General features: G+C 46.6%; 3 long non-coding RNA genes across 3 annotated transcripts; all 3 read right to left on the bottom strand.

Annotated features, from left to right (window-relative positions):
- Nucleotides 1–424: 424 nt before the first annotated feature.
- LOC141021254 (uncharacterized) lies at nt 425–1,692 on the bottom strand. The gene is made up of 3 exons (XR_012181669.1): nt 1,589–1,692; nt 756–893; nt 425–613 (listed from the first exon to the last, which is right to left on the bottom strand). It is a non-coding gene; the product is annotated as an uncharacterized lncRNA (long non-coding RNA).
- Nucleotides 1,693–2,497: 805 nt separating this feature from the next.
- Nucleotides 2,498–4,094, bottom strand: LOC141021255 (uncharacterized). The gene is made up of 3 exons (XR_012181670.1): nt 4,006–4,094; nt 3,451–3,570; nt 2,498–2,781 (listed from the first exon to the last, which is right to left on the bottom strand). It is a non-coding gene; the product is annotated as an uncharacterized lncRNA (long non-coding RNA).
- A 7,453-nt stretch (nt 4,095–11,547) lies between these two features.
- On the bottom strand, nt 11,548–13,959 carry LOC141021253 (uncharacterized). The gene is made up of 3 exons (XR_012181668.1): nt 12,772–13,959; nt 11,939–12,076; nt 11,548–11,796 (listed from the first exon to the last, which is right to left on the bottom strand). It is a non-coding gene; the product is annotated as an uncharacterized lncRNA (long non-coding RNA).
- Between the last annotated feature and the right edge of the window lie 46,989 nt (nt 13,960–60,948).

The following is a 60,948-nucleotide window of genomic DNA, read 5'->3' as shown; positions in this document are numbered from 1 at the left end:
AATTTCGTGGCCCTTGGAGGAGGGGTCCGAAACCAACACTAACTCTTGTATCCCCACACATACGGACTCTAAAAACTGCATATAATCAAGTATTTCGAAATTACATGGCCAGGCCCAAAAATAAGGTGACGCAGCACCTAGAATAGCCTCTGGACAAAATTTATGAAGAGGCATCTTGTATAATTCTTTCAAGGCTTCATGCACTCATTATGGTGGCTTCAAAGTCCTGAAATCATCACTTGTAACTCCGTTCTTGTCCCCCTTGCGCATGCCATCATCTCCATGCTTGAACTTGCTCCAAGGTTCATCTTTCTTGTCCAAGCTAGGCCCTTCATTTGTAAGCAAAACAAATGTATCCAATTTAGGCAGCATCATATTCTCATAAACATTGGCGTGCGCGAGCTCTAGTAATTGGTCCAGTATGTATAGCAGCCCCGGCTGTGGGTGTAATAATGGTATTGATGTCCTCATCGCACATGAGCCCTACAAGTTCTGCTACATCATATAACACACATACAAATAGGATCAGCCTAAAGGGCTCCAATGAGCTAGAACTCTGCTTCCTCCGACTTCTTTGTCCTGATGCTCGCGAAGAAACATGAAAGTCCAGCATCTACACGTTATAGAATAAAATGTTTAGGCACAAAATAAAAGTAAATCTAACAGTAAATAAAAAAATAATGAAGGCCAATCCGTGTGCATAAATACCAACAGAACATGCAAAAAGAGGTGTTGCTAGGAACTGAGAAATGTACCAATGGTATGGTAGTGTTGCTGTATTAGGGTCGTCCCAGCTTGTCCCTGCCCAAACGACATGATGCTCCGCTGATCCATGTACTGCTCTAGCGTCACTTCCGCTACCACTACTGGAAGAAGCTCAGCTCATCGATCATCTGCACACCAACAAACCAAGAAGATAGCCTATTTAGCCTACTGAAATAAACCCATCCATCAAAATCTTCTTACTAAACATCAACATCAAATCAACAACACTGAATTGACATGCATAAAAGGATAGAGCTAATACAGGGCAGGTATATGGGTATCAAAACAAACAAGAAAGGAACGACAATGTATTTTAAGTACTTCAGGTTTGAGCCATTTTCGATACTAAAATCAATACATAGCAGCCAACATTATGTGTGTACAACCAGTCAATAACTACTACAGCCAGTCAACATTATGTGTGTACAACCAGCCAACATTATGTGTGAACAACCAGTCAGTGCTACACATGCGCCCATGTGAATGTGATGTGATCTGCCGAAACAACTACAACCAGTCAATGCTGGCAGCAGAGAACAAGATCCATGGACAACAACGAGGTATGTGTGTACTGTGGTAATAATTATGTAACACTGGAGCAAGACAGTGTACTATATGTCATCATCAAGCTCAAGGAATCATTCTAGCTAGTATCAAATCGACAGCAACAACATGAGAGGAGAAGAAGCTCCCTAGTATGGAACAGAACAAGATCAAGAGCATATCACAAAATTATGAGCTGAAATCAAACACAAGCGACTCCGAATTACTCATTTAGATTGTACATGATAATGAGACGCTGACACGAGACGACAGACAGTACTAGTAGAATGCAACAGGACGTTGCTTGCACATCGCCATTGTGCCAGAGGTCTTCCAGGCATATGTTTTTCACCTGATCACCACCTCCCTGCATGCCACACACACACATTGCAAGTTAGATTACATAAACAAATTGTGTTTCTAATGCATGCATACCACTAACAGAGACCGTGGTGTTCTAGGATGATGCAGAGTCCATCTAACTAATCAATATCATATAAGTTAACTTGGCACCTGTAAGATTTTTAAACACGTACTGTGGCTTCACACTTACTTGGGAGTAACCCATGAGGTCTGAAAGATTCAGAGTTAACAATCAACTCTGATTCAAATTCAGAATTTAGATTAGAAAATTTACATCATGATTTCTGTTTACATGCATGCATGATTCGTTCAATTTTTTGAAGTATAAGCGAAGATCCAGCATGTCTTAAGCAAGAGGAAGCGCGGAGCTCCATGTACAAATTGATTGAAGCACAAGATGTAGCTACTTTATTTGACTTGTTATTTTGTTTAGTTTGCCTCACTCAGCTGAGATGATGAATCTGGCAGGCATGCGACAGCAACTCGTCAGCCACCATGTTACAATCTCTATTATAATACTAGAAGGTTTACTTAACTTGCAAAATTCAAAAAAGATACAAGTAGGAGCTTCCCTGAATAAAACTTATGCCAGCGTCAGGCCGTACATGTCACTGAATCTTCAGGGCATCATAAACTAACAGGGCCATCATAATCATGTATAGTACAGCAAAGCCATTGCCACCATGTTTTGTGTTTTTAATGCATGCATACCACTAACAGAGACTGTGGTGTTCTAGGATGATGCAGAGTTCATCTAACTAATCAATATCATATATGATGCAGAGTCCTCCGGATGATGGAATACCTTTCACATGGAGGAGGTTAACCGTGGTGTTCCATCTCTCACCTGGAAGGGTGGTCCTCCTTGCTCCCGGCAGCGGGGCTAGCTGTCGTGGATCGTGGGACTTGGCGCTCGCTGGAGGTCAACGATGGGCGGCGCATGTCCCGTCGCCCGAAGCAGAGGACGAGCGGGCGTCGTGGCTTAGATGGCGGGGCGGCAGAGGCGCAGGAGTGGTCGGCGGCACCGGATCATGGTGGAGATGAAGCGGGGCAGCGACGCGGACCAACTGCAGCGGCGGCAAGCCCCGCCCCGCCGCGTCAGCACTCGCGCTGAAAAAGAGAGGATCAATGAAACTAGAAACTTGTCCGAGTAGAACTAGATAGAACAACATTGATTGTCTATCTAGGATAAATATATATCAAAATGATTTGAGCTGCATTTTAAGAATTGAGAAAGCTAAGAGCTAAGAAAGCACAACCATGTAAACTACAGTTCGAGAGCTAAAGAAAAAACATGTGGTTGTACTGAAGAAAAAGAAAGGTGCTCAACTACAACACCAACTATTGTACTACGTGAGCTACAATTTTCAAATCAAAGAACAAAAGTCTGTAGAGTGATCCGACTACTCATCACAGAAATCTCATATTATACTGAAAAATGGCAACTCTTGTTTGGATAGGAAAGTTCTAAGCAATTCAGTTCATACAACCACCCCTAAAAAATCATGTGTTTTTTGAAAATTCTAGTGCAAAGAAACATGACCGAGTGCGCCACACCAACATAAGCAACTTACTACAGTACCAACTAATCTGCCACTTTGCCCCTAAAAAAGAAACAATCTACCACTTTGGCCCCTATTTTTGTAGCATTTCAGTTATAGAAACTGCAACTTTAATTGCTAAAACATGTCGCTAGTACATTGAAAACTGGTTTATAGACAGGCAGTAACCGTGGTGAATGTACACTTGGAGCTAGACCAGGATGTAAAAGGTTCTTACCAGTAACCGCAGTCAGTAACCAAGCCATGCCTCTCCTGTCTATTCGCAGCTAGTTGGGTAGCCTCGGCAGTTCAGAATCTTCTTGGGAGCACAATGTAGTCGTCTCGTTCATCCACCACCCTAAACATTCAAGTAAACGGAAGTGAGAGCTGGGAGCTAACTTAAGACAGACTGCAAAGAATCAAATTAACAACTAGTTTTTAATGCCTAGGGGTACACACAACACATATATACAGTTAGAAAAATTGAGCGGCCGGGGGGGGGGATTAAGTGGATATGCTACGTCCTCTTCATAGGAGGCAATTCATAGGTAGCACTCAAGGTTTTTTTTTGGTGGCAATTATTCTCGATCTAATTGTGCAAATGAATCCAAAACATCAAATGGATTGCAAATGAATTGATTCTAGGATGCAAATGAAAACATCTAAAGACGGACACACAAAGCATCTCTAAAGACAGACACACAGAGCATGGCAAGGACCAGATGCTACGCAGAGCTACCACCTAGGCAGATGGGATCGAGCGGGGGGCAAAAAGAGGTGGATGACCGGCGACCTGAAGGCGCGCCAGGCAGCGGAGCCGGGGCCGGGAGGTCTCTGCAACGACGACCACGGCGCTCTGCGTGAGGAGGGAGGGAAGCCACATCATGTCACGTAAGGGAATGGAAGAGAAAGGAAGAGCAAATCGGGAGAATATCTTACCTCGACGAGCAGCAAAAGGACGCGGACGACCGAAAGGAAGCAGACGACGCCATGGAGATGGAGCACCAGGTCCAACCCATGGGGGCGCGGATCTGCAAGCCGACCCCGTGGAGGAGACGGAACTCTAGGTCCAGGCCCATGGCGGACCCGTCAGCCGCAGCCGCCGCCGCTGCCATGGGGATGGAGCTCCAGGTCCAAGCCCTTGTGGATCTGGGAGCCGCCGCCGCCTGACCTGCTCGGGCGCATGATCTCCCTCTTCTCTTCCGATGAGGTGAGGGGAGGTGAGGGAGGGGGAGCGCCGACGGCGAGGTCGGAGGGAGACGCGGCAGCCAGGATCTGGCGCCGGAGGTGGCGGCGGCAAGGGAAGGGTGCAGCGCTAGGGTTAGCGTGAGAGAGAGGAGGGCTTGCTGCCGTGGGTGGGGTTCGCGCGAGAGAGTAGGGTTGGGTGGGGTTCGCGCGAGAGAGGGGGGTTTGCTACCGTCGGATGGGATGGATCGATGGACGGATGGATGGACTGATGTTTGCCAGGTCATCGATCCAAGCCACTAGTGATTCCACCAATCAGAATTAAGCTTAGGTAGTTTTGTTTTTTTCTTTTGTTTCTCTTATAATTTTCACCCTCTAATTTAGGGTAAACATTCAACATATGAACCACTTATAGTTTGCTAAAATGAAACAATAGTGTGCACATGTGTGTATCTTGGGATGACAAACAATGTTGATGTGGGGGGTTTTCACTTTCATTGCACAAAAGAGCCATTTTCCATTTTTTGAGTGCCCCAAAAAAGTTTTTTTGTGAAGAATCTACCATATATTTGTTGCAAAATTGGACCAAATCATTTTTCTAAAATATTAGGCCATATTTAATGCACAATTGACCAAATGGTTGGGTGTCAGAAGCTTTGATGCACCTCTGGTGAAAAAGACAAATTTCCGCCGATTCCGTTGGAAGCGGGTCAAATTTGAACTGTAGCTGCCTCATAGTTTGCTCTTTATTTTTTACAAAAATCATTTCTAGGTACATAAGTATCTATTTAATCATAGAAACATCAAAAGTTTTCCAAGATTCAACCCCTAGCTAGGAACGGTCAAGCCTGCCGTTTTGACCGCATTTTGAAACGGGCATAAGAAATGAAAAAAATCGAAAAATTGGAAAACCTTCGCATTGTGTCATTATATGTGACCAAGTTTCAAGAAAAAATAATAACCTTGTAATACGGTAATTATTTTAAAAAAGTGTTCTTAGAAATGAGCTATCATGTGTGAAGATTCATGGCTTTCAAGCCAAATGATCAATCTTATGGCCACATTCATGGCATAGTTTGTTCAAATGATCTAATATTGTGCACACGGGTGCATCTTGGAATTCCAAACAATGTTGCCTAAGGGAGTTTTCATTTTCTTTGCACGGAAATTTCATTTTCCATTTTTTGAGTGCCCGAAATGAGTTTTTTTGTGAAGGACCTACCATATATTTGTTGAAAAATTGGACCAAATCATTTTTCTAAAATATTAGGCCATATTTAATGCACAATTGACCAAATGGTTAGGTGTCAGAAGCTTTGACCCACCTCTGGTGAAAAAGACAAATTTCTGCCAATTTAGTAGGAAGCGGGTCAAATTTGAACTGCAGCTGCCTCATAGTTTGCTCTTTATTTTTTCCAAAAATCATTTATAGGTACATAACTATCTATTTAATCAGATAAACATCAAAAGTTTTTCAAGATTCCACCCCTAGCTAGGAACGGTCAAGCTCGCCGTTTTGACCGCATTTTGAAACGGGCATAAGAAATGAAAAAATCGAAAAATTGGAAAACCTTCGCATTGTGTCATTATATGTGACCAAGTTTCAAGAAAAAATAATAACCTTGTAATACGGTAATTATTTTAAAAAAGTGTTCTTAGAAATGAGATATCATGTGTGAAGATTCATGGCTTTCAAGCCAAATGATCAATCTTATGGCCACATTCATGGCATAGTTTGTTCAAATGATCTCATATTGTGCACAAGGGTGCATCTTGGAATTACAAACAATGTTGCCTCAGGGAGTTTTCATTTTCTTTGCACGGAAATTTAATTTTCCATTTTTGAGTGCCCGAAATGAGTTTTTTTTGTGAAGGACCTACCATATATTTGTTGCAAAATTGGACCAAATCATTTTTCTAAAATATTAGGCCATATTTAATGCACAATTGACCAAATGGTTGGGTGTCAGAAGCTTTGACCCACCTCTGGTGAAAAAGACAAATTTCGTCCATTCCGTTGGAAGCGGGTCAAATTTGAATTGCAGCTGCCTCATAGTTTGCTCTTTATTTTTTCCAAAAATCATTTCTAGGTACATAAGTATCTATTGAATCAAAGAAACGTCAAAATTTTCCAAGATTCAACCCCTAGCTAAGAACGGTCAAGCCCGCTGTTTTGACCGCATTTTGAAACGGGCATAAAAAATTCAAAAAAAATCAAAAAATGGAAAACCTTCGCATTGTGTCATTATATGTGACCAAGTTGCCAGAAAAAATAATAAACTTGTAATACAGTAATTATTTTAAAAAAGTGTTATCAGAAATGAGCTATCATGCGTGAAGATTCATGGCTTTCAAGCCAAATGATGCTTATGGCCACATTCATGGCATAGTTTGTTCAAATGATCTCATATTGTGCACAAGGGTGCATCTTGGAATTCCAAACAATGTTGCCTAAGGGAGTTTTCATTTTCTTTGCACGAAAATTTCATTTTCCATTTTTTGAGTGCCCGAAATGAGTTTTTTTGTGAAGGACCTATCATATATTTGTTGCAAAATTGGACCAAATCAATTTTTTAAAATACTAGGCCATATTTAATGCAAAATTGACCAAATGGTTGGGTGTCAAAAACCTTGATCCACCTCTGGTGAAAAAGACAAATTTCTGCCGATTTAGTAGGAAGCGGGTCAAATTGCAACTGCAACTGCCTCATAGTTTGCTCTTTATTTTCCCAAAAATCATCTATAGGTACACAAGTATCTATTTAATCAGAGAAACATCAAAAGTTTTCCAAGATTCAACAACTAGCTAGGACGGTCAAGCCCGCCGTTTTGACCGCATTTTGAAACGGGCATAAAAAATTCATGGCATAGTTTGTTCAAATGATCTCATATAGTGCACAAGTGTGCATCTTGCAATGACGAACAATGTTTCGTAAGGGAGTTTTTATCTTCTTTGGACAAAAAATCAATTTTCCATTTTTTTAGTGCCCAAAATGAGTTTTTTTGTGAAGAACCTACCATATATTTGTTGCAAAATTAGACCAAATCAAATTTCTAAAATACTAGGCCATATTTAATGTAAAATTGACCAAATGGTTGGGTGTAAAAAGTTTTTGATCCACCTCTCGTGAAAAAGACAAATTTTCCGCATATTCATTTCCATTTTTCGAGTTCCAAAATGAGTTTTTTTGTGAAGAACCTAACAAATATTTTTTGTAAAAAAAACTTCTCCATTTTTCAAAAATATTAGACCACATTTTATGAACAAATTTGTGTACACTAGAAACATATTTTATAGATATTAAACGGTTTTTAGTTACATCATCAACATTTTTAATAAATATTTTGATGTCTAATATTTTGAACACATGTCTACATTTTTTAAGACACATTGTACATATTGTTTATATATGTTTAACTTTTTTCAAATACATGATTAACATATTTTCATATATATTCCCAACAAAAAACATCTTTTCATACATACGTTTTGATGTCTATATTTGTTTTTACACATTGTACATTTTTGTATACATATAAAACATTGTTGATATTGGTTAGAAAAATTTAAATACATGAAAAACTTGTTATTTTCCCATTTTCGTTGGGCCGAATATATGTTTTTTGTGAGTAATATGAGGGCATCCACATTTCTTCCTGGATGGGTCGGGGCCTACATGGCACACAGATTTTTTTTAAAGAGAAGGTGGCCTCATTCCACCGAGGCCCAAGCCCACCTTGAGCGACACCCTAAGTACCAATGCATCCACGTTCACAACCTCATGACCATTTATATTGGTCGTAATCAGGTAGAAATAAGGTCGTTGACCACTCTTGTCTGCTTTATGACCATTTGGTATAAGGCAATTTCAGGGTTTGAGCCCTTCCAAGCGAAATGGCCGTGGATTTACGACCAATTCAGCCGGGGTCACTGAGAGAAGGTCACAAGTTGACATATTTCTTGTAGTGGAATATCTAAAGTTTCTAATGATATATTTTTTGTAATGCATGCCTCTTATTAACTTGGTCAAATTAATGACCTAGGTGTCGTAGGAGCGAGTCTGACAGTAATAGTGTAGGGTACGTAGGAGGAGGCAAGGTCCTAGCTACAGCGAGGTTGTACACACAAGTTTATGAGTTCAGGCCCCTCTCGGAGGAGGTAACAACCCTACGTCTTGGTGCCTCGGAGGCTTTGTCGACTAGATATGTGTTGAAGTTATAGGGGATGCGAACCCTTCTGCCAGAGGAGGGGGTGGCTTATATAGAGCGCGCCAAGTCCCTCCAGCCCTCGGTTACACAGGGTTCAATGTGAGTTAAGACAGGGTGTTACTGGTAACGCCAGCTATTAATGATCTTTATGACTACGGAGTGAACGCCTGACTGTTGCCATCCTGGGGTGGCTTTAAATCTTTTGTACTCCGAGTGATTCTTCATATGGTCGAGTAACACTATCATGGTCGAGTAACACTATCATGGTCGAGTGGAATTGGGTATCCGAGTGGAATATTTTATTGAGTGGATTGCACTTCAGGGTGATTTTAGTCGGTGGCTTCTGTTGGACTTTGAATGCCTTTGACTCTAGGGCAGTGTCCTTGGGTAGGATGTCTAGGTCAGGCCTAAGACCCTACCCTAGGTACATGTCATCGTCATTAGCCCCCGAATGGATTGAGGTCCGAGTGAAGAAGTGTTGAAGTTGGTTCTGACTCGATTCAATGCTTCGGAGGCATTTCATCAAGGTCTTGAAAGCGCACTGGTACTTTAACCCTGCATCAGTCGCCTCAATCGATTCTGGCCTCTGAAATCGCCGAGTAAACTATACGGCAAATCTTCGAGTAAATTGGAGTATGGCATCTTTGATGCGATTGAATGCTTTGTGGTCTCCCGATCTCTGGGATTCGAAATTTTGGAGAAGCACGCGGGTCGGGGCGCGACACAGTAAACGGAAGGACTAGATAGGGACTCCTCGATCTTTGTGCCACCTTTTTCGCCATGTATCGAGCCAGCGCCTGTTACGGGATGTGATAAGATCGCTCAGGCCCACGGGTTAGCCACTCGGATGCGGCCCCATAAAAAGCACCGAGGCCGATGCGAGGCACTGTGCATTCCATTTGTTCCCCTTTCTCTCCACTTCTCCGCCTCGTCGCTTCTTGCTCTCCACGCCCTCGCCCGTCCCTCTCGAGCTCCGCCGCCATGGTGAAGGAGAAGACTGTTAAGGAAATATGCCCTAGAGGCAATAATAAAGTTGCTATTTATATTTACTTATATCATGATAAATGTTTATTATTCATGCTAGAATGGTATTAACCGGAAACTTAGTACATGTGTGAATACATAGACAAACAGAGTGTCACTAGTTGACTAGTTCGTTGAATCAAAGATGGTTAAGTTTCCTAGCCATAGGCATGAGTTGTCATTTGATTAACGGGATCACATCATTAGAGAATGATGTGATTAACTTGACCCATTCCGTTAGCTTAGCACTTGATCGTTTAGTATGTAGGCTAGACCGTGCTAGAGACGCGAGCCTAGAACACTAACAAAATCACGGCGCTGCACGTAAACAAGGGAAAAGCACACTCTGGAATTATTTTTTTGCTCTGTTTTTTTTGCGCTCCTCTTTTTTTTGCGAAAAAATCACTATAATGGCAAGTGTCTCAAAACTCTTCCCAGGTCAAACTGACAGGATGGGCATGATTTTTTTTTTTTACTTTTTCGGAAATCAGGGCAGCGACGACGAAAAAGTGCGACAAAAAAATCACTATGATGGCACGTGGCTTAAAAGACTCGGAAAAGCCTAAAAATAGGATAGGCAAAAATATTTTTGCCTGCGAAAATTTTGGCCTAAAAACTGCCCGGGGGTTTCCAGACTTTTTTTTCCGAAACCTACTCAGGCAAGGAAACACGAATCGAAAATTAGACGGATCTCGAAAACAAACCTAATATGAAAGTAACTCGGATTGGTGGTGGATATATGGTGGTAGGATATGGCAGCGGTGGTGGTATATGGAGACGGATTGGTGGTGGTATATGGATACGGATTGGTGATGGTATATGGAGATGGATCGGTGGCGGATAAGCGGTGGTGGTAGATGGCAGGGGCGATGATGATGGTGCGGCGGCGGCGTGTCAACTTATGACCAGAACTCGAAACTTTAAAAGACTAGACTCTAAGACCAGCAACTAGACACGACGATGCAACCACAAATTCAACAAAGCAAAATACTGAAAAGACTATGCAAAGGCTCAGACTGGTTCAGATATGATGAACTAACCCTAATTTTTTGTGGCTTTTTTGTGGACTGTAGGTATGAAGAACAGAGTCGATCTAAACTACGAAAAACTGTAAAATCTCATCGAGCAACCTGGAAATCTGATACCACTTGATAGAGGCGAAGGTGTCCCGATGTTTCGATGAGATAGCAATCGTTTTCTGTGCGAGTTGACTTTGACGATCCGACTACGAACGTGCGAAGACGTCGCGCCTTAGCAATCGCTAAACCAACTTCCGAGGGGTTATTGACCACGCCGGGGCACAATCAACCTGACCACGAGGGTCTATTTCCTGCGAGCAAACGAAGAACAAGCAAGAAACTGAGATTGCAATCTGGATGTTGTGAATAAAAGAGGAAAGCTTTATTAATGAAGGTGCGGTTCTGTGACGCCTTTGTCTGGTCGTTGAACATAAACGAAGTACGCGAAGTTGCAGCTATGGCGAACTTTTAATCTAAACAAAACCCAAAGTCTAAACGATGCCCTAAGGGCAATATATATGGAGGAGAGAGGGGGAATTTCGTGGCCCTTGGAGGAGGGGTCCGAAACCAACACTAACTCTTGTATCCCCACACATACGGACTCTAAAAACTGCATATAATCAAGTATTTCGAAATTACATGGCCAGGCCCAAAAATAAGGTGACGCAGCACCTAGAATAGCCTCTGGACAAAATTTATGAAGAGGCATCTTGTATAATTCTTTCAAGGCTTCATGCACTCATTATGGTGGCTTCAAAGTCCTGAAATCATCACTTGTAACTCCGTTCTTGTCCCCCTTGCGCATGCCATCATCTCCATGCTTGAACTTGCTCCAAGGTTCATCTTTCTTGTCCAAGCTAGGCCCTTCATTTGTAAGCAAAACAAATGTATCCAATTTAGGCAGCATCATATTCTCATAAACATTGGCGTGCGCGAGCTCTAGTAATTGGTCCAGTATGTATAGCAGCCCCGGCTGTGGGTGTAATAATGGTATTGATGTCCTCATCGCACATGAGCCCTACAAGTTCTGCTACATCATATAACACACATACAAATAGGATCAGCCTAAAGGGCTCCAATGAGCTAGAACTCTGCTTCCTCCGACTTCTTTGTCCTGATGCTCGCGAAGAAACATGAAAGTCCAGCATCTACACGTTATAGAATAAAATGTTTAGGCACAAAATAAAAGTAAATCTAACAGTAAATAAAAAAATAATGAAGGCCAATCCGTGTGCATAAATACCAACAGAACATGCAAAAAGAGGTGTTGCTAGGAACTGAGAAATGTACCAATGGTATGGTAGTGTTGCTGTATTAGGGTCGTCCCAGCTTGTCCCTGCCCAAACGACATGATGCTCCGCTGATCCATGTACTGCTCTAGCGTCACTTCCGCTACCACTACTGGAAGAAGCTCAGCTCATCGATCATCTGCACACCAACAAACCAAGAAGATAGCCTATTTAGCCTACTGAAATAAACCCATCCATCAAAATCTTCTTACTAAACATCAACATCAAATCAACAACACTGAATTGACATGCATAAAAGGATAGAGCTAATACAGGGCAGGTATATGGGTATCAAAACAAACAAGAAAGGAACGACAATGTATTTTAAGTACTTCAGGTTTGAGCCATTTTCGATACTAAAATCAATACATAGCAGCCAACATTATGTGTGTACAACCAGTCAATAACTACTACAGCCAGTCAACATTATGTGTGTACAACCAGCCAACATTATGTGTGAACAACCAGTCAGTGCTACACATGCGCCCATGTGAATGTGATGTGATCTGCCGAAACAACTACAACCAGTCAATGCTGGCAGCAGAGAACAAGATCCATGGACAACAACGAGGTATGTGTGTACTGTGGTAATAATTATGTAACACTAGAGCAAGACAGTGTACTATATGTCATCATCAAGCTCAAGGAATCATTCTAGCTAGTATCAAATCGACAGCAACAACATGAGAGGAGAAGAAGCTCCCTAGTATGGAACAGAACAAGATCAAGAGCATATCACAAAATTATGAGCTGAAATCAAACACAAGCGACTCCGAATTACTCATTTAGATTGTACATGATAATGAGACGCTGACACGAGACGACAGACAGTACTAGTAGAATGCAACAGGACGTTGCTTGCACATCGCCATTGTGCCAGAGGTCTTCCAGGCATATGTTTTTCACCTGATCACCACCTCCCTGCATGCCACACACACACATTGCAAGTTAGATTACATAAACAAATTGTGTTTCTAATGCATGCATACCACTAACAGAGACCGTGGTGTTCTAGGATGATGCAGAGTCCATCTAACTAATCAATATCATATAAGTTAACTTGGCACCTGTAAGATTTTTAAACACGTACTGTGGCTTCACACTTACTTGGGAGTAACCCATGAGGTCTGAAAGATTCAGAGTTAACAATCAACTCTGATTCAAATTCAGAATTTAGATTAGAAAATTTACATCATGATTTCTGTTTACATGCATGCATGATTCGTTCAATTTTTTGAAGTATAAGCGAAGATCCAGCATGTCTTAAGCAAGAGGAAGCGCGGAGCTCCATGTACAAATTGATTGAAGCACAAGATGTAGCTACTTTATTTGACTTGTTATTTTGTTCAGTTTGCCTCACTCAGCTGAGATGATGAATCTGGCAGGCATGCGACAGCAACTCGTCAGCCACCATGTTACAATCTCTATTATAATACTAGAAGGTTTACTTAACTTGCAAAATTCAAAAAAGATACAAGTAGGAGCTTCCCTGAATAAAACTTATGCCAGCGTCAGGCCGTACATGTCACTGAATCTTCAGGGCATCATAAACTAACAGGGCCATCATAATCATGTATAGTACAGCAAAGCCATTGCCACCATGTTTTGTGTTTTTAATGCATGCATACCACTAACAGAGACTGTGGTGTTCTAGGATGATGCAGAGTTCATCTAACTAATCAATATCATATATGATGCAGAGTCCTCCGGATGATGGAATACCTTTCACACGGAGGAGGTTAACCGTGGTGTTCCATCTCTCACCTGGAAGGGTGGTCCTCCTTGCTCCCGGCAGCGGGGCTAGCTGTCGTGGATCGTGGGACTTGGCGCTCGCTGGAGGTCAACGATGGGCGGCGCATGTCCCGTCGCCCGAAGCAGAGGACGAGCGGGCGTCGTGGCTTAGATGGCGGGGCGGCAGAGGCGCAGGAGTGGTCGGCGGCACCGGATCATGGTGGAGATGAAGCGGGGCAGCGACGCGGACCAACTGCAGCGGCGGCAAGCCCCGCCCCGCCGCGTCAGCACTCGCGCTGAAAAAGAGAGGATCAATGAAACTGAGAAACTTGTCCGAGTAGAACTAGATAGAACAACATTGATTGTCTATCTAGGATAAATATATATCAACATGATTTGAGCTGCATTTTAAGAATTGAGAAAGCTAAGAGCTAAGAAAGCACAACCATGTAAACTACAGTTCGAGAGCTAAAGAAAAAACATGTGGTTGTACTGAAGAAAAAGAAAGGTGCTCAACTACAACACCAACTATTGTACTACGTGAGCTACAATTTTCAAATCAAAGAACAAAAGTCTGTAGAGTGATCCGACTACTCATCACAGAAATCTCACATTATACTGAAAAATGGCAACTCTTGTTTGGATAGGAAAGTTCTAAGCAATTCAGTTCATACAACCACCCCTAAAAAAATCATGTGTTTTTTTGAAAATTCTAGTGCAAAGAAACATGACCGAGTGCGCCACACCAACATAAGCAACTTACTACAGTACCAACTAATCTGCCACTTTGCCCCTAAAAAAGAAACAATCTACCACTTTGGCCCCTATTTTTGTAGCATTTCAGTTATAGAAACTGCAACTTTAATTGCTAAAACATGTCGCTAGTACATTGAAAACTGGTTTATAGACAGGCAGTAACCGTGGTGAATGTACACTTGGAGCTAGACCAGGATGTAAAAGGTTCTTACCAGTAACCGCAGTCAGTAACCAAGCCATGCCTCTCCTGTCTATTCGCAGCTAGTTGGGTAGCCTCGGCAGTTCAGAATCTTCTTGGGAGCACAATGTAGTCGTCTCGTTCATCCACCACCCTAAACATTCAAGTAAACGGAAGTGAGAGCTGGGAGCTAACTTAAGACAGACTGCAAAGAATCAAATTAACAACTAGTTTTTAATGCCTAGGGGTACACACAACACATATATACAGTTAGAAAAATTGAGCGGCCGGGGGGGGGGGATTAAGTGGAGATGCTACGTCCTCTTCATAGGAGGCAATTCATAGGTAGCACTCAAGGTTTTTTTTTTGGTGGCAATTATTCTCGATCTAATTGTGCAAATGAATCCAAAACATCAAATGGATTGCAAATGAATTGATTCTAGGATGCAAATGAAAACATCTAAAGACGGACACACAAAGCATCTCTAAAGACAGACACACAGAGCATGGCAAGGACCAGATGCTACGCAGAGCTACCACCTAGGCAGATGGGATCGAGCGGGGGGCAAAAAGAGGTGGATGACCGGCGACCTGAAGGCGCGCCAGGCAGCGGAGCCGGGGCCGGGAGGTCTCTGCAACGACGACCACGGCGCTCTGCGTGAGGAGGGAGGGAAGCCACATCATGTCACGTAAGGGAATGGAAGAGAAAGGAAGAGCAAATCGGGAGAATATCTTACCTCGACGAGCAGCAAAAGGACGCGGACGACCGAAAGGAAGCAGACGACGCCATGGAGATGGAGCACCAGGTCCAACCCATGGGGGCGCGGATCTGCAAGCCGACCCCGTGGAGGAGACAGAACTCTAGGTCCAGGCCCATGGCGGACCCGTCAGCCGCAGCCGCCGCCGCTGCCATGGGGATGGAGCTCCAGGTCCAAGCCCTTGTGGATCTGGGAGCCGCCGCCGCCTGACCTGCTCGGGCGCATGATCTCCCTCTTCTCTTCCGATGAGGTGAGGGGAGGTGAGGGAGGGGGAGCGCCGACGGCGAGGTCGGAGGGAGACGCGGCAGCCAGGATCTGGCGCCGGAGGTGGCGGCGGCAAGGGAAGGGTGCAGCGCTAGGGTTAGCGTGAGAGAGAGGAGGGCTTGCTGCCGTGGGTGGGGTTCGCGCGAGAGAGTAGGGTTGGGTGGGGTTCGCGCGAGAGAGGGGGGTTTGCTACCGTCGGATGGGATGGATCGATGGACGGATGGATGGACTGATGTTTGCCAGGTCATCGATCGAAGCCACTAGTGATTCCACCAATCAGAATTAAGCTTAGGTAGTTTTGTTTTTTTCTTTTGTTTCTCTTATAATTTTCACCCTCTAATTTAGGGTAAACATTCAACATATGAACCACTTATAGTTTGCTAAAATGAAACAATAGTGTGCACATGTGTGTATCTTGGGATGACAAACAATGTTGATGTGGGGGGTTTTCACTTTCATTGCACAAAAGAGCCATTTTCCATTTTTTGAGTGCCCCCAAAAAGTTTTTTTGTGAAGAATCTACCATATATTTGTTGCAAAATTGGACCAAATCATTTTTCTAAAATATTAGGCCATATTTAATGCACAATTGACCAAATGGTTGGGTGTCAGAAGCTTTGATCCACCTCTGGTGAAAAAGACAAATTTCCGCCGATTCCGTTGGAAGCGGGTCAAATTTGAACTGTAGCTGCCTCATAGTTTGCTCTTTATTTTTTACAAAAATCATTTCTAGGTACATAAGTATCTATTTAATCATAGAAACATCAAAAGTTTTCCAAGATTCAACCCCTAGCTAGGAACGGTCAAGCCTGCCGTTTTGACCGCATTTTGAAACGGGCATAAGAAATGAAAAAATCGAAAAATTGGAAAACCTTCGCATTGTGTCATTATATGTGACCAAGTTTCAAGAAAAATAATAACCTTGTAATACGGTAATTATTTTAAAAAAGTGTTCTTAGAAATGAGCTATCATGTGTGAAGATTCATGGCTTTCAAGCCAAATGATCAATTTTATGGCCACATTCATGGCATAGTTTGTTCAAATGATCTAATATTGTGCACACGGGTGCATCTTGGAATTCCAAACAATGTTGCCTAAGGGAGTTTTCATTTTCTTTGCACGGAAATTTCATTTTCCATTTTTTGAGTGCCCGAAATGAGTTTTTTTGTGAAAGACCTACCATATATTTGTTGAAAAATTGGACCAAATCATTTTTCTAAAATATTAGGCCATATTTAATGCACAATTGACCAAATGGTTAGGTGTCAGAAGCTTTGACCCACCTCTGGTGAAAAAGACAAATTTCTGCCAATTTAGTAGGAAGCGGGTCAAATTTGAACTGCAGCTGCCTCATAGTTTGCTCTTTATTTTTTCCAAAAATCATTTATAGGTACATAACTATCTATTTAATCAGATAAACATCAAAAGTTTTTCAAGATTCAACCCCTAGCTAGGAACGGTCAAGCTCGCCGTTTTGACCGCATTTTGAAACGGGCATAAGAAATGAAAAAATCGAAAAATTGGAAAACCTTCGCATTGTGTCATTATATGTGACCAAGTTTCAAGAAAAAATAATAACCTTGTAATACGGTAATTATTTTAAAAAAGTGTTCTTAGAAATGAGATATCATGTGTGAAGATTCATGGCTTTCAAGCCAAATGATCAATCTTATGGCCACATTCATGGCATAGTTTGTTCAAATGATCTCATATTGTGCACAAGGGTGCATCTTGGAATTACAAACAATGTTGCCTCAGGGAGTTTTCATTTTCTTTGCACGGAAATTTAATTTTCCATTTTTGAGTGCCCGAAATGAGTTTTTTTTGTGAAGGACCTACCATATATTTGTTGCAAAATTGGACCAAATCATTTTTCTAAAATATTAGGCCATATTTAATGCACAATTGACCAAATGGTTGGGTGTCAGAAGCTTTGACCCACCTCTGGTGAAAAAGACAAATTTCGTCCATTCCGTTGGAAGCGGGTCAAATTTGAATTGCAGCTGCCTCATAGTTTGCTCTTTATTTTTTCCAAAAATCATTTCTAGGTACATAAGTATCTATTGAATCAGAGAAACGTCAAAATTTTCCAAGATTCAACCCCTAGCTAAGAACGGTCAAGCCCGCTGTTTTGACCGCATTTTGAAACGGGCATAAAAAATTCAAAAAAAATCAAAAAATGGAAAACCTTCGCATTGTGTCATTATATGTGACCAAGTTGCTAGAAAAAATAATAAACTTGTAATACAGTAATTATTTTAAAAAAGTGTTATCAGAAATGAGCTATCATGCGTGAAGATTCATGGCTTTCAAGCCAAATGATGCTTATGGCCACATTCATGGCATAGTTTGTTCAAATGATCTCATATTGTGCACAAGGGTGCATCTTGGAATTCCAAACAATGTTGCCTAAGGGAGTTTTCATTTTCTTTGCACGAAAATTTCATTTTCCATTTTTTGAGTGCCCGAAATGAGTTTTTTTGTGAAGGACCTATCATATATTTGTTGCAAAATTGGACCAAATCAATTTTTTAAAATACTAGGCCATATTTAATGCAAAATTGACCAAATGGTTGGGTGTCAAAAACCTTGATCCACCTCTGGTGAAAAAGACAAATTTCTGCCGATTTAGTAGGAAGCGGGTCAAATTGGAACTGCAACTGCCTCATAGTTTGCTCTTTATTTTCCCAAAAATCATCTATAGGTACACAAGTATCTATTTAATCAGAGAAACATCAAAAGTTTTCCAAGATTCAACAACTAGCTAGGACGGTCAAGCCCGCCGTTTTGACCGCATTTTGAAACGGGCATAAAAAATTCATGGCATAGTTTGTTCAAATGATCTCATATAGTGCACAAGTGTGCATCTTGCAATGACGAACAATGTTTCGTAAGGGAGTTTTTATCTTCTTTGGACAAAAAATCAATTTTCCATTTTTTTAGTGCCCAAAATGAGTTTTTTTGTGAAGAACCTACCATATATTTGTTGCAAAATTAGACCAAATCAAATTTCTAAAATACTAGGCCATATTTAATGTAAAATTGACCAAATGGTTGGGTGTAAAAAGTTTTTGATCCACCTCTCGTGAAAAAGACAAATTTTCCGCATATTCATTTCCATTTTTCGAGTTCCAAAATGAGTTTTTTTGTGAAGAACCTAACAAATATTTTTTGTAAAAAAAACTTCTCCATTTTTCAAAAATATTAGACCACATTTTATGAACAAATTTGTGTACACTAGAAACATATTTTATAGATATTAAACGGTTTTTAGTTACATCATCAACATTTTTAATAAATATTTTGATGTCTAATATTTTGAACACATGTCTACATTTTTTAAGACACATTGTACATATTGTTTATATATGTTTAACTTTTTTCAAATACATGATTAACATATTTTCATATATATTCCCAACAAAAAACATCTTTTCATACATACGTTTTGATGTCTATATTTGTTTTTACACATTGTACATTTTTGTATACATATAAAACATTGTTGATATTGGTTAGAAAAATTTAAATACATGAAAAACTTGTTATTTTCCCATTTTCGTTGGGCCGAATATATGTTTTTTGTGAGTAATATGAGGGCATCCACATTTCTTCCTGGATGGGTCGGGGCCTACATGGCACACAGATTTTTTTTAAAGAGAAGGTGGCCTCATTCCACCGAGGCCCAAGCCCACCTTGAGCGACACCCTAAGTACCAATGCATCCACGTTCACAACCTCATGACCATTTATATTGGTCGTAATCAGGTAGAAATAAGGTCGTTGACCACTCTTGTCTGCTTTATGACCATTTGGTATAAGGCAATTTCAGGGTTTGAGCCCTTCCAAGCGAAATGGCCGTGGATTTACGACCAATTCAGCCGGGGTCACTGAGAGAAGGTCACAAGTTGACATATTTCTTGTAGTGGAATATCTAAAGTTTCTAATGATATATTTTTTGTAATGCATGCCTCTTATTAACTTGGTCAAATTAATGACCTAGGTGTCGTAGGAGCGAGTCTGACAGTAATAGTGTAGGGTACGTAGGAGGAGGCAAGGTCCTAGCTACAGCGAGGTTGTACACACAAGTTTATGAGTTCAGGCCCCTCTCGGAGGAGGTAACAACCCTACGTCTTGGTGCCTCGGAGGCTTTGTCGACTAGATATGTGTTGAAGTTATAGGGGATGCGAACCCTTCTGCCAGAGGAGGGGGTGGCTTATATAGAGCGCGCCAAGTCCCTCCAGCCCTCGGTTACACAGGGTTCAATGTGAGTTAAGACAGGGTGTTACTGGTAACGCCAGCTATTAATGATCTTTATGACTACGGAGTGAACGCCTGACTGTTGCCATCCTGGGGTGGCTTTAAATCTTTTGTACTCCGAGTGATTCTTCATATGGTCGAGTAACACTATCATGGTCGAGTAACACTATCATGGTCGAGTGGAATTGGGTATCCGAGTGGAATATTTTATTGAGTGGATTGCACTTCAGGGTGATTTTAGTCGGTGGCTTCTGTTGGACTTTGAATGCCTTTGACTCTAGGGCAGTGTCCTTGGGTAGGATGTCTAGGTCAGGCCTAAGACCCTACCCTAGGTACATGTCATCGTCATTAGCCCCCGAATGGATTGAGGTCCGAGTGAAGAAGTGTTGAAGTTGGTTCTGACTCGATTCAATGCTTCGGAGGCATTTCATCAAGGTCTTGAAAGCGCACTGGTACTTTAACCCTGCATCAGTCGCCTCAATCGATTCTGGCCTCTGAAATCGCCGAGTAAACTATACGGCAAATCTTCGAGTAAATTGGAGTATGGCATCTTTGATGCGATTGAATGCTTTGTGGTCTCCCGATCTCTGGGATTCGAAATTTTGGAGAAGCACGCGGGTCGGGGCGCGACACAGTAAACGGAAGGACTAGATAGGGACTCCTCGATCTTTGTGCCACCTTTTTCGCCATGTATCGAGCCAGCGCCTGTTACGGGATGTGATAAGATCGCTCAGGCCCACGGGTTAGCCACTCGGATGCGGCCCCATAAAAAGCACCGAGGCCGATGCGAGGCACTGTGCATTCCATTTGTTCCCCTTTCTCTCCACTTCTCCGCCTCGTCGCTTCTTGCTCTCCACGCCCTCGCCCGTCCCTCTCGAGCTCCGCCGCCATGGTGAAGGAGAAGACTGTTAAGGAAATATGCCCTAGAGGCAATAATAAAGTTGCTATTTATATTTACTTATATCATGATAAATGTTTATTATTCATGCTAGAATGGTATTAACCGGAAACTTAGTACATGTGTGAATACATAGACAAATAGAGTGTCACTAGTTGACTAGTTCGTTGAATCAGAGATGGTTAAGTTTCCTAGCCATAGGCATGAGTTGTCATTTGATTAACGGGATCACATCATTAGAGAATGATGTGATTAACTTGACCCATTCCGTTAGCTTAGCACTTGATCGTTTAGTATGTTGCTATTGCTTTCTTCATGACTTATACATGTTCCTATGACTATGAGATTATGCAACCCCCGAATACCGGAGGAACACTTTGTGTGCTACCAATCGTCACAACGTAACTGGGTGATTATAAAGGTGCTCTACAGGTGTCTCCAATGGTGTTTGTTGAGTTGGCATAGATCGAGATTAGGATTTGTCATTCCGATTGTCGGAGAGGTATCTCTGGGCCCTCTCAGTAATGCACATCACTATAAGCCTTGCAAGCAATGTGACTAATGAGTTAGTTACAGGATGATGCATTACGGAACAAGTAAAGAGACTTGCCGGTAATGAGATTGAACTAGGTATTGAGATACCGACGATCGAATCTCGGGCAAGTAACATACCGATGACAAAAGGAACAACATATGTGTTATGCGATTTGACCGATAAAGATCTTCGTAGAATATGTGGGAGCCAATATGAACATCCAGGTTCCGCTATTGGTTATTGATCAGAGACGTGTCTCGGTCATGTCTACATAGTTCTCGAACCCGCAGGGTCCGCACGCTTAACGTTCGGTGACGATCGGTATTATGAGTTTATGTGTTTTGATGTACCGAAGGTAGTTCGGAGTCCCGGATATGATCACGGACATGGGGAGGAGTCTCGAAATGGTCGAGACATAAAGCTCGATATATTGGATGGCTATATTTGGACATCGGAATGGTTCCGGGTGAGTTTGGGCATTTACCGGAGTATCGGGAGGTTATCGGAACCCCCCGGGAAGTATATGGGCCTTATTGGGCCATAGTGGGAGAGAGGAGAAGGGAGCCTAGGAGGGGGCGCCCCCCAAGCCCAATCCGAATTGGGTGGGGGGCCGGCACCCCCTTTCCTTCCTCCTTCCTCCCCCTTCCTTCCTCTCCTAGTCCAACTAGGGAGGGGGGGGGGGAATCCTACTCCCGGTGGGAGTAACTCCTCCAGGGCGCACCATAGAGGGCCGGCCCTCCCCCTCCTCCACTCCTTTATATACGGGGGAGGGGGCACCCCATAGACAGACAAGTTGATCATTGTCTTAGCCGTGTGCGGTGCCCCCCTCCACCATAATCCACCTTGGTCATATCGCCGTAGTGCTTAGGCGAAGCCCTGCGCCGGTAGCTTCATCATCACCATCATCACACCGTCATGCTGACGAAGCTCTCCCTCGACACTCAGCTAGATCGAGAGTTCGTGGGACGTCACCGAGCTGAACGTGTGCAGATCGCGGAGGTGCCGTACTTTCGGTACTAGGATCGGTCGGATCGTGAAGACGTACGACTACATCAACCGCGTTGTCATAACGCTTCCGCTTTCGGTCTACGAGGGTACGTAGACAACACTCTCCCCTCTCGTTGCTATGCATCACCTAGATGTATCTTGCATGTGCGTAGGATTTTTTTTGAAATTACTGCGTTCCCCAACAGTGGCATCCGAGCCAGGTCTATGCGTAGATGTTATATGCAAGAGTAGAACACAAAGAGTTGTGTGCAATAATAGTCATACTGCTTACCAGCATGTCATACTTTGATTCGACGGTATTGTTGGATGAAGCGGCCCGGACCGACATTACGCATATGCTTACGCGAGACTGGTTCTACCGACGTGCTTCGCACACAGGTGGCTGTTAGGTGTCAGTTTCTCCAACTTTAGTTGAATTGAGTGTGGCTACGCCCGGTCCTTGTTGAAGGTTAAAACATCACACTTGACGAAAAATCATTGTGGTTTTGATGCGTAGGTAAGAACGGTTCTTGCTCAGCCCATAGCAGCCACGTAAAACTTGCAACAACAAAGTAGAGGACGTCCAACTTGTTTTTGCAGGGCATGTTGTGATGTGATATGGTCAAGACATGATGCTAAATTTTATTGTATGAGATGATCATGTTTTGTAACAGAGTTATCGGCAACTGGCAGGAGCCATATGGTTGTCGCTTTATTGTATGAAATGCAATCGCCATGTAATTGCTTTACTTTATCACTAAGCGGTAGCGATAGTCGTAGAGGCAATAGTTGGCGAGACGACAACGATGCTTCGATGGAGATCAAGGTGTCAAGCCGGTGATGATGGTGATCATGACGGTGCTTTGGAGATGGATATCAAATGCACAAGATGATGATGGCCATATCATATCACTTATATTGATTGCATGTGATGTTTATCCTTTATGCATCTTATTTTGCTTAGTTCGGCGGTAGCATTATAAGATGATCTCTCACTAAATTTCAAGGTACAAGTGTTCTCCCTGAGTATGCACTGTTGCGAAAGTTCGTCGTGCCGAGCCACCATGTGATGATCGGGTGTGATAAGCTCTATGTTCACATACAACGGGTGCAAGCCAGTTTTGCACACGCATAATACTCGGGTTAAACTTGACGAGCCTAGCATATGCAGATATGGCCTCGGAACACTGAGACCGAAAGGTCGAGCATGAATCATATAGTAGATATGATCAACATAGTGATGTTCACCATTGAAAACTACTCCATCTCACGTGATGATCGGACATGGTTTAGTTGATTTGGATCACGTGATCACTTAGATGATTAGAGGGATGTCTATCTAAGTGGGAGTTCTTAAGTATTTGATTAATTGAACTTTAATTTATCATGAACTTAGTACCTGATAGTACTTTGCATGTCTATGTTGTTGTAGATAGATGGCCCGTGCTGTTGTTCCATTGAATTTTAATGCATTCCTAGAGAAAGCTAAGTTGAAAGATGATGGTAGCAACTACACGGACTGGGTCCGTAACTTGAGGATTATCCTCATTGTTGCACAGAAGAATTACGTCTTGGAAGCACTACTAGGTGCCAAACCCGCCGTAGGAGCAACGCCAGATGTTATGAACGTCTGGCAGAGCAAAGCTGATGACTACTCGATAGTTCAGTGTGCCATGCTTTACGGCTTAGAACCGGGACTTCAACGACGTTTTGAACGTCATGGAGCATATGAGATGTTCCAGGAGTTGAAGTTAATATTTCAAGCAAATGCCCGGATTGAGAGATATGAAGTCTCCAATAAGTTCTACAGCTGCAAAATGGATGAGAATAGTTCTGTCAGTGAACATATACTCAAAATGTCTGGGTATAACAATCACTTGATTCAACTGGGAGTTAATCTTCCTGATGATAGTGTCATTGACAGAATTATTCAATCATTGCCACCAAGCTACAAGAGCTTCGGGATGAACTATAATATGCAAGGGATGGATAAGACAATTCCCGAGCTCTTCGCAATGCTAAAGGCTGCGGAGGTAGAAATCAAGAAAGAGCATCAAGTGTTGATGGTAAACAAGATCACTAGTTTCAAGAAAAAAGGTAAAGGGAAGAAGGGGAACTTCAAGAAGAACGACAAGCAAGTTGCTGATCAAGTAAAGAAGCCCAAGTCTGGACCTAAGCCTGAGACTGAGTGCTTCTACTACAAAGGGACTGGTCACTGGAAGTGGAACTGCCCCATGTATTTGGCGGATAAGAAGGATGGCAAGGTGAACAAAGGTATATGTGATATACATGTTATTGATGTGTACCTTACTAATGCTCGCAGTAGTGCCTGGGTATTTGATACTGGTTCTATTGCTAATATTTGCAACTTGAAGCAGGGACTACGTATTAAGCGAAGATTGGCTAAGGACAAGGTGACGATGCGCGTGGGAAATGGTTCCAAAGTCGATGTGATCGTCGTCAGCACGCTACCTCTACATCTACCTTCGGGATTAGTTTTAGACCTGAATAATTGTTATTTGGTGCCAGCGTTAAGCATGAACATTATATCTGGATCTTGTTTGATGTGAGACGGTTATTCATTTAAATCAGAGAATAATTGTTGTTCTATTTATATGAGTAATATATTTTATGGTCATGCACCCTTGGGGAGTGGTCTATTTTTGTTGGAATCTCGATAGTAGTGACACACATATTCATAATATTGAAGCCAAAAGATGCAGAGTTGATAATGATAGGGCAACCTATTTGTGGCACTGCCGTTTGGGTCATATTGGTGTAAAGCGCATGAAGAAACTCAATTCTGATGGACTTTTGGAATCACTTGATTATGAATCACTTGGTACTTGCGAACCATGCCACATGGGCAAGATGACTAAAAAGCCGTTCTCCGGAACAATGGAGCGAGCAACAGATTTGTTGGAAATCATACATACTGATGTATGTGGTCCGATGAATATTGAGGCTCGCGGAGGGTATCTTTATTTTCTCACCTTCACAGATGATTTGAGCAGATATGGGTATATCTACTTAATGAAACATAAGTCTGAAACATTTGAAAAGTTCAAAGAATTTTAGAGTGAAGTGGAAAATCATCGTAACAAGAAAATAAAGTTTCTACGATCTGATCGTGGAGGAGAATATTTGAGTTACGAGTTTGGTCTTCATTTGAAACAATGCGGAATAGTTTCGCAACTCACGCCACCCGGAACACCACAACGTAATGGTGTGTCCGAACGTCGTAATCGTACTTTACTAGATATGGTGCGATCTATGATGTCTCTTACTGATTTATCGCTATCGTTTTAGGGTTATGCTTTAGAGACGGCTGCATTCACGTTAAATAGGGAACCATCTAAATCCGTTGAGATGACGCCTTATGAACTATGGTTTGGCAAGAAACCCAAGTTGTCGTTTTTAAGGTTTGGGGCTGTGATGCTTATGTGAAAAAGCTTCAACGTGATAAGCTCGAACCCAAATCGGAGAAATGTGTCTCCATAGGATACCCAAAGGAGACTGTTGGGTACACCTTCTATCACAGATCCGAAGGCAAGACATTCGTTGCTAAGAATGGATCCTTTCTAGAGAAGGAGTTTCTCTCAAAAGAAGTGAGTGGGAGGAAAGTAGAACTTGATGAGGTAACTATACCTACTCCCTTATTGGAAAGTAGTTCATCACAGAAATCTGTTCCTGTGACTCCTACGCCAATTAGTGAGGAAGCTAATGATGATGATCATGTAACTTCAGATCAAGTTACTACCGAACCTCGTAGGTCAACCAGAGTAAGATCCACACCAGAGTGGTACGGTAATCCAGTTCTGGAGGTCATGTTACTTGACCATGATGAACCTACGAACTATGAGGAAGCGATGATGAGCCCAGATTCCGCGAAATGGCTTGAGGCCATGAAATCTGAGATGGGATCCATGTATGAGAACAAAGTGTGGACTTTGGTTGACTTGCCGATGATCGGCAAGCCATCGAGAATAAATGGATCTTCAAGAAGAAGACTGACGCTGATGGTAATGTTACTGTCTACAAAGCTCGACTTGTTGCGAAAGGTTTTCGATAAGTTCAAGGAGTTGACTATGATGAGACATTCTCACCCGTAGCGATGCTTAAGTCCGTCCGAATCATGTTAGCAATTACTGCATTTTATGATTATGAAATTTGGCAAATGGATGTAAAGACTGCATTCCTGAATGGATTTCTGGAAGAAGAGTTGTATATGATGCAACCTGAAGGTTTTATCGATCCAAAGGATGCTAACAAAGTGTGCAAGCTCCAGCGATCCATTTATGGACTGGTGCAAGCATCTCGGAGTTGGAATAAACGTTTTGATAGTGTGATCAAAGCATATGGTTTTATACAGACTTTTGGAGAAGCCTGTATTTACAAGAAAGTGAGTGGAGCTCTGTAGCATTTCTAATATTATATGTGGATGACATATTGTTGATTGGAAATGATATAGAATTTCTGGATAGCATAAAAGGATACTTGAATAAGAGTTTTTCAATGAAAGACCTCGGTGAAGCTGCTTATATATTGGGCATCAAGATCTATAGAGATAGATCAAGACGCTTAATTGGACTTTCACAAAGCACATACCTTGATAAAGTTTTGAAGAAGTTCAAAATGGATCAAGCTAAGAAAGGGTTCTTGCCTGTGTTACAAGGTGTGAAGTTGAGTCAGACTCAATGCCCGACCACTGCAGAAGATAGAGAGAAAATGAAAGTCATTCCCTATGCTTCAGCCATAGGTTCTATCGTGTATGCAATGCTGTGTACCAGACCTGATGTGTGCGTTGCTATTAGTTTAGCAGGGAAGTACCAAAGTAATCCAGGAGTGGATCACTGGACAACGGTCAAGAACATCCTGAAATACCTGAAAAGGACTAAGGATATGTTTCTCGTTTATGGAGGTGACAAAGAGCTCGTCGTAAATGGTTACGTCGATGCAAGCTTTGACACTGATCCGGATGACTCTAAGTCACAAACCGGATACGTATTTATATTGAACGGTGGAGCTGTTAGTTGGTGCAGTTCTAAGCAAAGCGTCGTGGGGGGATCTACGTGTGAAGCGGAGTACATAGCTGCTTCGGAAGCAGCAAATGAAGGTGTCTGGATGAAGGAGTTCATATCCGATCTAGGTGTCATACCTAGTGCATCGGGTCCAATGTAAATCTTTTGTGACAATACTGGTGCAATTGCCTTGGCAAAGGAATCCAGATTTCACAAGAGAACCAAGCACATCAAGAGACGCTTCAATTCCATCCGCGATCAAGTCAAGGAGGGAGACATAGAGATTTGCAAGATACATACGGATCTGAATATTGAAAACCCGTTGACTAAGCCTCTCTCACGAGCAAAACATGATCAACACCAAGACTCCATGGGTGTTAGAATCATTACTGTGTAATCTAGATTATTGACTCTAGTGCAAGTGGGAGACTGAAGGAAATATGCCCTAGAGGCAATAATAAAGTTGTTATTTATATTTACTTATATCATGATAAATGTTTATTATTCATGCTAGAATGGTATTAACCGGAAACTTAGTACATGTGTGAATACATAGACAAACAGAGTGTCACTAGTTGACTAGTTCGTTGAATCAAAGATGGTTAAGTTTCCTAGCCATAGAAATGAGTTTTCATTTGATTAACGGGATCACATCATTAGAGAATGATGTGATTGACTGGACCCATTCCGTTAGCTTAGCACTTGATCGTTTAGTATGTTGCTATTGCTTTCTTCATGACTTATACATGTTCCTATGACTATGAGATTATGCAACCCCCGAATACCAGAGGAACACTTTGTGTGCTACCAAACGTCACAACGTAACTGGGTGATTATTAAGGTGCTCTACAGGTGTCTCCGATGGTGTTTGTTGAGTTGGCATAGATCGAGATTAGGATTTGTCACTCCGATTGTCGGAGAGGTATCTCTGGGCCCTCTCAGTAATGCACATCACTATAAGCCTTGCAAGCAATGTGACTAATGAGTTAGTTACAGGATGATGCATTACGGAACAAGTAAAGAGACTTGCCGGTAACGAGATTGAACTAGGTATTGAGATACCGACGATCGAATCTCGGGCAAGTAACATACCGATGACAAAAGGAACAACGTATGTGTTATGCGGTTTGACCGATAAAGATCTTCATAGAATACGTGGGAGCCAATATGAACATCCAGGTTTCGCTATTGGTTATTGACCGGAGACGTGTCTCGGTCATGTCTACATAGTTCTCGAACCCGTAGGGTCCGCACGCTTAACATTCGGTGACGATCGGTATTATGAGTTTATGTGTTTTGATGTACCGAAGGTAGTTCAGAGTCCCGGATATGATCACGGACATGAGGAGGAGTCTCGAAATGGTCGAGACATCAAGATCGATATATTGGATGGCTATATTTGGACATCGGAATGGTTCCGGGTGAGTTTGGGCATTTACCGGAGTATCGGGAGGTTATCGGAACCCCCCGGGAAGTATATGGGCCTTATTGGGCCATAGTGGGAGAGAGTAGAAGGGAGCCTAGGAGGGGGCGCCCCCCAAGCCCAATCCGAATTGGGTGGGGGGCCGGCACCCCCTTTCCTTCCTCCTTCCTCCCCTTTCCTTCCTCTCCTAGTCCAACTAGGGAGGGGGGGGGAATCCTACTCCCGGTGGGAGTAGGACTCCTCCAGGGCGCGCCATAGAGGGCCGGCCCTCCCCCCTCCTCCACTCCTTTATATACGGGGGAGGGGCACCCCATAGACAGACAAGTTGATCATTGTCTTAGCCGTGTGCGGTGCCCCCTCCACCATAATCCACCTCGGTCATATCGTCGTAGTGCTTAGGCGAAGCCCTGCGCCGGTAGCTTCATCATCACCGTCATCTTGCCATCGTGCTGACGAAGCTCTCCCTCGACACTCAGCTGGATCGAGAATTCGTGGGACGTCACCGAGCTGAACGTGTGCAGATCGCGGAGGTGCCGTACTTTCGGTACTAGGATCGGTCGGTTCGTGAAGACGTACGACTACATCAACCACGTTGTCATAACGCTTCCGCTCTCGGTTTACGAGGGTACGTAGACAACACTCTCCCCTCTCGTTGCTATGCATCACCTAGATGGATCTTGCATGTGCGTAGGATTTTTGTTAAATTACTGTGTTCCCCAACAGACTGTGGCTCTGGAGCGCGCGAAGAAGGCGACAACGAAGGGCAAGAAGACGGCTTGCGGGTCGTCGTCGTGGTCCGGTCTGCCGCCTGGTTGGATCCAGGGGGACTGGATCCGCTCCACCATCATGAAGGAGGACTTGGAGAATCTCTCCCACGACGACTTGATTGCTCATGGATCTTGCAGGCTGCCGGGGGGGGGGATCCGAGCCCCAGCCGCGCGAGGGTGAGTGCGTCCTCCTCACCACCCACGTCGATCGAGGTTTCTCCCTACCCCCGCATCCATTCTTCCGGGGTTTTTTGAATTTCTTCGGTGCTCAGATCCATCACTTTCCTCCCAACACAATCTGGTACCTCGCTGCATTTGTTTCCATTTGCGAGAACTTCCTTGGGTGCCAGCCGCACTGGGGCTTGTTCAAACACGTTTTCACTTGTGATCCCAGTCGGTAAAGAAAGCCAACCCAGACGACGAAAAGACGCACATGATCCAGATGTGTGGGGGTTTAGGAATCCAGATGAGGGGTAGAAGTACTTTTCCTCCCATGACATTTCCCGAGTCAGTTAAGGGATGGCAGTCGACTTGGTTCTACTGCAAAGATATTCTGACTCCCGGTCAGTCGACTGGTCTTCCTCCTTTCTCTCTAGAGAGACTTCGCACCCCTCGTTCACTAACTGTAGCGAATGAGGAGAAGGGGGAGGTGCAAATGTTAGTCGACACAGTCGTTTCATTAGTCCAGGGCGGAATGACTGGCATGGATCTTCTAGAGGTGTTCCTCAGTCGACGCATCCAGCCTCTCCAAGCTCGTGACCACCCAATGTGGATGTACTCGGGCCCTGAAGACACCGCTCGAATCTACCCTGAGGAGGTTGACGAAGAGACGATGGCCCAGTGGCTCCGGAGCATTACTGGCAACAAAGACAACCCTCGGGGGGCTAGAAGAATTCTGTCGTTTGAAGCCAACAATGCTCCAGAAGAGGTCATGCTCCATTTACTGAGTGTTTTTTCGATCTACAATTATTCTTGAATCCGGCTGATACTTGTAACTTGTGTCTTGTAGATATTCACCAAGATGTACTCAATGCCGGACGGAGAGCAACATCAAGAAGGAGTTGAGAGCGATGACGAGGGCGCTGATTATCAGTATGTAGATGACAGTGAAGATGACAAAGAAGACTCTGGTAGCAGCGAGGAGGTCGATTTACCGCCCCGTTCCGAACGATGTTCCAAACAATCGCAAGACCCTGCAGGGGACGTGGCAAAGCTGCTGCGTCGAGTGCAAAGATTCCCAAACGCACTCGGACATCAACTCCCGAGCCGACAGAGAAGGCCGCAAAGCAGGCTAAAGTTGCTCCACCCAAGCCCCGGAAGGCCCTGCCCAGAATCAAGGTGGCTATGCCTGTTGCTTCAACGTAAGTGTCCCTTTCCTTTATTCTTTTGTGTTATCGTGGACTCCTTTGCTTATTTGACTGAGTGAAATTTGGAACTTTCAGTGCTGCTACCTCTATAACATCCATGGATATCGACGAGGAGCGTGGTGATGCGGAGACCGCGGATGCGGCCACCTCTCGGGCAGGTATGATACCATAGCCACGTTCATGTTTTGTCAATTGACTTTCTGGTCGACTGAAATCTTACCGTCGAGTGTTTGCAGTGCCAATGAATGTTATCCAGCTTCCAGATGATGACGATGAGGATGTACCACAAAGAAGTACAGGAAGAAGAGCCAAGGCTTTGAGCAAGAGGGTTCCTACCAGCAGAATGTATCGCTCAGCATCCGGGCCTGTAGTTCACCAACTTGAAGATCCAGTACGGGCTACAGTCTCTTTTGCTAAACCTGTGTCGACTGACCAACCTTCAACGTCGACTATTCAGGCTTCTGGTCCGATTGCACCACCTCAAGCTCCAACCCCACTGGCCACGTCATCTGTTCCATCATCTCTTCCATTTGTTATGCATCACGTCCCGGAGGACCAAGTAGGAGCTGTTAAGGAAGCCATGATGCAGGCAGGTCTGATGATGGACCGACTGAAAGTGGTGTATGACACCAGCAAGGCCGCCTATGACGCCAGCTCTGCCCTCCAAGACAATGTCCGAGTAAGTGGGATTGTAAGTTGATTTCCGATTGGTTTTTCCAGCTTGACCTTTGCTCTGTTAGGATATGCTTCCTGAGAACTGTTGCTTTATTATTCGTAAGATGTCCATGGATGAGCGTTTTGGAACCTTTAATGTGCATCTATCATGAGTCTGCACCTTGCATCCGCTCACCCACTGGGTGTTTTAACTTTTGCTTTGTAGTTCTTCCACTTGAGTCGACCGGATCGTGTCAAGTGGGATCTTGTTCCAGTGGGGGCATGCTGAGTGCACCCACTGGGTGTAGTCCCCGAGACCACCGTCGAATGTTTGATTCGGCGGGGGTCTTTGGCGATATGTCTGTTTGTAGGACTTCCACTCAGTGCAGACAGGTCGTGCCGAGTGGGAACTGATCTAGTGGGGGCATGCTAAGTGCACCCACTAGGTGTAGTCCCCGAGACCACCGTCGACTGCGAGCAGTCAGCGGTGGTCTGAGAATGAATGATGATATGTGTATTTTTTTGCCTCTTCCACTTGGGCTGGGTAGATCATGCCAAGTGGGAAATCGAACCAGTGGGGGCACGCTAATTGCACCCACTGGGTGTAGTCCCCGAGACTACTGTTGAATGTTTGATTCGGCAGCAGTCTTAGAACTCTTTTGTCATAGCAATTTGATCTTGCACTTTTTCACTCGGAAGTAATCAACTGTCGATTGATCTGTCTTGTTGTTGATTGTAGAAATCTTGTGAACTTGGGACTCAGTATGCTGCCTTGGAACGGGAGAGAAACCAACTCAAGCTTGACCTGGATCTGGCCAAGGAGAACCTGAAGAAAGCCCAAGATGAAGTAGCTGTCATGGGAGGTAACCACTCGCTGACTATTTGCCTCGTCATTTTTTCATTTCCATTCTTTGAACCGAGTGATTCCACGTAGTGAAAACTGTCAACTCCAAGCTCGTCTAAGGAATGTTATTTCTTTAGAAAAAATGAAGCAGGATTTGGAGCAGAAGGACCTTGATCTCGCGGGGGCGTAGAAGACAGCGTGAGAAGACTGAACTTGCTAACAGGAAGCCGGCTTCAGTTGGAAAGTTGGAAGAGAAGAACAGCAAGCTGAAAACTGCTGTTGACGAGGCGAAGAAAGAAGCTGTGCAACTGAAGGAGGAGAAGGTGGCTTTGGCTGACAAAGGGGATGTTCTCACTCGGAAGAGAGACGAACTGGAAACTTATTTGGGTGGTCTTGCCAAGAAGATGTTCCTCATGCTTGAAGGTACTTTCCCTTATCCGACTGATTGCAAAAAAACTTCTTCACCACGTTGCTGCCAATTCATTACCTTTCTGTGCGTGCAGAGTTCTGTCAAAATTTTGAGGAGGAAACTGGGCGGATCGAGAAAGGACTGGACCCCATCAACTCTCCCATCAAGGATGAAGCTGCCATGAGCGTGCTGCGACTGGAATCTCGCCTCGCCAGCGTCTTGGACGTTGCCCGACTGAAAGTTGCATTGTCACAGATAGACAAGGAGTTGTGGCCAGAGGATGTGCTTATGAATGATCTCGAGTAACTGATGACTTGACTCAACATCATCCCAGACCGAGTGCAGGCGTGGAAGAAGTTAGCTGCTCACTATGGTGCTGATGTAGCTTTATCACTCGTCCGTGCTCATTGCAAGGACGCCAAGGAAGAGAAGCTGAAGGCTCTTTAGGTGGCTACCACCAAGAAGCTTCAATTTCAATCTTTCATAGAGACCTTCATCGACGCAGCCACTCGCATCGTAAACGGCATCGACTTGGATACTTTGGTCAAGCCAGCTAGCCCTCCTCCTGTCGAGTGATAGACTTGATAGCTTGACTTTATTTTCCTCGGAATGCCGAGTGATTTTGTAATAGTTAAACTCTTTCGGGCCTGACGCCCAAGTACTTCTGCTGGTAGTTCTAAACCTTGCTGGATTTATCTGAACTTGGTTGTTTATTTGAATGCAGTTGCTTTATCTCCATTGTTCTCGGATTTTTTGACTTAGGCGAATCCGGGATCGCAGCTAAGTCTTCAAGTGAGGAGATTGTTCTTCACTCAGAATAGACTTTGTACTTGTGGCGCAGCTCAGAGTGCATCCAGACCTTGTACTTGTGCCGCAGCTCAGAGTGCATCCAGACATTGTACTTGTGGCGCAGCTCAGGGTGTACCTCGTTGAATTAGCGAATTGCTCCTCCCGAGTGAGAGGGTTTCTCTTCACTCGAAGTGTGTTTTGAAACTTAGGCGAGTACGGGATTGCAGCTAAGTCCCCGAGTGAGAGGGTTGCTCTTCACTCGGAGTATATTTGAAACTTAGGCGAGTACGGGGTCGCAGCTAAGCCCCCGAGTGAGAGGGTTGCTCTTCACTCGAAGTGTATTTGAAACTTAGGCGAGTACGGGGTCACAGCTAAGCCTCCGAGTGAGAGGGTTGCTCTTCACTCAGAGTGTATTTGAAACTTAGGCGAATATGGGGTTGCAGCTAAGCCCCCGAGTGAGAGGGTTGCTCTTCACTCAGAGTGTTTTGGAAACCTTGGCGAGTATGGGGTCGCAGCTAAGCTCCCGAGTGAGAGGGTTGGTCTTCACTCAGAGTATGTTTTGAAACTTAGGCGAGTACGGGGTCGCAGCTAAGCCCCCGAGTGAGAGGGTTGCTCTTCACTCGGAGTGTGTTTGAAACTTAGGCGAGTACAAGTCCGCAACTAAGCCCCTGAGTGAGAGGGTTGCTCTTCACTCGGAGTGTATTTGACACTTAGGCGAGTACACGGTCGCAGCTAAGCCCGCGAGTGAGAGGGTTGCTCTTCACTCGGAGTGTTTTTGAAACTTAGGCGAGTACAGGGTCGCAACTAAGCCCCAGAGTGAGAGGGTTGCTCTTCACTCGGAGTGTTTTTGAAACATAGGCGAATCTGGTTCACAGCTAATCCCCCGAGTGAGAGGGTTGCTCTTCACTCGGAGTGTATTTGAAACTTAGGCGAGTACAGGGTCGCAGCTAAGCCCCCGAGTGAGAGGGTTGCTCTTCACTCTGAGTGTTTTTGAAACTTAGGCGAATCTGGTTCAGCTAAGCCCCCGAGTGAGAGGGCTGCTCTTCACTTGGAGTGTGTTTGAAACTTAGGCGAATCTGGTTCGCAGCTAAGCCCCCAAGTGAGAGGGTTGCTCTTCACTCGGAGTGTATTTGAAACTGAGGCGAGTACAGGGTCACAACTAAGCGCCCGAGTGAGAGGGTTGCTCTTCACTCGGAGTTATTTTGAAAATTAGGCGAATCTGGTTCGCAGCTAAGCCCCCAAGTGAGAGGGTTGCTCTTCACTGGGGGTGTTTTTTAAACTTAGGCGAATCTGGTTCGCAGCTAAGCCCCCGAGTGAGAGGATTGCTCTTCACTCGGAGTGTTTTTGAAACTTAGGCGAATCGGGTTCGCGGCTAAGCCACCCACTGGGGGATTTGGACACACACTTATGCGAAAACAATCATTAGGAGACTACATAAATCATGTCTTTGATAAACAATCTGAAAAGTACTTCTTATTACATCTCGACAATCTGAGTGTTTAGGTATAAAAGCGGCGGAGCAGATCCGCGTTCCAAGAGCGTGATTCGTCTTGCTTCTTGGCTACATTGTAAAGATGATACGCCCCATTGTGGAGCACCTTGGTGATGATGAAGGGTCCTTCCCAGGCAGGGGCAAGCTTATGAGGCCTCTGCCGATGCACTCGGAGCAGAAGGTCTCCTTCCTGAAAATGCTTGACCTTTGACATTTCGGGCGTGGAATCAACGAAGGTCTTGCTGATAAATGGTCGACCGGATCAAAGCCATCTCCCGATCTTCCTCCATAAGATCGACGACATCTTGTCGTGCTTGCTCTGCCTCATCCTTTGAGAAAAGTTCCACTCGAGGGGCATTGTGCAGCAAATCATTCGGAAGCACAACTTCAGCCTCGTACACCATGAAGAAAGGGGTTCGACCAGTCGACCGGTTGGGAGTTGTCCTTAATGCCCACAGAACAGATGGCAACTCGGTCACCCAAGCGCCAGCTGCATGCTTGAGGTCGCGCATCAATCGGGGTTTCAACCCTTGGAGGATCAAACCATATGCTCTTTCAGCTTTCCCATTCGACTACGGGTGCGCAACCAATGCATAGTCGACCCGAGTGCCTTGGGAAGCACAGTATGCTCTGAACTCATCAGAATCAAAGTTTGAGCCGTTGTCCGTGATGATGCTGTGCGGAACTCTGACCGGAACACCAATCCTTTGATGAAGCTAATGGATGTGCTTGAGTCTAGGTTCTTGATAGGTTTTGCTTCGATCCACTTAGTGAACTTGTCGACTGCTATGAGCAAGTGAGTGAAACCACTTCTGCAGGTTCTTAAGGGCCCAACCATGTCTAGTCCCCACAAAACAAATGGCCAGATGAGTGGGATAGTCTTCAAAGCTGATGCAGGTTTGTGGGACATGTTCGAGTAAAACTGGCAGCCTTCACATGTGTCGATGATATCCTTCGCCATCTCATTTGCTCGTGGCCAGTAGAATCCTGCTCGGTATGCTTTAGCCACGATGGTCCGAGAGGACGCATGGTGACCATAGGTCCCCGAGTGAATCTCGTTCAAGATCAGTCATTTTTTTCCTTTCCATTCTTTGAACCGAGTGATTCCACTCGAGCAGATGTGCGTAGTGAAAACCGTCAACTCCAAGCTCGTCCGAGGAATGTTATTTCTTTAGTCAAAATGAAGAAGGCTTTGGAACAGATGGACCTTGATCTCGCGGGGGCGCAGAAGACGGCCCGTGAGAAGACTGAACTTGCTGACAGGAAGCTGGCTTCAGTCGGAAAGTTGGAAGAACTAACGCCAAGCTAAAAACTGCTATTGACGAGGCGAAGAAAGAAGCTATGCAACTGAAGGAGGAGAAGGTGGCTTTGGCTGACAAAGTGGATGTTCCCACTCAGAAGAGAGACGAACTGGAAACTTATCTAGGTGGTCTTGCCAAGAAGATGTTCTCATGCTTGAAGGTACTTTCCCTTATCCGACTGATTGCAAAAAAATTCTTCACCATGTTTGCTGCCAATTCATTACCTTTCTGTGCGTGCAGAGTTCTGTCAAAATTTTAAGGAGGAAACTTGCGGATCGAGAAAGGACTGGACCCCATCAACTCTCCCATCAAGGATGAAGCTGCCATGAACGTCCTGCGATTGGAATCTCGCCTCGCCAGCGTCTTGGACGTCGCCCGACTGAAAGTTGCATTGTCACGGATAGACAATGAGCTGGGGCCAGAGGATGTGCTTATGAATGATCTCGAGTCACTAATGACTTGACTCAACAGCATCCCAGACCGAGTGCAGGCGTGGAAGAAGTCAGCTGCTCGCTGCGGTGCTGATGTGGCTTTATCACTCATCCGTGTTCATTGCAAGGACGCCAAGGAAGAGAAGTTGAAGGCTCTTCAGGTGGCTAACACCAAGAAGCTTCAGTTTCAAACTTTCATGGAGACCTTCATCGACGCAGCCACTCGCATTGTAGACAGCATCGACTTGGATACTTTTGTCGAGCCAGCCAGCCCTCCTCCTGCCGAGTGAAAGACTTGATAGCTTGACTTTATTTGCTTCAGAATGTCGAGTGATTTTGTAATCGTTAAACTCTTTCGGGCCTAATGCTCGAGTACTTCTGCTGGTAGTTCGAACCTTGCTGGATTTATCCGAACTTGGTTGTTTTATTTGAATGTAGTTGCTTTATCTCCATTGTTCTCAGATTTTTTGACTTAGGCAAATCTGGGATCGCAGCTAAGTCTTCAAGTGAGGAGATTGTTCTTCACTCAAAATAGACTTTGTACTTGTGGCGCAGCTCAGAGTGCATCCAGACCTTGTACTTGTGCCGTAGCTCAGAGTGCATCCAGACATTGTACTTGTGGTGTAGCTCGGGATGCACCTCGTTGAATTAGCGAATTGCTCCTCCCGAGTGAGAGGGTTGCTCTTCACTCGAAGTGTGTTTGAAACTTAGGCGGGTACGGGATCGTAGCTAAGTCCCCGAGTGAGAGGGTTGCTCTTCACTCGGAGTATATTTGAAACTTAAGCGAGTACGGGGTCGCAGCTAAGCCCCTGAGTGAGAGGGTTGCTCTTCACTCGGAGTGTATTTGAAACTTAGGCGAATACGGGGTCGCAGCTAAGCCCCCGAGTGAGAGGGTTGCTCTTCACTCGGAGTGTATTTGAAACTTAGGCAAATACGGGGTCGCGGCTAAGCCCCCGAGTGAGAGGGTTGCTCTTCACTCGGAGTGTTTTGGAAACTTAGGCGAGTACAGGGTCGCAGCTAAGCTCCCGAGTGAGAGGGTTGCAAAACACTCGGAGTATGTTTTGAAACTTAGGCGAGTACGGGGTCGCAGGTAAGCCCCCGAGTGAGAGGGTTGCTCTTCACTCAGAGTGTTTTTGAAACTTAGGCGAGTACAGGGTCGCACCTAAGCCCCTGAGTGAGAGGGTTGCTCTTCACTTGGAGTGTATTTGAAACTTAGGCGAGTACAGGGTCGCAGCTAAGCCCCCGAGTGAGAGGGTTGCTCTTCACTCGGAGTGTTTTTGAAACTTAGGCAAGTACAGGGTCGCAACTAAGCCCCCGAGTGAGAGGGTTGCTCTTCACTCGGAGTGTTTTTGAAACTTAGGCAAATCTGGTTCGCAGCTAAGCCCCTGAGTGAGAGGGTTACTCTTCACTCGGAGTGTATTTGAAACTTAGGCGAGTACATGCTCGCAGCTAAGCCCCCGAGTGAGAGGGTTGCTCTTCACTCGGAGTGTTTTTGAAACTTAGGCGAATCTGGTTCGCAGCTAAGCCCCCGAGTGAGAGGGTTGCTCTTCACTCGGAGTGTTTTTGAAACTTAGGCGAATCTGGTTCGTAGCTATGCCCCCGAGTGAGAGGGTTGCTCTTCACTCGGAGTGTTTTTGAAACTTAGGCGAATCTGGTTCGCAGCTAAGCCCCCGAGTGAGAGGGTTCACTACTGCAGGATGCTGCTAACGCGACACTATGATCAGAGACCCTTCGACGAAACTGTGTGCGATGCAATAATCGCAAATGGTGGTGTAAAAAAACAGTCAAAAAAGGTGCAAAACGTTTGAGATAACGGATGCATCAAACACGGTTCAGATTTTAGTTGCGTGTGTGATTCAGGGCATATGGTTCAGTTCAATTAATCGTTTTCGATGAGGAGGAACAAAAGAAACGGGCAGCCAGATGAAGGTGTGTGCGATGTACAGCATACGGTTCACTCAAATGAACTGTTTGTGATTAGGCAACACAAAAGAAACGGTCAGCCAGATCAAGGTGTGTGCGATGTACGACATGCGGTTCATCCGAATGAACTGTTTGCATTGAGATAAGAGAACAGAAACGGTTCAATATAACAAATACCATAAATATTGCAAGGTTCAAATTCAAAGATTACAACGCCCAAATTCAAACATTGCAAGCTGCGTCATTTCTGAAAAGGGATCAACCGCTGACAAGTCATGTATGGGTTTGACACAATAACTTCCAATTGCTTTGCCATATGCTCTTCCAATACGAAGTTTGGCATTTTTGGAGGCACTTCCATTCCGCAGTACCAGCCGCCTCTGATAATCATACCATTGATCTTTCCTAATTAAATGCGTGTTCAACCTCAGTACCCTCAACACCTTTGCTCTGGCAAGAAAGAACATGGCGAGTGTAATCTCCGGTGGGGTCCCTCGGTAGGAGTTCAAAGTAATATTTGGGAGATGCAGATCCAGGCATTCGATGTGATTGTGGTTATAAACATCTTCCACCGGGCCTAGTATGCACTGCAAAAGAAGAGAACATGTCAGTGCCTACATGCAGTTTTGAACACTGCTACATGCCCATTTGGTTTGCAGGATTTGTAAAATGCACCAACGTGCCATCTTCGATCTGGCATGATTAACATGGGCATTTGATTACAATCTAGAAACATGTAGCCTTCTTCACAAGAGGTTGGATTGGATGGAAAATTCCCTAAGAAAACTAGTACAGATGAATCCAAACGAGAAATGCTTATGGACGATTGTAACCATATGAATGAAGCAACCAATATGGGGTGGGGGTGTATGTCCTAAAATCCTCCAAAAATCCTTCAGAAATCATAGTACATTGTCATTGTAAACTTGGGAAAAGGTGCAAAAAATTGAACTCCCTTATGGTTAACATTTAACAGGAAAGGAACATCACCTCGATATATAGCTTCTTCAGGCACGGAAAGCATCTCAGGCAACTGAAAACTTGGTCCAGGTTGGGGACGACAGATTCTAGTGCCAAGAGCTTCATTGTGCCCAGAGTCTGGGTGAAGCTTCGCTGGATGATAGACGAACATACATCTTCAAAACTAGAAATAACGTTGATATCAAGAAGGAGAGGTATATAAGGTGACTGTTGTACCTGAAAGTTGTAGTATTTGACAGACGAGTAGCCCACCACTTTCAATTTTGGCGCAGAAATGACATTGATTCTTGTTGGACCTTGTTGATCAACTACAAGTAATCTCTGAAGTGAAGGTGTGTCCTGGATGACCATATTGCGGTCCACCTTTTTTTATCTCTCGTTGCAGCACCAGCAACACACATAAATAGTGCGGAGAGTCCTGGAGGTGATGTGCAAGGTACTCGACCAATTCATCGCCTGAAGACGTAGGAACTCGAGTGCAGTACAACCGCGGAGCAGGCGCTCCATGTCATCCTTTGGGATGCGGACGGTGACGAGCTCGAGGTGCTTCAGTCGAGGTAGAAAAAGAGCGGGCGCGTCATTAAGGGGGGGGGGGGGGGAATGGCAGTTCATGAACTTGGCGAGGCGCAGCGTGGGCACGAAGCGGAGCACGGACGTTGGCAGCAAGCTCATATGCCCATCATTATAACTTAGCTTCTCGAGCTGATCTATGGCGCGGGATCGGAACCACTCGTCAAGCTTGGCTCGCTCCTTGCCATTGGAACGGAACTTGCCCGCGATAAGGCCTTTGATTGGGCCATGGTGACTGCCGAGGATCTCGGAAAATGCATCCAAGCTTTGGCGATAGCCATGGCAGAGCTTGTGGGCGTGGTGGAGGTCGATAGGGTTGCAGAGCCATAGGGTGCGCCACCGCCGGGAAACGGCAGCTGTCCTCGCCCGATTTTGGATTGGGAGGAGGGATATGATGACATCAACATATCATCGGGGAGGGTGTTGATGAAGTCTAGGCCTGCTGGAGTCGTCTGCGGTTCTTTCTCGACCCGCCTCCGCTTGTTGGCAGCCTCGTTCTCCACCTCTTCGGCGGGGACAGAAACCTCTGTCTCCATATTCACGCCGTGCTCCGGTGCTTCAGCAGGCCCGGCGTCGCCACTCCCTCCGATGGGGCGCTTCGGCGGCATCCTCGTACACTGACGGCTTTGAGGACTCAGAGCGGCGTCGAGGATGCGGGCGGAGAGAGAGGAATTGTGTGTGTGGCGAGGATGGGGGGGTGCAGCCGCTCGGCGGCGCCATTAATATAGACCAGTGGGAGCGAGGCGGGCGGCGGTCCAAGGCTGTCTCGCTTCCCGGTGAGAACGACTGCTTAATCTCTAGTATGAATGAAATCTATGCTTAATTACTGAATTTTAGTTGCAAAAAATAGATAGTGATATTGACTTTTAGCTGCATTTTTTGACAAATCACACTGTCTCTTGGCTTAGCGCCGAAGTCTGGCTTTAATTTGCATACCGTAATCTGAACCATTTGCGTTGAAGAGATGCACAGATCCTGCGTTGAACAGCTTGTACGCTTCCCGGTGAGCCTGCGCACCGGACTGCGCTCGCACGCCTCCCGTTCAGTCAAGCAGCTGTCCACACGACACCTCCTATAGCCATTAAAACCAAGACACGTGGCGTCACGTGAATGGTTAACCGAACACACACGGTTTGAATTATACAAACGTTTGAGATATTAAAGTGGCAGCTATTTTTTTCAAAATGCCTTTGTTGGCTGTCATTATTCGAGTGCGCCTTCTCTCAAAATGGACACGAAAAATATCACAGCATGTTGGGTGTCCTTCCATGATAGCATGCCGAGTTTCATGAATTTCAGACGAGTTTTAGATTTACTAGAATTTAAAAACAAAGTATCTCAATGTTTTGCCGACAATCAACGGTGCCCTGGTGTTTGAAATTCATTCCCATTTCCAAGGACACAGATTTGATTTTTCAACCAATTTATATGCACTGGATCATGCACATGTAGTTCAAATTTGAATTATGCACATAAATGCATTGAAAACTCAGTCAATGCATAAAAATGTCCAAACGAACCCCGAAAAATCACAAAAATTCACACAACACTCCTGTTGTTCTATGTTGACACGAGAAAAAAATTTGAAAGCAATAAGAGGCAATGGATATCGTTTCGTCCCCAAAGGTGGGACGTTCCCTACCGAAAACCATCATGCTTGTTGTGAGAAGCTTCGGTTTGTGAGAAGCATATACCCAAACCTGACCCAAATGGGACAAAATTTGTACCACGGCATGTCGGGTGCCCTTCCATGATACTGTGCCAAGTTTCATGAATTTCAGACGAGTTTTGGATTTACTATAATTTAAAAACAAAGTATCTCAACGTTTTGCCGGCAATCAACGGTGCCCTGGTGTTTGAAATTCATTCCCATTTCTTGCATGGGACCTAAGCATGCACCCAAGGACACAGATTTGATTTTTCAACCCATTTATATGCACTGGAGCATGCGCATGTAGTTCAAATTTGAAATATGCACATAAATGCATTGAAAACTCACTTAATGCATAAAAATGTCCAAACGAACCCCGAAAAAACAAAAAAAATTCACACAACACTCCTGTTGTTCTATGTTGACACGAGAAAAAAAATTGAAAGCAATAATAGGCAATGGATATCGTTTCGTCCCCAAAGCTGGGCCGTTCCCGACCGAAAACCATCATGCTTGTTGTGAGAAGCTTCGGTTTGTGAGAAGCATATACCCAAACCTGCCCCAAACGGGACAAATTTTTTACCACGGCATGTCAGGTGCCCTTCCATGATAGCATGCCAAGTTTCATGAATTTCAGACGAGTTTTGGATTTACTATAATTTAAAAACAAAGTATCTCAACGTTTTGCCGGCAATCAACGGTGCCCTGGTGTTTGAAGTTCATTCCCATTTTTTGCATGGGTCCTAAGCATGCACCCAAGGACACAGATTTGATTTTTCAACCAATTTATATGCAATAGAGCATGCGCATGTAGTTCAAATTTGAATTATGCACATAAATGCATTGAAAACTCAGTTAATGCATAAAAATGTCCAAACGAACCCCAAAAAATCAAAAAAATTCACACAACAGTCCTGTTGTTCTATGTAGACACGAGAATAAAATTTGAAAGCAATAAGAGGCAATGGATATCGTTTCATCCCCAAAGGTGGGACGTTCCCTACCGAAAACCATCATGATTGTTGTGAGAAGCTCCGATTTGTGAGAAGCATATACCCAAACCTGCCCCAAATGGGACAAAATTTGTACCACGGCATGTTGATGCCGCTACATGATAGCATGCCAAGTTTCATGAATTTCAGACGAGTTTTGGATTTACTAGAATTTAAAAACCAAGCATCTCAATGTTTGGTCGGCAATCAACGGTGCCCTGGTGTTTGAAATTCATTCCCATTTCTTGCATGGGACCTAAGCATGCACCCAAGGACACATATTTGATTTTTCAACCAATTTATATGCACTGGAGCATGCGCATGTAGTTCAAATTTGAATTGCACATAAATGCATTGAAAAGTCAATTAATGCATAAAAATGTCCAAACGAACCCCGAAAAACCACAAAAATTCACACAACACTCCTGTTGTTCTATGTTGACACGAGAAAAAAAATTGAAAGCAATAAGAGGCAATGGATATCGTTTCATCCCCAAAGGTGGGACGTTCCCTACCGAAAACCATCATGCTTGTTGTGAGAAGCTCCGATTTGTGAGAAGCATATACCCAAACCTGCCCCAAATGGGACAAAATTTGTACCACGGCATGTTGATGCCGCTACATGATAGCATGCCAAGTTTCATGAATTTCAGACGAGTTTTGGATTTACTAGAATTTAAAAACCAAGCATCTCAATGTTTGGCCGGCAATCAACGGTGCCCTGGTGTTTGAAATTCATTCCCATTTCTTGCATGGGACCTAAGCATGCACCCAAGGACACATATTTGATTTTTCAACCAATTTATATGCACTGGAGCATGCACATGTAGTTCAAATTTGAATTGCACATAAATGCATTGAAAAGTCAATTAATGCATAAAAATGTCCAAACGAACCCCGAAAAACCACAAAAATTCACACAACACTCCTGTTGTTCTATGTTGACACGAGAAAAAAAATTGAAAGCAATAAGAGGCAATGGATATCGTTTCATCCCCAAAGGTGGGACGTTCCCTACCGAAAACCATCATGCTTGTTGTGAGAAGCTCCGGTTTGTGAGAAGCATATACCCAAACCTGCCCCAAATGGGACAAAATTTGTACCACGGCATGTTGATGCGACTACATGATAGCATGCCAAGTTTCATGAATTTCAGACGAGTTTTGGATTTACTAGAATTTAAAAACCAGGCATCTCAATGTTTTGCCGGCAATCAACAATGCCATGGTGTTTGAAATTGATTCTCATTTCTTGCATGGGACCTAAGCATGCACTCAAGGACACTGATTTGATTTTTCAACCAATTTATATGCACTGGAGCATGCACATGTAGTTCAAATTTGAATTATGCACATAAATGCATTGAAAACTCAGTTAATGCATAAAAATGTCCAAACGAACCCCAAAAATCACAAAACTTCACACAACACTCTTGTCTTTCTATGTTGACATGAGAAAATTTTTTGAAAGCAATAAGAGGCAATGGATATCGTTTCGTCCCCAAAGGTGGGACGTTCCCTACCGAAAACCATCATGCTTGTTGTGAGAAGCTCCGGTTTGTGAGAAGCATATACCCAAACCTGCCCCAAATGGGACAAAATTTGTACCATGGCATGTTGATGCCGCTACATGATAGAATGCCAAGTTTCATGAATTTTAGACGAGTTTTGGATTTAATAGAATTTAAAAAACATGCATCTCAATGTTTTGCCGGCAATCAACGGTGTCATGGTGTTTGAAATTCATTCCCATTTCTTGCATGGGACCTAAGCATGCACCCAAGGACAAAGATTTGATTTTTCAACGAATTTATATGCACTGGAGCATGCGCATGTAGTTCAAATTTGAATTATGCACATAAATGCATTGAAAACTCAGTTAATGCATAAAAATGTCCAAACGAACCCCAAAAATCACAAAAATTCACACAACACTCCTGTCGTTCTATGTTGACATGAGAATTTTTTTTGAAAGCAATAAGAGGCAATGGATATCGTTTCGTCCCCAAAGGTGGGACGTTCCCTACCGAAAACCATCATGCTTGTTGTGAGAAGCTCCGATTTGTGAGAAGCATCTACCCAAACCTGCCCCAAATGGCACAAAATTTGTACCACGACATGTTGATGCCTCTCCATGATAGCATGCCAAGTTTCATGAATTTCAGAAGAGTTTTGGATTTAGTAGAATTTAAAAACCAGGCATCTCAATGTTTTGTCGGCAATCAACGGTGCCATGGTGTTTGAAATTCATTCCCATTTCTTGCATGGGACGTAAGCATGCACCCAAGGACAAAGATTTGATTTTTCAACGAATTTATATGCACTGGAGCATGTGCATGTAGTTCAAATTTGAATTATGCACATAAATTCATTGAAAACTCACTTAATGCATAAAAATGTCCAAACGAACCCTGAATAATTCCAATTCTTTTATGATCACTGCAGATAAAAGGTCTAGACCGTCCATGGCCACTGTGACCCCATTATGTAATTCAAATCAAGACGAAAAATCAAGTAGATACCACACAGTTTATTATAACCAACTGTGTGAGATGCAGCACAAAATATCTTTGGACCGTGTCTAAATAAGGGACCGTGTCTGATGACACTTTGCGCGTCAGTTTTTTGGCTGAAGCGATTCCAAATTTTCGGCTTCCGCGGAAATATCTACCTCCCCGCCCCCTCCCCCTTACCAAAAGCCACATTTCCCCTGTTTCCGCCTTCCTTTCCAAGTTGAAACCTTCACTCCTTGCTTGCAGCGCCGCCGCCTCCTCGCCGGCAACCCTTCTTCACGCTGCTCGGCCTCGCCTATCCAGGCAGGTAATCCACACCCGACCCCCATCCGCCTCCTCCTTCCACATCCCACATGTCCCGACCACCGGTGCGAGCGCGACACCTTCCACCCAAATCACCGACCCCTCCACCAAATAAGCGCCCGCCTAGCCATGGTGCACGCAGTATAGCCAGGACCTCAAGGAGCATTTGGCAGCCGAGAAGCAAATCGCGGCCGCACGCACGGATGAGGTCGCGATGGCTGCCATTCGTGCCGACCCCCAGATCTTGGAGGAGCACCTCGCCGCCGAGGCCACCGTTGACGCCTCGCGCGCCGATGCCGCGACACGGTTGGCTGCTTTAAATGATAGTTCATGGTGTTTTCTTGAGGCCACCGTCGGTGCCTTCGACGAAGACTATGAGGTGTTTTCTCAGCGTGCACGTGCTTACCTCGTCTCGAGAGCCAGCAGGTTGGTGCCCGGAGCGGCTCAGGCAACTCACCACTGCAACGAGGGCACCCACGATGTGGAGGCCTCTGTTGGATTACAGGTTCCGGCAAAACCCTTGAGGTTCGAACTCTGGGGTGCGCACGATGATCTGTCTCTCCCTCACCATTATCTCAAAGCTTAGCTCGCCGAACCCGAAGAACAAGGGACACAAGAGTTTATATTGGTTTGGGCCACCGATGTGGTGTAATACCCTACTCCAGTGTGGTGTGGTGGATTGCCTCGTAGGCTGGGATGAACAAGTACAAGGGAAGAACTACCTCTTGAGGAGAGGTGTTCTTGAGCTCGGTGAGCTTGTGTGTGTGTGGATGGAATGGATCTAATCCAGGATCAGTTCTCCCCTTCCTATGGTGGTGGCTAGTCCTATTTATAGAGGCCCGGGTCCTCTTCCCAAATATTAGGCGGGAAGGGATCCCACAACGGTCAATTTGAAGGGGGACAGCTAGTACAAGCTATCCTAACAAAAGGTGGTCTTCGCCTGCCAAAGGCTCTGGTGGTGATGCCATCGTGGGCTCCGCGATGACCTCTTTCCTGCCGTCCTGCTGGTCTTGGTCTTGTTGCACCGATATGGAAACCTTTGCCTGATGCCTCGGGACTCCTCGCTTGCACCTGCTCCTTTAGCACCAAAGAGGAAACCAGTACTCTGCGCCCGCTGGCGCCCGCCTGGCCTTGGTCGTCATGGCTCACGTCATGGGAACCTCCTGAGGTGTCCCTCGCCTTGATCTCTCTGCTCCTCGCGAGCCAGCCTAGTGAGGCTGCCCCTGAGGGGGTCTTGTGTCGCCCGCTTTGCGAGGCTTGGCCCCTCGCGAGGGTCTTGAGTGTTTGCTGGTGAAGATGGGCCGTACCAGGCCACTAGTGGAGCCACGCCGTGGGCCGCAGGCAGGCAAGTCTGGGGACCCCCGTTCCCAGAACGCCGATAGTAGCCCCCGTGCCCAAGGCGTGCTCGGACTTGGCTTCGAGGCGACGCCAAGGGGCAAGTGTGTAGCGCCGCGGGGCCCAACCACCTGCGGCCTTGATTGACGCATGGCGACCGACGGTACGTGGGCGTCTCTGCTTCCCCACGCTGCCTCAGTAACTGCCCGACTTGACGAGTCCCCGGTGCATGCGGAAAAGCCATCATTTCCTGCGATCATGGGGGCGCCGGTTGGCCTCCTCCTGCTATAAATGGGGAGGGGGGCGAAGCCCCCGTCGCCCATCTCTTCCTCCGTTCCGCTTGCTTCTTCTTCCTTGCTCCTTGCTTCACTGCTAGCAGCGACACCCATGGCGCCGACGAAGAGGTTCTCGGCCGCGGAGAAGGGGAAGGCTCGCCAAGAGGGGCCCGGCTCTCCTCCGCCCAAGAGGGGGCGCTGCACCCTCGTAAGCACGCTACAACCCCCGCTGTGGCTCCCCGTGGTCGAGGATGGATCTCTTCGGTGTCCGGTGCCGCTCCGGTCAGCCAAGGCGGCGTTTCTCCGCTTGGTGGAAGCCGCCTGAGGCGTGGCGGTTCCGTCAGCTAGGGGGGGGGGGCGGGCACCATGGTCGGTCGGCCTCCCTGGCCATGCTTCCACTCGGCAGCGGTGCTGCCGGAGTTCGTTGTGTGGTCGGAGAACCCGACCGGCACCTGGCTCCAGCTTCCGCGCTCCTTTGCTGGAGAGCTGGCGACTTCGGGTCTCCGAGGCCTCCGGCTGTAGGCGGACGGCTGCTGCAGCAAGGCCTCGTGGGTTGCGGTGGCAATCTCCGTCGCGGGCAACATAGCCCTGGCCCGCGGCTGGCAGACGTTTGCCCGCGCGCGGCCTGGGCAGGCGGTGCACCCTCCACTTCAAGTACGACGGCGCCGCGACCCTCTTCGTGAGGGTGTTCGGGGAAGATAGTCGCCGTGCTGGGTGCTGCCCTGAAGATAGCAACAATGACGAAGTGCTCGGCCTTGGCGACGACCGCAATGAGGACAAGGGCGAGCTCGCCCCCGGTGATGGCCGTGGCTCGTCCAGCAGCGGCGGTTCCTCCTCCGGCGAGAGCTCCAGCAGCGGCGGCTACGACCAACCGCCCCGTCGCCGGGCTCGCTTCGAGGACGGTGGCGGGTCGTCCCGTCATCGCGCCCCAGTGAAGCGCGAGGAGGGCTCTGGCTGAGCTTGGGGAAGCGTTGGGAGCTGGTTTTCGGGAGTAGTCGCGGGCGTAGGAGCCGCTTTTGCCTGTTTTTCCTTTCTTTTCTCCCTGCATCACAAGAAACAAGTACGGGGCCCCGCGGGGGCGTATGACGAATCGTAACGCTTTTCCTGCCTTTTGCTATGCTTATCACTTCTGTGTTGTGTTGTGTTGTGGCATTAGTGCTTTACGTAGGCATGTAAGGATAACTTAGCTTGATGCATCTGAACCAGTTTCCACCTCGTGAGGCGTGTATCTCCCGGCACCCGATGAGACCTCCCTGCTGCGGACTTGGGAGGTGTTGAGATACTGCAAAAATTTCTTAAGAAAACCTTATTCTACCTTGCTCAGGGCCCCAGGCGTGGCCGGTCATGGCCTAGCGCACCACGTCGCAGTACCCGTGGGGCACGGACTTAAAAAGGGGGTGCACCGGTCGCGAGCTCGAACGAGGGTGCCTCGTGAAGACCAAGGGAAGCGCTTACGCGCGCACTTGTCCAGCCCCCTCGTGAGGTGTGCGAGGGAGAGTGTCGGGCAAAACAGATAACCGAGGGAAGAAACACAGAGAAAAGGGAATCGAACCAAGCCAGCGAGAAACACCAGAATTCAAATTTTCCATTAAAGAGAGGCAAGCCAACTACGGAAAGCAAATGAACAGCCGCGTCCGGCACCTAGTCTAGTCTTCTCACCAGCGCGGAGCTAAGTGCTGCCACTAGGATGTGGGAGGGAGCCCCCGAGGCCCGAGGGCGGCACTCCGGAGACTCCGGGGCGTGTACAGTCCCACTCATTATTACGCGAGAGTGTCATGAGCGGAGACCTTCACAGGCACTGGGCCTTGATTCATGGGTAAAACTTCCGGAGGTGCTAGATGTTCCAGGCGTTCTGGATGGGGATCCCGTCCTGCGTCTCCAGGCGCGCGGCGCCAGGCCTGGAGACGCGGGCGATCCTAAACGGGCCCTCCCACATGGGCGAGATCTTGTGCAACCCTTCCCGGGAGAGCACCCGCCTCAGGACGAGATCTCCCACCTCGAGCGTCCTGGAGCGGACGCTGCGACCATGGTACCGTCGGAACGCCTGCTGGTATCTTGCCGCTCGGAGTGAGGCTTCATGGCGGCGTTCCTCCCCCATCACAAGGTCCATCCCCCGCATGGCGTCCTGCTGCGTCTCATCGAACGCCAGGACCCGCGCGGAGCGATGCCTGACCTCGTGAGGGAGAACCGCTTCTGCTCCATAGACGAGGAAGAACGGGGTCTCGCCTGTTGGCTTAGTGGCGGTGGTGCGGATGGACCACAACACGGACTAGAGCTTGTCGTGCCAGCCCCTGCCACATGCCTCGAGCTTCTTCTTGAAGGTCCTGGTCTTGAGGCCCCTCAGGACCTCCGCATTGGCGCGTTCGGCTTGGCAATTGCTCCTGGGGTGTGCCACTGAAGCGTAGCAGATCTGCGTTCCAAGGTTAGCACAATATGTCTTGAAGAGGTTGCTAGTGAACTGCGAGCCATTGTCGGTGATGATGCAGTTAGGGGCCCCGAACCGGCTCATGAGGCCCTTGATGAACTTAACTGCCGACCCGGCTGGGATGGTGCGGACGGCTTCCACCTCCGCCCATTAGGTGAACTTGTCGATGGCGACGTAGAGGTAGCGGTAGCCCCCAGGCGCTCGAGGGAACAGGCCTAGGATATTCAGCCCCCAGACCGTGAACGGCCATGAGAGCGGGATAGTCTGGAGGCCCTGAGCTGGCTGGTGGATCTGCTTGGCGTGGAATTGGCAGGCCTCGCAGGATTTCACCAGCTCGGCTGCGTCGTTGAGTGCCGTGGGCCACTAGAACCCGCCGCGGAACGCCTTGCCAACCAGGGTGCGCGGTGATGAGTGGTGCCCGCAATCTCCACCGTGTATGTCAGCTAGCAACTCGTTCCCCTGCTCCCTAGAGATGCATCACAAAGAAACATCAGTTGGCTGCTTTCTGTATAGCTCACCATCCTGGATGCAGTATGCCATAGCCTGCCGGGCCACGCGCTCCGCGTCCTCCTCTTTCTCCGGCAGCGTCCCTCGCGTCAGGTATGCATTGAACTCCTCGGTCTAGCACCCCTCCCGAGGCTCGAGCACCAGCAGCAGGCGTGCTCCTGTGGTCGGGCCACAGGTGGGGGCTCCCGAGGCTGGTGGTTGGGGAAGCTCCTCCTGAGGTGACGCCAGCCCCGCAGATGGGGGTGCTACTGATGGCTTGAAAAGCCGCTCTTCGAAGACGCTGGGATCCTGGGGCAGGTGCTTGGATGCCCTTCTGGTGATGTCGTCGCCTTCCTTGTTCGTGCCGCAAGGCACGTGTTGTAGCTCCAGGCCCAAGAACTGCTTCTCCATCTTGCGCACCTCCGCGAGGTATGCCTCCATGTGCTCGTCCTTCGGCTCGTACACCTTGTTGGAGAAGTTGACGAGGAGCTGCGAATCGCCCTTGATGGTGAGGTGTTTTACCCCCAAGGCTACGACGACCTTGAGGCCGGCGATCAACCCCTCGTACTCTGCAATGTTGTTGGAGATCTTCTCACCCCACTAGAAGCAGAGCTGCACGGCATAGTAGAGCTTGTCTTGGGTGGGCGAGATGAGCACGGCTCCAGCCCCCGTGCCTTGGCGTGCGAAGACGCCGTCGAAGTACATGATCCAACCATCTGGTGCTTGAATTCTTGGCGAGAGAGATAGGCTCTCGCCAACTTCAGGTTCCTGGACGTCGGTCCATTCGGCCACGAAGTCGGCTAGGGCGGCCCCCTTGATGACCCTGGTTGTGCTGAACTCGAGCTGAAATGCCTGAAGTTCGATGTTCCACTAGGCGACCCTTCCCGCGGCATTAGGACTCCGGAGCACCCTCTCCAATGGGTAAGCTGAGACGACTTTGATCGGGTGGCCTTGGAAGTAATGGCGCAGCTTGCGTGAGGCCACCAGGAGTGCGAGCAGGAGCTTCTGTGGCATGGGGTACCGTGCCCTCGCATCCTGTAGTACTGTGCTGACGAAGTACACTGGGTGCTCGACAAGGGCGGGAGCATCGACGGAGCCTGCGTCTGCCAGACGTTGGGGCGTCTCCTGAGGTGATGGGCCCTCGGGAGCCTAGCCATCCATTGGGGCCTCTGCAGGCCCGAGAGCGCTGTCTTGCTGGGCCTGATCTTTCGTTGGCATTGTTGCGGCGTTTGCGGCATCCTCTTGGTGTCGTATCGCCCCCGCTGGAGGTGCGGCACGGCGCGGCGGACTCTTGGCCTGGCACTCCTCCTGAATCGCCACCAGCGCCGTGCTGGCGGAGTAGGGAGTGGCGGCAAGGTAAAGCACCAGGGGCTCGAGGGGACGAGGCGCCACCATCACCGGAGGGCTAGTCAGGCATCTCTTGAGGTCTTGAAACGCCAGGTCAGCCTCTAGGGTCCACTCGAATGGGCCCTTCTTCTTCATCAGTTTGAAGAATGGCAGGGCGCGCTCCCCCAGCTTGGAGATGAAGCGTCCTAGCGAGGTCACGCAGCCCGCAAGCTTTTGCATTTCCTTGAGAGTTTGTGGTGGGCTCATGTCTTCTATCGCCTTGACCTTCTCCGGGTTAGCCTCGATCCCCCTGTGGGGTACGAGGAAGCCCACCAACTTCCGGAGGGAACACCAAACACGCACTTCTCTGGGTTAAGCCGCAGGTCCACCCGACGTAGGCTTGCGAAGGTCTCCTCCAGGTCCTGAATCAGAGTTCTTGCCTCCCGAGATTTTACCATGATGTCGTTGACGTAGGCTTCATCGTTTCTCCCGAGCTGCTGACCCAGGGCGATGTGCATCAGCCGTTGGAAGGTCACCCCTGCGTTGCGCAGCTCGAACGGCATGCAAGTGTAGCAGTACACCACGCACGGGGTTAGGAAAGCCGTCTTCTCCACATCCTCCACCGCCATCTTGATCCGGTGGTAGCCCGAGAATGCGTCCAGGAAACACAGCAGGTCGCACTCGGCGGTGGAGTCGACAATCTGGTCGATGCGCGGAAGCGGGAACGGGTCTTGGGGACATGCCTTGTTGAGGTTGGTGAAGTCGACACACATGTGCTCCTTCCCGCCTTTCTTCGGCACGACGACGGGGTTCGCCAGCCACTCCGGGTACCAGACCTCGCGAATGACACCTGCTGCCTCCAGCTTGCGGGTTTCCTGGACAATGAAGGACTGCTTCTCCGTGGACTGTCGCCGCGCCTTCTGCTTCACAGGGCGCACATTGGGGCACACCCTTAAGTGATGCTCGATCACCCCCTCAGGACCCCTACCAGCTGCTTGGGTTCCCAGGCGAATACCTCCTTGTTCGCACGCAAGAACTTCACCAATGCCTCCTCCTGATCCAGGTCGAGGTTGGCGCCTATGGTGAAGGTAGTTCATGAGGGTCCACCTTCCTCGACCGGTACTTGCTTCGTTTCGGCCCGATCGTGAGTGAACAACTGCTTCTTGTTAGCCGGCGCAGCCTGCTTAGCTCCCGGGGTGGCCTCGTCGGCCGGGCATGCTGCCGCGGCGGCCTTGAAGGCAAGCTGGAGTGCCGTCAGAGCCTCCTTGGTGTCCCTCGCCATGGTCAGGACGCCATTTCTCCCAGACATCTTCATAAGGTTGTAGGCTGGATGGGTCACCGCCATAAACTGAACCAGGGCCGGGTACCTGCTACCTCTTGAGCACTGCGTTGGTTTTTCCTTGAAGAGGAAAGGGTGATGCAGCAAAGTAGCGTAAGTATTTCCCTTAGTTTTTGAGAACCAAGGTATCAATCCAGTAGGAGGCTATGCGCAAGTCCCTCGCACCTACACAAAACAAATAAATCCTCGCAACCAACGCGATAAGGGGTTGTCAATCCCTACACGGTCACTTACGAGAGTGAGATCTGATAGATATGATAGGATAATATTTTTGGTATTTTCATGATAAAGATGCAAAGTAAAATAAAAGCAAAGTAAAAAGGCAACGGAAATAACTAAGTGTTGGAAGATTAATATGATGAAGATAGACCCGGGGGCCATAGGTTTCACTAGTGGCTTCTCTCAAGAGCATAAGTATTTTACGGTGGGTGAACAAATTACTGTTGATCAATTGACAGAATTGAGCATAGTTATGAGAATATCTAGGTATGATCATGTATATAGGCATCACGTCCGAGACAAGTAGACCGACTCCTGCCTGCATCTACTACTATTACTCCGCACATCGACCGCTATCCAGCCTGCATCTAGAGTATTAAGTTCATAAGAACAGAGTAACGCCTTAAGCAAGATGACATGATGTAGATGGATAAATTCATGCAATATGATAAAAACCCCATCTTGTTATCCTCGATGGCAACAATACAATACGTGCCTTGCTGCCCCTACTGTCACTGGGAAAGGACACCGCAAGATTGAACCCAGAGCTAAGCACTTCTCCCATTGCAAGAAAGATCAATCTAGTAGGCCAAACCAAACTGATAATTCGAAGAGACTTGCAAAGATAACCAATCATACATAAAAGAATTCGGAAGATTCAAATATTGTTCATAGATAAACTTGATCATAAACCCACAATTCATCGGTCTCAACAAACACACCGCAAAAACAAGATTACATCGAATAGATCTCCACGAGAGAGGGAGAACATTGTATTGAGATCCAAAAAGAGAGAAGAAGCCATCTAGCTACTAACTATGGACCCGAAGGTCTGAGGTAAACTACTCACACTTCATCGGAGGGGCTATCATGTTGATGTAGAAGCCCTCCATGATCGATGCCCCCTCCGGAGGAGCTCCGGAACAGGCCCCAAGATGGGATCTCGTGGGTATAGAAGGTTGCAGCAGTGGAATTAGGTTTTTGGCTCCGTATCTGATCGTTTGGGGGTACGTAGGTATATATAGGAGGAAGGAGTACGTCGGTGGAGCAACGTGGGGCCGACGAGGGTGGAGGGCGCGCCTGGGGGGGTAGGCGCGCCCCCTACCTCGTGGCTTCCTCGAAGCTTCCTTGACTTAGGGTCCAAGTCTCCTGGATCATGTTCGTTCCAAAAATCACGTTCCCGAAGGTTTCATTCCGTTTGGACTTCGTCTGATATTCTTTTTCTACGAAACTCTGAAATAGGCAAAAAACAACAATTCTGGGCTGGGCCTCCGGTTAATAGGTTAGTCCCAAAAATAATATAAAAGTGAATAATAAAGCCCAATAATGTCCAAAACAAAAGATAATATAGCATGGAGCAATAAAAAATTATAGATACGTTGGAGACGTATCAGTACCCGAGGATGGCGTTGTATGGGAGGCCGATGCGGGCGATGTCGAAGTCGATTAGCTCGGTGCGGTAGTTGTCGCGAGTGTCGAAGGTCACAGGAAGGCGGGTCTGCCCTAGGGGGCTGGTGGAGCTACTGCCGACTCTGGAGAAGGGCTTGGTGGGACGGAGCCGTTCATGCGGCACGTGAAGCAAGCCGAAAGCTTCCACGGAGAGCACGTTAAGGCCGGCCCCGCCGTCGATGAGGGTCTTGGTGATGGCTACATTGCAAATGGTGGCGTGCAAATCATTTGGAGCATGCCCGAGCTGGCAGTGGTGACGGGGTGATCCCTTGAGTTGAAGGTGAGGTCGGCCTTGGGCGCCGCCCATCCTGGAGGATCTCCTTGCTGCACGAAGGCGGCGCCGATCCGGCGGAAGAACTGCTTGGTGTGACGGTCCGAGGGTGGTGCTTGGAAGCCGCCGAGGAGGGCTGCGAGGGCGATAGGCGCCGGTGCCGCAAAGCGTGCAACAAAAAGGCCACACAGCTCCTCCCAAGAGGCCACGGAGGATCCTGGGAGGGTGAGCAGCCAGGCGCGCGGTGCGCCAGCGAGGGCCATGGGAAACCAGTTGGCCATGACCTTGTCGTCGCCTCCAGCTTCCAGGACGGCCTCCTCGTATGCTAGCAGGAAGGTCGACGGATCCGCCGCGCCGTCGTAGCGCGACGGCATCTCCGGCTTGAACTTGGGTGGCCACTGCACCCGCCGCAAGGCGGGGGTAAAAGCTCGGAGCCCCCTGGCACCGTCGGGGGCGTCCGTTGACCCTGTCGGAGGAGCAACGCCGGCCATGGGGACAGGACGGGGAGGTGGTACCGGCGGAGAGGTGAACTTCGGCGCACCCCTACCTGGCGCGCAAAATGTCGGATTACGGGTTCCGGCAAAACCCTTGAGGTTCGAACTCTGGGGTGCGCACGAAGATCTCTCTCTCTCCCTAGCTCACGCTCTCACCACAATCTCAAAGCTTAGCTCGCCGAACCCGAAGAACAAGGGACACAAGAGTTTATACTGGTTCAGGCCACCGATGTGGTGTAATACCCTACTCCAGTGTGGTGTGGTGGATTGCCTCGTAGGCCGGGATCAACAAGTACAAGGAAAGAACTACCTCCTGAGGAGAGGTGTTCTTGAGCTCGGTGAGCTTGTGTGTGTGTGTGGATGGAATGGATCTGATCCAGGATCATTTCTCCCCTTCCTATGGTGGTGGCTAGTCCTAAATAGAGGCTCGGGTCCTCTTCCCAAATATTAGGCGGGAAGGGATCCCACAACGGCCAATTTGAAGGGGTACAACTAGTACAAGCTATCCTGACAAAAGGTGGTCTTCTCCTGCCAAAGGCTCTGGTGTTGATGCCGTCGTGGGCTCTGCGATGACCTCCGTCCTGCCGTCCTGCTGGTCTTGGTCTCGTTGCACCGATATGGAAACCTTTGCCTGATGCCTCGGGACTCCTCGCCTGCACCTGCTCCTTTAGCACCAAAGAGGAAACCAGTACTCTGCGCCCGCTGGCGCCTGCCTGGTGCCCGCCTGGCCTTGGTCGTCATGGCTCATGTCATGGGAACCTCCTGAGGTGCCCCTCGCCTTGATCTCTCCACTCCTCGCGTGCCAGCCTAGTGAGGCTGCCCCTGAGGGGGTCTTGTGTCGCCTGCCTCGCGAGGCTTGGTCCCTCGCGAGGGTCTTGAGTGTTTGTTGGTGAAGATGGGCCGTACCAGGCCACTAGTGGAGCCACGCCGTGGGCCGCAGGCAGGCAAGTCTAGGGACCCCCGTTCCCAGAACGCCGACAGCCTCGTCCTCTTCCATGTCCAAGGAGCCAATCGTCATCGATATCTCCGACAATGAGGAGTAGCTTGTCTTATTATCTCACTATAAGGACCCATGTTCAGTTTGCTAGCTGCTGCCTTTCCTTAACAAATTCTAGTGAATTGTGCTATCTACTTTCACCATGCAATCTTCTGCTATAGTGTACATGTTCTATATGTCGTGCAATGTGGTGTTCAATTAACTGCTTGGTTCAATTCTGCAAATGTGATGTTCAATTCTTCAGGGTGCAATATTTCCAAGTTGTTAAGCATGGTTGGTTTGGTTAACTGTCTGATCTTCTATTAGGAGTATGTTATATTGTTCAATTGGTGTTTAGTTAACTGCTTGGTTTATTTGTTGTGGCTTGGTTCACTTGTTGTGGTGTTCAGTTAACTGCTTGGTTCAATTCTGCAATGCGATGTTCAATTGTTGTGGCTGCATTCTGTTATTGTATACCATGTGAGGAATAAATCGAATTTGGCTATACTAAATACATGAGAAACAAATACCATTGCTATATTTCCAAGTTGTTAAGCATGCTTGGTTTGGTTAACTGTCTGATCTTCTATTAGGAGTATGTTATATTGTGCAATGTGGTGCTCAGTTAACGTTTAGTTCATTTGTTGTGGTGTTTAGTTAACTGCTTGGTTCAATTCTGCAATGCGATGTTCAATTGCTGTGACTGCATTCTGTTATTGTATACCATGTGAGGAATAAATCGAATTTGGCTGTACTAAATACATGAGAAACAAATACAATTGCTATATTTCCAAGTTGTTAAGCATGCTTGGTTTGGTTAACTGTCTGATCTTCTATTAGGAGTATGTTATATTGTGCAATGTGGTGCTCAGTTAACGTTTGGTTCATTTGTTGTGGTGTTTAGTTAACTGCTTGGTTCAATTCTGCAATGGGATGTTCAATTGCTGTGGCTGCATTCTGTTATTGTATACTGTGTGAGGAATAAATCGAATTGGGCTGCACTTAATAGATGAGAAACATATACAAGTGCTATATTTCCTAGTTCTTAATCATGCTTGGCTTGGATAAATCGGTTTTCCATGTGGCTTGAATTAATCTGATGAATCTGCAATGTGCTTATTTATCATCAACATATTTTACTGATAGCATGCGAACCCTTACTTAACCTGATGACTAACTACCTTATATGTGTTGTAGGGAAACAATGGGAAGCACTGAGGTTTACAAGATGGTAATAACTATTATACCTTGCCTTTTTGTATTCCTTTGCCCCATTTCCAATATAGAGAAGATATTTATGCACATCCTTGTTTTCAGGCTTCACTGATGATTACCTCTCAAACCACCTCTATGGTCAGGAGGCGAGGAAAGTTTTCATACAACACCCACGGTTCAATATTGAAGTGTTCCTGAAGAGGTCGAAGGATGGACGGTCAATCATCCACACGCACTGGCCTAAAGTTGCAAAGACCTTCAACATGAATGAAGGCTCAATATTCGCCTTCCGCTTCAGCAGTTTTCCAGATGAGATGCATCTCTCTATGTACCGTCTATGATGCTAATTTCGAAAGGTTCTAGATGTTGCATGTGAAACTTGCTCCTGGTGCAGTTGTGTAATGGGGTAGCTGAGTGCTGAAGCTATATCATGTTGTACTCCGATGTATTTCAATTATGAAATCATGCTTCCTTAATATGGAAATGGAATATATTATGTGCTTAATATGAATGTCAATTAGATTAGTAAATGGATTATTAATAATAGGGCAATTAGCCTGCTAATTGGGTTTTCCTATTGCAAATGGTTAATAAGAAACTACCGTGGGCGATGACCTCAGGCAACGCACACAGTTTCTAGGAATAAACCGTGTTGGATCAATGAACAATCACACACGACATTCTCTTCAAAACTGTTTGCGTTACGCCACCTTGCGCAAACGTTTTCCTTGTAGTGACTGTGTGGGATGTATATACGAACGGAAACGTTTAGTGGTGACTCACTGTGTGGGATGTACTTACGACCGGAAATGATTTCGCCTGTATAATTGTATTTTTTTGAGCACTATTGTACGTATTTCTGTATTTGAGTGCTCGCTGGTCGCACACGACCTCATTTTGCCGAGCGTGTGTGCCAGGAGGGCATATCCCCAACGGTTTCTGGGTCGTGTGGGAAGGACCCCCATATCGCCCACACTCGCTTGGCGACGGTTCCGAATGCCGTCACGGAAAGGGGTTAAAACCGTTTGTTTAGGACCGGCGCGTACCAGTGGTTGCTCTTCACTCGGGGTGTTTTTGAAACTTAGGCGAATCTGGTTCGTAGCTAAGCCCCCGAGTGAGAGGATTGCTCTTCACTCAGAGTGTTTTTGAAACTTAGGCGATGGTTCGCGGCTAAGCCACCCACTGGGGATTTGGACACACATTTATGTGAATACAATCATTAGGAGACTACAGAAATCATGTCTTTGATAAACAATCTGAAAAGTACTTCTTATTACATCTCGACAATCTAAGTGCTTAGGTATAAAAGCGGCGGAGCAGATCGCGTTCCAAGAGCGCAATTTGTCTTGCTTCTTGGCTACATTGTAAAGATGATATGCCCAGTTGTGGAGCACCTTGGTGATGATGAAGGGTCCTTCCCAGGCAGGGGCAAGCTTATGAGGCCTCTGCTGATGCACTTGGAGCACAAGGTCTCCTTCCTGGAATGCTCGACCTTTGACGTTTCGGGCGTGGAATCGACGAAGGTCTTGCTGATAAATGGTCGACCAGACCAAAGCCATCTCTCGTTCTTCCTCCAGAAGATCGACGACATCTTGTCGTGCTTGCTCTGCCTCGGCCTCCGAGAAAACTTCCACTTGAGGAGCATTGTGTCGCAAATCACTCGGAAGCACAGCTTCAGCCCCGTACACCATGAAGAAAGGGGTTTGACCAGTTGACCGGTTGGGAGTTGTCCTTAATCCCCACAGAACAGACGGCAACTCGGTCACCCAAGCCCCAGCTGCATGCTTGAGGTCGCGCATCAATCGGGGTTTCAACCCTTGGTGGATCAAACCATTTGCTCTTTCAGCTTGCCCATTCGACTGCGGGTGCGCAATGGATGCGTAGTCGACCCGAGTGCCTTAGGAAGCACAATATGCTCTGAACTCATCAGAATCGAAGTTTGAGCCGTTGTCCATGATGATGTTGTGCGGAACTATGTACCGGAACACCAATTCTTTGATGAAGCTAATGGATGTGCTTGAGTCTAGGTTCTTGATAGGTTTTGCTTCGATCCACTTAGTGAACTTGTCGACTGCTATGAGCAAATGAGTGAAACCACTTCTGCCGGTTCTCAAGGGCCCAACCATGTCCAGTCCCCACACAGCAAATGGCCAGACGAGTGGGATGGTCTTCAAAGCTGATGCAGGTTTGTGGGACATGTTCGAGTAAAACTGGCAGCCTTCACATGTGTCGACGATATCCTTCGCCATCTCATTAGCCCATGGCCAGTAGAATCCTGCTCGGTATGCTTTAGCCATGACGGTCCGAGAGGATGCATGGTGACCGCGGTCCCCGAGTGAATCTCGTTCAAGATCAGTCGACCTTCTTTTGAAGAGATACATCGCTGAGCCACACCAGTTACACTTTCTCTGAAAAGCTGTCCACCTATAACTATTAAGGCTTTTGATCTGCGGATGAACTGACGCGCTTCAACTTCATCTTCTGGAAGCTCCTGCCTAAGCAAATGTGCAATGTATGGCACTATCCAGTCGGGGGTGATTACCAAAACTTCCATGATTAGGTCGACAACCGCTGGTACTTCAACTTCAGTCAGATTGGTTGAACTTATCGGTTGTGGGGGCTCCTCTATAAAGGGATCTTCTTGTACTGACAGGGTGTGGAGATGCTCCAAGAACACATTACTGGGAATAGGCTTCTGAGTGGAACCTATTTTTGCCAGATCATTAGTTGCTTGATTCTTGAGTCGAGGTATGTGGTGGAGCTCCAACTCCTCAAACTTCTTCTCTAATTTTCTCACTGCATCGCAGTATCCAGTCATGGCAGGGCTCCTGATATTCCACTCCTTCGTCACCTGATTGACCACCAAATCTGAGTCCCTGTAAACCATCAGGCGACGGACGCCGAGTGAGATGGCCATACACAACCCATACAAAAGTGCTTCCTATTCAGCTTCATTGTTGGAGGAATCAAAGTGAATCTGGAGGACGTAACTGAGCTTGTCGCCTCTTGGGGATACTAGAACCACTCCAGCACCAGAACCATTCAACATCTTAGAATCGTCAAAGAACATGGTCCAGTGTTCGGAGTGAACTTGGGTCGGTTGCTGTTGCTTAATCCACTCGGCCAAGAAATCTGCAATTGCTTGAGACTTAGTCACCTTTTTTTCTTCAAACTTGATATCCAGAGGGAGAAGTTCAATCGCCCACTTAGCCACTCGACCAGTTGCATCTCGATTGTTCAGAATTTCTGATAATGGAGCGTCGCTGACGACTGAAACCGAGTGGTCTGCGAAGTAATGTGCAAGTTTCTTCATGTTCAAATAAATTCCATAGACAAGCTTCTAGTAATGCGGATACCTTTGCTTGGACGGAGTCAGGACTTCAGAAATGTAATACACTGGACAT

Source organism: Aegilops tauschii, chromosome 4 (assembly GCF_002575655.3).
Source record: "Aegilops tauschii subsp. strangulata cultivar AL8/78 chromosome 4, Aet v6.0, whole genome shotgun sequence".
In the NCBI taxonomy this organism is placed as follows: Eukaryota; Viridiplantae; Streptophyta; class Magnoliopsida; order Poales; family Poaceae; genus Aegilops; species Aegilops tauschii.
The sequence above is the reverse complement of the archived record's forward strand: the minus strand, read 5'-3'. Positions and strand labels throughout refer to the sequence as shown.